Below are 72,089 nucleotides of genomic sequence, written 5' to 3'. Positions count from 1 at the left end.
TCCGAATGTTCTGCGCCTTCATCCTCACTCCGAGCGAACTCGAGTGGGCACTGAGAGGTGGGAGGGTGTGTTAAGGAAGAGAGACAGCAGGTGTACGTGCAAGTTATGTCATGCAAACCTTGACCAACACAGCCTTGCTAATTACAGGAAGAAAACCTGTTTTAATGCTTGTTGTCCCTCTGTTATTATCTTAGGCTTCTTGAAGAATAGGCTAGGCCCTACAGGTGATTAAACAGGCACAGTTTTTTTGTGTCATTTTCCCCTATTTGAACAAAGCGCGCACATGGCCACATTCACCCCATTCACATAACAGTTATGGGGCCTGGCCTATATAGTTGATTGATATAACTCATCAGTGTCCTAGGCCTATATAGTATTACGGTGTAGGTAATTGTACCTGTCGTATTTTTTACACTGGCACTGCATGCACTTTCCATAGGCTTTGGGGTGTGTGTTCTCATTACAGTATGGTTCCGGTGTGCATGCATAGCTTATAGTCTGAATTCCCAAATGTAAGATTTACTGGTGTTCATCCGAGTCTTTAATGATGTTGCTCTCTAACACATTGGAACTAAAGCACATTGCGCTGGCAAGACACGTTTATCACCAAGACCGGTCAAATGACAGTTTATGGATAGGGCCAGACAAGAAGAATTTCCTGACCTGGACCTGGCTAGCCAAACTGTTTTTTCATGATACACACTGGGTTAAACCTCAGCTCTAATGATGGCCTGTAGCTTAGACAGTTTTTACAACTAATGACCAAGAAGGACACACTTGGACTTTTTTGTCTGTAGCCTTTTTGATCCTCTAGCCATTGCTCTCATCCATCTTTAACCGATCCAACTTCTTATGTAAGAATGTAGATCATTTCAAATTAACATTTATTTTAATCTAAATGGGTGAAATAAACTGGTGGCCTTGATCAAAAGTCATACCCCACTGTGCGCAGCAAGCTGGACCTGTCCATGGTGCTGAACACTGGTTCGTAATCAGTAAGAGATGGTCAATTGGATGGATGGCTTCAGTTGGTGAAAGAGACTATTGTTCTTTTGGTTCTTTGGAGAGAGAGGGGTGCACTGTAGAAACAGCTGGCCTTTTCAAAATCTACTCTCTTGATTACTTTGCGAAGCATACATGTGCGAAGTATTCACAAAACGCTTGGGTAATGTATTACTCTGACTGATGAAGCATGGGCTGGTGGCGGAGTTGACCTTTATAAAGCACACTTAGTCCCAGAGGGATCAATAGAGCCTTCATCATTAACTAAATCAGAGAGAGAGAGAGAATACAGGTAGCTAACCATGTGAGTATTTTATGACCCCCAAAGCATCAAGTCTTAAATGTCATGATTGCTCTCAAATACTCAAAGACTAGGACATGAGGTACATTTACATGGGTCTGATTAGACACAGAGACCAGTGATAAAAATGTCAATTGGTCATTTTGTAACAAGTTTATTATTATTGTATTGATTTTGTGCATACCAGGTTACATTTCCATATTCAATTATATTAATATAAACATAATTAATAATAAAGTTAATGAATCATTGCTAAAGGCTGTGTGTGTGTGTGTGTGTGTGTGTGTGTGTGTGTGTGTGTGTGTGTGTGTGTGTGTGTGTGTGTGTCTGAGAGAGAGAGAGAGAGAGAGAGAAGGAGCAAAGAGGGAGAGATACAGACAGAGACGGAGGGAGAGGGAGAAAGAGAGTCCCTCTAAATTCTGAAGGTTTATTACCTCTTCTCTACCAAGAGCATGATCATCTCTGTTATTACAATCTACATGTATTGTTTGTCTCCTTTCAAGCCTATTCAGGGCTATTATGTCCTATATGAAGTACAGTAAATACCATATTGTGCTTTACTCAGTGCCAACAAAATCCATTACCACCCAGATGGTAAGAGTGCAGAGAGTGAGAATGGCTATGTTTTCTCTACTGAAAAAAAGGACAAGAACAATCATTACTATTTCAATGGATTATGTCCCTGAAAGATAAGTTAATAGTCGATGTCCAAAGTCCTTTCCAGTCCATGTGGCGTTAATATGCATGGTTGTTAGGGCAGATCAGTTATACAACTACAGGTTTAATGTCAGACACAAATAATGCAATCAAACAAAGGTTTTTGAAGTTTCACAAGAAGAATATGCATTGAGAAATATATTGGCTTGTGATTCTCTAATAAAACAGAAAATGATCTTTGAGCATTAGTCCCCAACCCTTCTAATGGCTTTGTGGCTGCTGATGCCTAAGGAGTATTTATAGTGTTTTATCTGATTTGCTAAGCTCCTATCACGCTCTCCCCTACAGAATGGTTCGGCTTGACTCAGCCTCTAAGCTAACTCTCACAGGAAGACATTAAGACCAGGATATCAAGCACCAGGCCTGTCATCTGCCAATGTTCCATCCCTCGATGGAAGATGAGCCATGATATAACCAAGAACATGATGCTGTCTTTACACTGATAACAGAGACTACTAAATGTCAGCATAGAAAATGATTAAGATAGAAGTCACAGCACAGCAGCAGAACTGATGTGTTGTTTGTTGAGTGTACCGAGACTTGCATGTTCACATAATTCAACTTTTATGCTGAATTATTAAGAGTAAAGTAAAAAGTACCCACTGACTTTCATATCCGAATCCAGATCACTGTGAATGGAGGATTTCAGCTGTCTCCTTGTGCTTATGCCATCCATGGAAGAGTTTACCCTCCCTCCATTTATTTTTTTATAAACTGAGAACACTGCACCTGCCTCCCTCCACACACACAAAAACAACAGTTCATAGAACTTAATTTTGGCATGGTCAAGTGGCCTCTTATTTTAAGCGTTATTTCACATTTCCTCTATGTAAATGTTTTGGTTGGAAAATTGTGATAATTGCGTCTTTTCTATAGAACCCCACATAATGGTTGTGTTGAATTCTACGTAACGTAGTCTGATACGGAGGGATATAAAGGTGTCACGGAAGGATACTGACTTGAACTTTACAGCTAATGTGAGTAGTGCTTTGAGGCTTATTAACCAAAAGGGCAGAATGACAGACCTTTCAATCCTCTGGGACAGCACCTTTAGGGAGGCCTGACAGACCTTTCAATCCTCTGGGACAGCACCTTTAGGGAGGCCTGACGGACCTTTCAATCCTCTGGGACAGCACCTTTAGGGAGGCCTGACAGACCTTTCAATCCTCTGGGACAGCACCTTTAGGGAGGCCTGACGGACCTTTCAATCCTCTGGGACAGCACTTTTAGGGAGGCCTGATGGACCTTTCAATCCTCTGGGACAGCACCTTTAGGGAGGCCTGACGGACTTTTCAATCCCTGGGACAGCACTTTTAGGGAGGCCTGATGGACCTTTCAATTCTCTGGGACAGCATCTTTAGGGAGGCTTGACGGACCTTTCAATCCTCTGGGACAGCACCTTTAGGGAGGCCTGACGGACCTTTCAATCCGCTGGGACTGCACCTCTAGGGAGGCCTGATGGACCTTTCAATCCTCTGGGACAGCACCTTTAGGGAGGCCTGACGGACCTTTCAAGCCTCTGGGACAGCACCTTTAGGGAGGCCTGGTGGACCTTTCAACTCTCTGTGACAGCACCTTTAGCGAGGCCTGGTGGACCTTTCAACCCTCTGTGACAGCACCTTTAGGGAGGCCTGATGGACCTTTCAATCCTCTGGGACAGCACCTTTAGGGAGGCCTGACAGACCTTTCAACCCTCTGTGACAGCACCTTTAGGGAGGCCTGGTGGACCTTTCAACCCTCTGTGACAGCACCTTTAGGGAGGCCTGGTGGACCTTTCAATCCTCTGGGACAGCACCTTTAGGGAGGCCTGACGGACCTTTCAATCCTCTGGGACTGCACCTTTAGGGAGGCCTGACGGACCTTTCAATCCTCTGGGACAGCACCTTTAGGGAGGCCTGGTGGACCTTTCAACCCTCTGTGACAGCACCTTTAGGGAGACCTGACGGACCTTTCAATCCTTTGGGACAGCACCTTCAGGAAGGCCTGACGGAACTTTCCATGCTCTGGGACAGCACCTTTACGGAGGAATGATGACTGTGACATACCACAAAATAATTTATCTGGTCTATTTGAAAAAAATGTGAGTAGACATGAAACAAGCAGTGAATATGGGATGTAGATTATATTTTAAATGATATTAATTTATATTATAATATGCCCCATTTCTTTCCTTGGGGACTGCAGATTGGTGAAAAGATTCACCAATCTGTTGAAACTAATAATAACTAACCAACCACACAATCAATCAATTATATCATTTAAATAAAACATAAATGTCCTGTAAACATGCAACTTATTGAATTTAAATCTCACTCTAAATTGTGTTCTTTTGATTTTGGCAACAATTCAGCATTCCCTCCTCTTTAATCTTGTCTCTTGTAAATGTACATTTCCTCCACAAATAGCTTCACCAAAGGACTGTGCGTGGCCTATAAGGAACCATGGATGGAGCAGGAGCCAGAGGGCGTTTTAGGCTCTGATGTTGCCTGGAGAACATGTACTGTAGGTGACGTTAACCTGGCTCAGGTCTGCAGCTGGTTGCCCTGGAAACCAGGGTAAAGGTCTTGCTATATCAGATGAGACTTACAGTGGGGGGAAAAAGTATTTGATCCCCTGCTGATTTTGTACGTTTGCCCACTGGCAAAGAAATGATCAGTCTATCATTTTAATGGTACTTTTATTTGAACAGTGAGAGACAGAATAACAACAAAAATATCGAGAAAATAAGCACATTAAGGTCCTGGAGTGGCCTAGCCAGTCTCTAGACCTTAATCCCATAGAAAATCTGTGGAGGGCGCTGAAGGTTCGAGTTGCCAAACGTCAGCCTCAAAACCTTAATGACTTGGAGAAGATCTGCAAAGAGGAGTGGGACAAAATCTCTCCTGAGATGTGTGTAAACTTGGTGACCAACTACAAGAAACGTCTGACCTCTGTGATTGCCAACAAGGGTTTTGCCACCAAGTACTAAGTCATGTTTTGCAGAGGGGTGAAATACTTATTTCCCTCATTAAAATGCAAATCAATTTATAAAATTTTAGACATGCGTTTTTCTGGATTATTTTGTTGTTATTCTGTCTCTCACTGTTCATATAAACCTACCATTAAAATTATAGACTGATCATTTCTTTGTAAGTGGGCAAACGTACAAAATCAGCAGGGGCTCAAATACTTTTTTCCCCCACTGTATGTAAAGATGAAAGGGGTCGTATGATCTGGCAATTTAAAAAAAAAAGATATACTGAAATACTTTTAACTGTACTACAGTATTTGTAGGCCTACTGATAATTTAGGACTTAAGGTTAACTCTTGTATCATGTACACCTCTGTTTAATGTCTATGCAGACCATGTCAACAGAATGGCGTAGGGGAAACAACACCAGAATGTGTTATCATTACATACTTATAGTGGGAGAAGGCGGCTGGATGTGTACCCCGGTGAAAGTGTGGACTCACTCAAATTATTTTAAATATACTACCATAATGACATCTTTTAACTTTTATGTTGAAAAGTAACTTAGATGGCCTATAGATGGAGCTGATGTTCAACACAGAGCAATAATCATGTACAGTACCAGTCAAAAGTTTGGACACACCTACTCATTACAGAGGTTTTCTTATTTTTACTATTTTCTACATTGCAGAATAATAGTGAGACATCAAAACTATGAAATAACACATTTGGAATCATGTAGTAACAAAAGAAGTGTTAAACAAATCAAAATATATTTTATATTTGAGGCTCTTCAAAGTAGCCACCCTTTGCCTTGATGACAGCTTTGCACACTCTTGGCATTCTCTCAACCAGCTTCATGAGGTAGTCACCTGGAATTCATTTTAGTTAACTGGAGTGCCTTGTTAAAAGTTAATTTGTGGAATTTATTTCCTTAATGCGTTTGAGCCTATCAGTTGTGTTCTGACAAGGTAGGGGTGGTATACAGAAGATAGCACTATTTGGTAAAAGACCAAGTCCATATATGGCAAGAACAGCTCAAATAAGCAAAGAGAAATGACAGTCCATCATTACTTTAAGACATGAAGGTCAGTCAATACAAACAATTTCAAGAACTTTGAAAGTTTCTTCAAGTGTAGTTGCAAAAACCATCAAGCGCTATGATGAAACTGGCTCTTATGAGGACCAACACAGGAAAGGAAGACCAGAGTTACCTCTGCTGTAGGGGATAAGTAGAGTTAAATGCTTCACGGAGTTCAAGTAACAGACACATCTCAACATCAACTGTTCAGAGGAGACTGCATGAATCAGGACTTCATGGTTGAATTGCTGCAAAGAAACCACTACTAACGGACACCAATAAGAAGAAGAGACTTGCTTGGGCCAAGAAACATGAGCAATGGATATTAGACCGGTGGAAATCTGTCCTTTGGTCTGATGAGTCCAAATTTGAGATTTTTGGTTCTAACCGCCGTGTCTTTGTGAGACAGAGTAGGTGAACAGATCTCTGCATGTGTGGTTCCCACCGTGAAGCATAGAGGAGGATGTGTGATGGTGTGGGGGTGCTTTGCGGGTGACACTATCTGTGATTTATTTAGAATTCAAGGCATACTTAACCAGTATGGCTACCACAGCATTCTGCAGTGATCCCATCTGGTTTGCGCTTAGTGGGACTATCATTTGTTTTTCAACAGGACAATGACCCAAAACACACCTCCAAACACAAGAAGGAGAGTGATGGAGTGCTGCATCAGATTACCTAGCCTCCACAATCACCCAATCTCAACCCAATTGACATGGTTTGGGATGAGTTGGACCTCAGAGTGAAGGAAAAGCAGCCAACAAGTGCTCAGCATGTGTGGGAACTCCTTCAAGACAGTTGGAAAAGCATTCCAGGTGAAGCTGTTTGAGAGAATGCCAAGAGTGTGCAAAGCTGTCATCAAGGCAAAGGGTGGCTACTTTGAAGAATCTCAAATATAAAATATATTTTGATTTGTTTAACACTTTTATGGTTACTACATGATTCCATATGTGTTATTTCATAGTTTGGATGTCTTCACTATTATTCTACAATGTAGAAAATAGTAAAAATAAAGAAAAACCTTAAATGAGTAGGTGTATCCAAACCTTTGACTAGTACTGTAGGTGGTAGGCCTACAATATGGCCCATCAAAGGCATTCATTTTGTCTGAAAATATTAGGCCTATAATTTAAGTGAGGGGGAAAACAGAATAAAACCAGATGAAGTCTGGTAAAATAGTTCCAACTGTTAGGTATGTTTCACTTTTGTTAGGGTTGAACTGGCTATTTGTATGCATAACCTATATAATATACAGGGGAAGCTATGCTACAATGTTAAGTATAGAAACTACGGATAAGTCAACTGCTGAAGACAAGAACTACACCCGGCGACAGGAAGTGCGTCACTAGGCTGGGACCAGCCTGCACGCCGACGATAGGATGAGCAACTTTAAACCACGCTCATCCTCCCTCTGACAGGCCAGCATTGAGCGGGAACTATCTCTGTCAGAGTATATAAGGGAGAACAATAGGATGTGACGCTCTCTTTTCTGTCTGCCCTGCGTGGTGTCACAGCGAGACCGTATACGAACGACATATTTACCATACACGTGTTTGCAATAATTAAAGAAAAAAGAAAACTTGAGTTACTCTTTGCCAAATATTTTGTTCTAATACCAGATTTGAATTGACGCGACTCGACACTTTACAAAAAGGTAGGCCTACATGATTGCAGTGCCTGTCTGTCTCCTGTGAGTTATTCAACCAATCCCATATGACTCAGTGTGCTGGATTGGCTGGCGTTTATGACTTCTTGTAAAAGCTGGTGGAGAAACCTGGTTTGAGGGAAATTCATATGATTTGTGATGTTTTTTTATGTCCCTCCAGGCTGGGTGGATGTACATGGCATAGTAAAGTTCAATTGTGGTGCCGTTTAAGATTAGGGAGGACAATGTTTTTTATGAGCATGGCCTTATTTCTATACAGCATATTAGATGACTGTCATTCATATTCCATTTACCCAGCTCAATGTAACATTGATAGGTTTACACTACTACATGATACTGGAATTTGCCCTATACCCATCATGAGGTTGCCACAACCTAGCCTACAAATTAAAGTTTATAATGTAGAGAGACAAATTGGAATAATCAAGGTGACAAACAGTGCCACATTCAATACCGCCTTGCACACTCTTGCCTGCATCCAGCAGGTGTGGGGTGTAGTCATTGGTCCAAATAGTTGCAAAACAAAACTAGAGTTTCTATTGGACTAATTCAGGTAGGTCCCGCCCCATTTCGTTCCGTTTAAGAAACGTTTTGCAACAGAATCGATAGAATGAATACACCCTTGATCACTCGCAAACACATTTCACTTTCATAGAAGCCACCTACAGCATCCTCACTTTGCTCGTTGTACAATTCCTTCTGTCAGGTATGCGCTCGCCTCTTCTTACCTTTTTCCCTTCGCTTGTGGACTTCACAGCTGTCTGTGACCTGGCATAAAAAACCTCTCCAAGCCAAACTTTCATAACGTAACCGCTAACCGCTACAAAGCCTACATCGTTGTCACCCTCCCACTGGGCAGAAAACTGGTTCCATCAACATTGTATCCACATAGTTTCAACCAGAAAATGTAATCTGATGACGTTGAATCAACGTGGAAAACTTATTGGATTTGCAAAACATCATCAACATAAGGGCATTTCGTAATTTTTTTCACCTAACTTTTAACCTATATCCAATGACATGGGGACATTTTTTGTTGATTTCATGATGAGTTCATGTTAGTTAACATCTCAACCAAATGTAAATCAAAACTAGATGTTATAGTGATGTCCTTGCCTAGTGGAAAATTAACAAACTAAAACTAACGCGTTAGTATACCCACAATACAATCATGTGTACAATCACGCAGTACAGTATACAGCAAGCAGTTTAGCAGTTAAATCAATTAAAAAAAAACGAAAGCTTACCTTAAATTGGAAGAGTTGCAGTGATGGAAATCCTTAGCCAGCTAGCTAACATAAATAGCATTCCTGTCACGTTCGTTGTATGAAGGAGCGGACTAAAGCGCAGCGTGTGTTTCGTTCCACAGCTTTTATTTTGAATGTGAAACTATGCAAGACATACAATAAACTATAAACAAAACAACAAACCGTGACGAAGAGGTGCGACATGCACTAACTCAAAATAATCTCCCACAAACAAAGGTGTGAAAAACAACTACTTAAATATGACCCCCAATTAAAGACAACGATGACCAGCTGCCTCTAATTGGGGATCATCCAAAAAAACAACATAAAAAAAACAGAAACTAGAACCAAACAACATAGAACAAAATACACTAGATAAACCCCCCAGTCACGCCCTGACCTACTCTACCATAGAAAATAAGAGCTATCTATGGTCAGGACGTGAAAGTACCCCCCCCCAAAGGTGCGGACTCCGGCGCAAAACCTGAAACCAAAAGGGAGGGTTAGGGGGGGTGTCTAGTGTTGGTGGCGGCTCAGGTGCAGAACGAAGAACCTTCTCATTCCGCGGATCCTCCCGCATCGGAGGCGGTTCTGGTGCAGGACAACGAACCCTCTCATCCTGCGAACCCGCCAGCATCGGTGGAGGCTCTGGACTGCCGACCGTTGCTGGAGGCTCTAGACCGCCGACCGTCGCTGGAGGCTCTGGACCGCAGACCGTTGCTGGAGACTCTGGACCGCAGACCGTCGCTGGAGACTCTGGACCGCAGACCGTCGCTGGAGACACTGGACCGCAGACCGTCGCTGGAGACTCTGGACCGCAGACCGTCGCTGGAGACTCAGGACTATGGATTGTCACAGGAGGCTCCGGGCTGTGGACCGTCTCAGGAGGCTCCGGGCTGTGGACCGTCTCAGGAGGCTCCGGGCTGTGGACCGTCTCAGGAGGCTCCGGGCTGTGGGCCGTCTCAGGAGGCTCCGGGCTGTGGGCCGTCTCAGGAGGCTCCGGCCTGTGGGCCATCTCAGGAGGCTCCGGGCTGTGGGCCGTCTCAGGAGGCTCCGGGCTGTGGGCCGTCTCAGGAGGCTCCGGGCTGTGGGCCGTCTCAGGAGGCTCCAGGCTGTGGGCCGTCTCAGGAGGCTCCGGACTGTGGGCCGTCTCAGGAGGTTCTGGACTGTGAAACGTCGCCGGAAGCTCCGGACTGGGAACTGTTGCCGGAAGCTCTGGACTGGGAACTGTCGCCGGAAGCTCTGGACTGGGAACTGTCGCCGGAAGCTCTGGACTGGGAACTGTCGCCGGAAACTCTGGAACGGGAAGGCGCATTGGAGGCCTGATGCGTGGGGCTGGCACAGGTGGCGCCCCTGATGCGTGGGGCTGGCACAGGTGGCGCCAGACAGTGCGGAGAGCAGGCACAGGACACACCGGACTGGGCAGGCGCACTGGAGGCCTAGTGCGTGGAGCCGGGACAGGTGGAACCAGACTGGTGTGACGCACTTCAGGGCGAGTGCGAGGAGCAGGCACAGGACGCACTAGACTGAGGACACGCACTTCAGGGAGAGTGCGAGGAGGAGGCACAGGACGTACTGGACCGTGGAGGCGCACTGGAGGTCTGGAACGTAGAGCTGGCATAACCCGTCCTGGCTGAACGCTCACTTTAGCCCGACAAGTGCGGGGCACTGGCACAGGACGAACTGGGCTGTGAATGCGCACTGGCGACACAGTGCGTAGAGCTGGCACAGGATATCCTGGACCGAGGAGGCGTACTGGAGACCAGGAGCGCAGAGCCGGCACAACCCGTCCTGGCTGAATGCTCACTTTAGCCCGACAAATGCGGGGCGCAGGCACAGTGCGCACCAGGCCTTGAATGCGCACTGGAGATACAGTGCGCATCACCGCATAACATGGTGCCTGACTGGTCACACGCTCCCTACGGTAAGCACGGGGAGTTGGCTCAGGTCTAAACCCTGACTCTGCCAATCTCCCTGTGTGCCTGCCCCCCAAAAATGTTTTGGAGCTGCCTCTCGGGCTTCCGTTGTTGCCGTGCTAATTCATCGTATCGTCGCCGTTCCTCTCTTGCTGTCTCCGCCTGCTTCCATGGCAGGGTCTCTATGTCCCCTATCCTCCCGGCCGGCTCGGTCCTCCCCTCCTGCTCCGTGGCTTGACGACTCATTGCGAGCTCACAGAACAGGGCTCCGGGCAGCTGAGCGGAAATGGAGGAAAACTAGCCTCCCTGCGGACTTGGCATTTTTTCACTCCCTCCTCTCTACATTTTCTTCCTCTGTTTCTGCTGCTAAAGCCACTTTCTACCACTCTAAGTTCCAAGCATCTGCCTCTAACCCTAGGAAGCTCTTTGCCACCTTCTCCTCCCTCCTGAATCCTCCTCCCCCTACCCCCCTCCTCCCAATCTGCAGATGATTCCGTCAACCATTTTGAAAAGAAAGTTGACGACATCCGATCCTCGTTTGTTAAGTCAAATGACACCACTGGTCCTGCTCACATTGCCCTACCCTATGCTTTGACCTCTTTCTCCCCTCTCTCTCCAGATGAAATCTTGCGACTTGTGACGGCGGGCCGCCCAACAACCTGCCCACTTGACCCTATCCCCTCCTCTCTTCTCCAGACCATTTCCAGAGACCTTCTCCCTTACCTCACCTCGCTCATCAACTCATCCTTGAACGCTGGCTACGTCCCTTCCGTCTTCAAGAGAGCGAGAGTTGCACCCCTTCTCAAAAAACCTACACTCGATCCCTCCGATGTCAACAACTACAGACCAGTATCCCTTCTTTCTTTTCTCCCCAAAACTCTTGAGCGTGCCGTCCTTGGCCAGCTCTCTTGCTAACTCTCTCAGAATGACCTTCTTGATCCAAATCAGTCAGGTTTCAAGACTGGTCATTCAACTGAGACTGCTCTTCTCTGTGTCACGGAGGCTCTCCACACTGCTAAAGCTAACTCTCTCTCCTCCGCTCTCATCCTTATAGACCTATCTGCTGCCTTTGATACTGTGAACCATCAGATCCTCCTCTCCACCCTCTCCGAGTTGGGCATCTCCGGTGCGGCTCACTCTTGGATTGCGTCCTACCTGACAGGTCGCTCCTACCAGGTGGCGTGGCGAGAATCTGTCTCCGCACCACGTGCTCTCACCACTGGTGTCCCCCAGGGCTCCGTTTTAGGCCCTCTCCTATTCTCGCTATACACCAAGTCACTTGGCTCTGTCATATCCTCACATGGTCTCTCCTATCATTGCTACACAGACGACACAAAATTAATCTTCTTCTTTCCCCTTCTGATAACCAGTTGGTGAATCGCATCTCTGCATGTCTGGCAGACATATCAGTGTGGATGATGGATCACCACCTCAAGCTGAACCTCGGCAAGACGGAGCTGCTCTTCCTCCCGGGGAAGGACTGCCCATTCCATGATCTCGCCATCACGGTTGACAACTCCATTGTGTCCTCCTCCCAGAGTGCTAAGAGCCTTGGCGTGACCCTGGACAACACCCTGTCGTTCTCTGCTAACATCAAGGCGGTGACCAGATCCTGTAGGTTCATGCTCTACAACATTCGCAAAGTACGACCCTGCCTTACACAGGAAGCGGCGCAGGTCCTAATCCAGGCACTTGTCATCTCCCGTCTGGATTACTGCAACTCGCTGTTGGCTGGGCTCCCTGCCTGTGCCATTAAACCCCTACAACTCATCCAGAACGCCGCAGCCCGTCTGGTGTTCAACCTTCCCAGGTTCTCTCACGTCACCCCGCTCCTCCGCACACTCCACTGGCTTCCAGTTGAAGCTCGCATCTGCTACAAGACCATGGTGCTTGCCTACGGAGCTGTGAGGGGAACGGCAACTCCGTACCTTCAGGCTCTGATCAGTCCCCACACCCAAACAAGGGCACTGCGTTCATCCACCTCTGGCCTGCTGGCCCCCCTACCTCTGCAGAAGCACAGTTCCTGCTCAGCCCAGTCAAAACTGTTCGCTGCTCTGGCACCCCAATGGTGGAACAAGCTCCCTCACGACGCCAGGACAGCGGAGTCAATCACCACCTTTCGGAGACACCTGAAACCCCACCTCTTTAAGGAATAGGATAAAGTAATCCTTCTAACCCCCCCCCCAAAAAAAAAATATATAGATGTACTATTGTAAAGTGGTTGTTCCACTGGATATCATAAGGTGAATGCACCAATTTGCAAGTCGCTCTGGATAAGAGTGTCTGCTAAATGACGTAAATGTAAATTACCTCCTCCCAGGTCCAGGACGTCCTCCACTCCCTTCTCTCCCGGGCCCAGGATCCCTGCTCCTCCTGGGCACGCTGCTTGGTCCTTTGGTGGTGGGAGATTCTGTCACGTTCATTGTATGAAGGAGCGGACCAAAGTGCAGCGTGTGTTTCGTTCCACATCTTTTATTTTGAATGTGAAACTATGCAAGACATACAATAAACTATAAACAAAACAACAAACTGTGACGAAGAGGTGCAACATGCACTAACTCAAAATAATCTCCCACAAACACAGGTGTGAAAAACAACTACTTAAATATGATCCCCAATTAGAGACAACGATGACCAGCTGCCTCTAATTGGGGATCATCCAAAAAACCCAACATAGAAAAACAAACTAGAACCAAACAACATAGAACAAAATACACTAGATAAACCCCACCCAGTCACGCCCTGACCTACTCTACCATAGAAAATAAGAGCTCTCTATGGTCAGGACGTGACAATTCCTCTCTGTTTGAGTCAGGTTGTTGAGTAGGCTAAATTAGCTTTATTAGCTAAGTAAGTGAAAGGTAAACTTAGAAAAAAATAATACAGAGAAATCTCTCTTTCTATGCTGCTTCTTCTTAATTGTTGAAGAAATTAATTTGTTCAGAACTCTTCAACTATTATCTCTCTTTGAGTCAACTACTCACCACACTGAGGTGTATGATCTTAATTTGATCACTCCTTTGATGCTGAGAATTTTCCTGCTTAGCAGGAAATGCAAACTTGTAGTGTACTCAATGTTTAAAAAGGCTTCTAAAGTTTGAAATGTACACTTTAAAATGTCAGACTTGATTTGCCCAAACAAAAAATTTATCAACCCCTACAAAGAAATGTCAATTAATTATAATCCACATAATAATTCACATTTCCTGTTGCTGCAGGATTATTTTCCTGCTGTAGAAAACGGGCTCACTGCAGTGCTAGCTAGCTGTATCTTGTGTTGTCAGTACTGTCGTGTCTTTGGCATCATTAAAAGTGAAGACTTATTTCATCAAATCAATTCTCTGTATTTATTATTACGTGATTAAACTAATCATGTAAATGCAATTAACTAGAAAGTTGGGCCACCAAGGAAAATCTTCAGATTACAAAGTTATACTTTTCCTAATATAACTCTTCAGATATTTTAATATCTGATCAATTAGTCTTCTTATGAATGAATTATTATTTACCTAACATCAGTCTCATTCCAAACGTTGTAAATTGTTGGTTATCTGCACGAACCCAGTCTTCACTATGAGTCATCCATACACCAATTGTCTTAATCATTTATTTACTAACTAACTAAATAATCACAGAAATGCACAAACAAACAAATAGTAGATATGGTTACAAGGAAATGATAAGGGAGGTTCCCTAGTGGGCTAAGCCGATATGACAGCTCAGTGGACAAAGGGAAGTGGGTGTGGACTGAGAACATGCGGGAAAGACCAGAGGGATCACTACACACAGTACAACTATAATTATATTAATACAAATGTGGTTCTTTTGCACATGAACGCTCACTCATTCGGGAATAATTGCAATCAATATATATTTACGCCCAGGTGTCGTCGTGATCTCTGTTGGAATCGTCAGTCCGTCTGCTGGAGAGTCAGTCCATCCGAGTCTCTCTCTCTTTTTGTTTCCCTGAAGATCAAAGTATTTCATGGTTAGAATGGATACTTCAGAGTACCATTCAGAAATGTTCTCATAGTATAGATGTTTCGGCAGTTGTCGGTGTTCGCAATCCTAGGTTATCATAATTTCTAGCTGCAGACTAGTAATTAGTATCTAAGATTTGCTCTTATTCTGTCGGGATCGATAGTCTCAGAGTTGAAACATTTCCAGCCGTGTAGCCAATGCTCCACGTGGTATGGTTAGGAATTCAATAACTATTCACAATCACAGCTCACACTGTGGGTTTGCTCAGTCTTGGTACTCAAACCTGTGTCACCTCAGCTGACACCAAGGTATGCATGGTCTGAAGAGGATTTCCTCAGTAGGGGGTTTTATTTGTAACTGTAGAAAAGGCTGTTCTATGAAGCCAGATCATGTCTGTGCTCACGGGGGCGGGCCAATGACTTAGTTAAACTTTAAAGGGAATACAATTCATTCACATTAAAGGTTTAACATCACATTACATCATTTCACAACTAGTTTAATCTTTACTCATTCATTTTATACAAGAATTAGACGCAAACCTCATCATTGAGAAATGTACACATTCAGAGAGTGAGCGAGAGAGAGGGGGATGCCACGATCTATACCCAAAAAGGGCCTGTCATGACTCCTGCCGATGGTGACTCCTCTCCCTGTTCGGGTGGCGCTCGGTGGTCGTCGTCACCGGCCTACTAGCTGCCACGATCCCTTTTTCCCTTTTCTGTTGGTTTTGTCTTTATTGGTTTCACCTGTGTTCTATTATTGATTAGTTGGGTATTTAAGCCCGTTTCCCCACCTGTTCTGTGTGCGGGCTTATTTCTGTCGTTCACTGTGTTTTGTGTAGTGGAACGTGTTTTTGGATCCTTGTATTTTTGATTACACCCTGTTGTTGTTCTTGGGTGTATACTCTCTTTGACGGTGCATTTATTAAAGCACGATAGCAAACACTCTTGTTTCCTGCGCCTGACTCCACACCCACTACATCAAGCGTTACAGGGCCACGTCATGACAGTACTATATTTGTTCATTGATCCTTTGATTGGCTAAACAACATGTCAGTTCATACTGTAAGAGCTCTGATAGGTTGGAGGACGTCCTCCGGAAGTCATAATTACTGTGTTAGACAATGGAAGGGGGTTAGAACCATGTGCCTCCTAGGTTTTGTATTGAAGTCAATGTACCCAGAGGAGGACGGAAAATAGCTGTCCTCCAGCTACATCATGGTGCTACCCTAGAGGGTGCTGTTAAGAATACATTCATTGCAAAACAGTGTGTTTTAATCATGAACATATTTGGTACAGTTTTATTTAAAAAGGAAAACTTTTTTAATGTTTCACTGTTTTTATTTTTATCAAATCCACTGCTGTAGAGATATTATCCGAATCCAAATGCAAGATATTGTGTTGGCTCTCGTAATTTATTTCATCATTAAACTAATCTTTATTACATTTTAGAACATTTTGAATAGGCTACAGCCTATACTATCTTGTTATTACTGAAAGGCACGCCAGAATTAGTGGGCTTCCAATTACAACATAATCCAGATAGAATCAGGAATTTCCCAGGGCAGCTGTCTAGGCCCCTTACTTTTTTCAGTCTTTACTAATGACATGCCACTGGCTTTGAGTAAAGCCACTGTGTCTATGTATGTGGATGAGTCAACACTATACACGTCAGCTACTACAGCGACTGAAATTACTGCAAAACTTAACAAAGAGCTGCAGTTAGTTTCAGAATGGGTGCAAGGAATAAGTTAGACATAAATATTTCAAAAACTAAAAGCATTGTATTTGGGACAAATCGTTCACTAAACCCTAATCCTCAACTAAATCTTGTAATGAATAATGTGGAAATTGAGCAAGTTGAGGTGACTAAACTGCTTGGAGTAACCCTGGATTGTAAACAGTCATGGTCAAAACATATTGATACAACAGTAGCTAAAATGGGGAGAAGTCTGTCTATAATAAAGCGTTCCTCTGCCTTCTTAACTTCTATGGGCTAGGCAAGCGTCCCACCTCTGGTACACCCTATCAACAACAGGTTAAATATCAAGAGCGCCAAATTTGAAAACAATTAAATGTCATAATTCAAATTTCTCAAACATACAACTATCTTACACCCTTTGAAAGATAAACATCTCCTTAATCTAACCACGTTGTCCGATTTCAAAAAGGCTTTACGGCGAAAGCATAAAGTTAGATTATGTTAGGACAGTACATTGAAAATAGCTGTGTGTAATGTTTTGTCAATGCAAAGACAGGCGTCACCAAAAGCAGAAAACCAGCTAAAATTATGCACTAACCTTTGACAATCTTCATCAGATCACACTCCTAGGACATTATGTTAGACAATACATGCATTTTGTGTTCTATCAAGTTCATATTTATATCCAAAAACAGCATTTTACAATGGTGTTGATGTTGAGAAAATAATTTTCCCTCCAATACCGCCAGTCAATCAGCACAACAAATTAATTACTATTCGAAACCATTGGTAAAATATTATATTGTCATTCAAAGAATTATAGATTAACATCTCGTGAATGCAACCGCATTGCCAGATTTAAAAATAACTTTACTGGGAAATCACACTTTGCAATAAACGAGGTCCTGTTCTCAGAAAAATAGGCTTGGCGATACAGACTAGGCGCCATGTTGGAGAGATCTAAAATCAAAAATACTATGTAAATATTCCCTTACCTTTGATTATCTTCATCAGAAGGCACTTCCAGGCATCCCAGGTCCATAACAAATGTAGTTTTGTTCGAAAAAGCTCATAATTTATGTCCAAAAAGCTCCGTGTTGTTAGCGCGTCCTGTAGGCTACTCAAAAACATGAACGTCGCCCGCCGGACTTGTCTTCACCAAAGAGGGGGAAAAAAAGATTTACGTTCGTTCAAACATGTCAAACGTTGTATAGCATAAATCATTAGGGCCTTTTCCAATCAGAACTTCAATAATATTCAAGGCGGACGATTGCATTCTCTTTTCAAACGTATTGGAACGAGAGTACCCAAACATGCACTCGCGCACCAGAGTAGTATTGGCCATCCGCTTATGACCAACGTTCCAAGTCTCTTGTTCGGTCAGTTTTCACAGTAGAAGACTCAAACCACTTTGTAAAGACTGGTGACATCTAGTGGATGGCGTAGGAAGTGCTCAATGATTAATAAGTCCCTGTGTGTTTCAATGGCATAGGCTTAAAAGTAATTCAACACATCAGGTATCCACTTCCTGTCAGAATTTGTCTCAGGGTTTTGACTGCCATATGAGTTCTGTTATACTTACAGACACCATTCAAACAATTTTAGAAAATTCAGAGTGTTTTCTATCCAAATCTGTTAATAATATGCATATCCTAGCTTCTGAGTTGGTGTAGGATGCAGTTAAAAATGGGCACATATTTTTTTTTCTTTTCTCATTACTGCCCCCTAGCCCCAACAGGTTTTAACAGCACTATCAACAAGGCAGGTCCTACAGACCCTAGTTTTGTCGCATCTAGACTACTGTTCAGTCGTGTGGTCAGGTGCCACAAAGAGAGACTTAGGAAAATTGCAATTGGCTCATAAGAGGGCAGCACGGCTGGCCCTTGGATGTACACAGAGAGCTAACATTAATATGTCAATCTCTCCTGGCTCAAAGTGAAGGAGAGATTGACTTCATCACTACTTGTATTTGTGAGAGGTATTGACATGTTGAATGCACCGAGCTATCTGTTTGAACTACTGGCACACATCTCAGACACCCATGCATACCCCACAAGACATGTCACTAGAGGTCTCTTCACAGCCCCCAAGTCCAGAAAAGAATATGGGAGGTACACAGTATTATATAGAGTAGAGCCATGACTACATGGAACTCTCAAGTTACTCATGCAAGCAGTAAAATTAGATTTCAAAAACAGATAAAAATACACCTAACGGAACAGCGGGTACTGTGAAGAGACACAAACACAGGCATAGACACATGCATACACACACACAACATACACACTATACAGTCGTGGCCAAAAGTTTTGAGAATGACACAAATATTAATTTTCACAAAGTCTGCTGCTTCAGTTTGTATGATGGCAATTTGCATATACTCCAGAATGTTATGAAGAGTGATCAGATGAATTGCAATTAATTGCAAAGTGCCTCTTTGCCATGCAAATGAACTGAATCCCCAAAAAACATTTCCACTGCATTTCAGCCCTGCCACAAAAGGACCAGCTGACATCATGTCAGTGATTCTCTCATTAACACAGGTGTGAGTGTTGACAAGGACATGGCTGGAGATCACGCTGTCACGCTGGTTGAGTTTGAATAACAGACTGGAAGCTTCAAAAGGAGGGTGGTGCTTGGAATCATTGTTCTTCCTCTGTCATTCATGGTTACCAGCAAGGAAACACATGCCATCATCATTGCTTGCACAAAAAGGGCTTCACAGGCAAGGATATTGCTGCCAGTAAGATTGCACCTAAATCAATCATTTATCGGATCATCAAGAACTTCAAGGAGAGCGGTTCAATTGTTGTGAAGAATGCTTCAGGGCGCCCAAGAAAGTTCAGCAAGCGCCAGGACCGTTTCCTAAAGTTGATTCAGCTGCGGGATCGGGCCACCACCAGAACAGAGCTTGCTCAGGAATGGCAGCAGGTAGGTGTGAGTGCATCTGCATGCACAGTGAGGCGAAGACTTTTGGAGGATGGCCTGGTGTCAAGAAGGGCAGCAAAGAAGCCACTTCTCTCCAGGTAAAACAACAGGGACAGACTGATATTCTGCAAAAGGAACAGGGATTGGACTGCTGAGGACTGGGGTAAAGTAATTTTCTCTGATGAATCCCCTTTTCGATTGTTTGGGGCATCTGGAAAAAAGCTTGTCCGGAGAAGACAAGGTGAGCGCTACCATCAGTCCTGTGTCATGCCAACAGTAAAGCATCCTGAGACCATTCATGTGTGGGGTTGCTTCTCAGCCAAGGGAGTGGCTAAGAACACAGCCATGAATAAAGAATGGTACCAACACATCCTCCGAGAGCAACTTCTCCCAACCATCCAGGAACAGTTTGGTGACGAACAATGCCTTTTCCAGCATGATGGAGCACCTTGCCATAAGGCAAAAGTGATAACTAAGTGGCTCGGGGAACAAAACATCGATATTTTGAGTCCATGGCCAGGAAACTCCCCAGACCTTAATCCTATTGAGAACTTGAGAACAAATGTATTTATATAGCCCTTCTTACATCAGCTAATTTCTCAAAGTGCTGTACAGAAACCCAGCCTAAAACCCCAAACAGCAAGCAATGCAGGTGTAGAAGCACGGGTGGACAAGCAGAGGCAGGTGGACAAACAAAAACCCACAAATTCTGACAAACTCCAAGCATTGATTATGCAAGAATGGGCTGCCATCAGTCAGGATGTGACCCAGAAGTTAATTGACAGCATGCCAGGGCGGATTGCAGAGGTCTTGAAAAAGAAGGGTCAACACTGCAAATATTGACTCTTTGCATCAACTTCATGTAATTGTCAATAAAAGCCTTTGACACTTGTAATTATACTTCAGTATTCCATAGTAACATCTGACAAAAATATCTAAAGACACTGAAGCAACAAACTTTGTGGAAATTAATATTTGTGTAATTCTCAAAACTTTTGGCTACGACTGTACACACACGAAAACATGGATTTTGTGTTGTAGATATGTGGTAGTGGAGTAGGGGCCTGAGGGCACACACGTAATGTGTTGTTAAATCTGTTGTGAATGTATTGTAATGTTTTTAAAATTATATATCTGCCTTAATTTTGTTCCTGAGTCCAATGGAGGCAAGCTTTACAGCACTCCAGCCGATGCTTAGCATTACGCATGGTGATCTTATGATTGTGTGCGGCTGCTCAGCCATGGAAACCCATTTCATGAAGCTCCCGACAAACAGTTATTGTGCTGATGTTGCTTCCAGAGGCAGTATGGAAGTCGGTAGTGTTGCAACCGAGGACATGCGATTTTTACGCGCTACGCACTTCAGCACTCGCCGGTCCCGTTCTGTGAGCTTGTGTGGCCTACCACTTAGCGGCTGAGCAGTTGCTGCTCCTAGACCTTTCCACTTCATAATAACAGCACTTACAGTTGACCGGGGCAGCTCTAGCAGGGCAGAAATGTTACGAACTGACTTGTTGGAAAGGTGGCATCCTATGACGGTGCCATGTTGAAAGTCACTGAGCACTTCAGTAAGGCCTTTCTACTGCCAATGATTGTCTATGGAGATTGTATGGCTGTGTGCTCGATTTTATACACCTGTCTGCCAAGGGTGTGGCTGAAAAATCCACTAATTTCAAGGGGTGCCCACAAACTTTGTATATATAGTGTATATCATGCCAAGTGATCCTGACAGTCCAGAATCCCTTCCCAGAGAAATGGGAAGTCCATAATCCCTTTCCACCGAAGGAGTGGGAAGTCAAGAATCCCTTCCCTTTGAAGGAGTTCCAGAATCCCTTTCCACTGAAGGAGTGGGAAGTCCAGAATCCCTTCTAATTGGAGAATCAGGGGACATGGGAGGATCCTCCAAATGAAGAAACTAGTCGTGAAAGAAGCCCCTAACATGTATGTAACGTATGCAGGCCCCTGGCCCTTTTTTGCGGTATCTCAGCAGATGAGTTTTAGATTACTGTAGCCAAAGATCAAAAGTCTGTTATTTGCACCATATAAATACAGCTGGGATATTTAATTTTCCAAATAAAGATTTACATTTTTTTCAATGTAGAATAACGTTAACAGAATGTTAATTACTCAATCTTTCAGAATGTTCAGATATAACTTAATTATATAAAATGCTTGGCTAAATGGCTTATACACTTCCCTCTGTATGTATTTAGACAGTGAAGCTAACATTTTGATTTTGGCGCTATACTCCAGCATTTTGGATTTGAGATAAAACGTTTCATATGAGGCGACAGTACATAATGTCACCTTTTATTTGAGGGTATTTTCATACATATCTGTTTTATAGTTCAGAAATGAAAGCACTTCATGTATCTAGTCCCCCCATTTGTACAAGTCATAAGTATTTGGACAAATTCACTTATAGTTATAAGGGCACAGGGCGAGACTCAGATGCAGACACGGGAGGCAGATGGTTTGAGTCTCTGATATTTATTAGTATCCAAGGGACAGGCAAAAAAGATCATAACAAGGTCAAGAGTCCAGGAGGTACAGAGTGGCAGGTAGGCTCAAGGTCAGACAGGCGGGTTCAGAGTCAAAACCGGGAGGGCTAGCAAAAACAGAGAAAAGGGGAGGGGGGGAAAAAAGCAGGCGCACAGAGTAACACGCTGGTTGACTTGACAAAAACAAGCCGAACTGACACAGACAGACAGAAAACACAGGTATAAATACCCAGAGGATAATGGGGAAGATGGGTGACACCTGGAGGGGGTGGTGACAAGCATAAGGACAGGTGAAACAGATCAGGGTGTGACAATAATGTATTAAAGGTGTCAAAAAGTATTTGGTCCCATATTCCTAGCACACAATGACTATATCAAGCTTATGATTCTACAAACTTGTTGGACGCATTTGCAATTTGTTTTGGTTGTGATAGGGGATGATGTTTTTCCCATTAGGAAATGAATGGTCATTTTGGAATCACTTTCATAGTAAGTAAAATTAGATGTTTCTTAATAGGTCTACATTAAAGGGGGGCTAAACTTCCTGATTTAGCCTCGATTTCAATTCTCCTCATTAGGAAATGTGACTGAGAACGTGATTTGGGGTGGGTGCCTCTTGTGTGTGTGTTCGAAGGTGGGAAGCGTTTGTACTTTCACTCTGCCAAAACATTAGAGTTACAGTCACTCACCCTTCTAGATAACTTGAAACAGTCTAACCAGGTATTGTGTCTGGATGTAGCCTAGACTAGCTGGCAAACTAGCCAACTTGTTTCGCCAATTAGCTTCAGCCGGCAGGTGTGCAACCATAGGCTATCAAAAGTCAAACCAATTTTGCTATCTATAAATCTACTTATGGACTGTCAAAAAATGACACAACGTAAAAAGGACCATTTTCATGTTGCACATGTTTTAGTTGTCCCATTAAATACTTTCAATATTTGTTTATTTCTAAAATGTAAAGTTGGTTTGAGGTTGTCATTCAAATTTGGAGTTATTGACATAAAAACATTTTCACATTGTGTAATTTACTAATGGTCCCTAACTAGCCCCATCGGGATATCTAATGTCAAACCAAATTGACCATCGGCATTTCGATCAAGTCGTGTGCAGCTCTGCTCTGAATTGATGAGTACTTGGGTGCTGCCAGCTGTGGGCAGGATTGAAATAAACCAAACCAAAGATTGTCTATTATATTGACAAGATAGATGTGAGCGCTCTAACAATGGAAATGCATGTCCTCAAAGATGGAAGGTGGGTGGTAGGAGGTGAGATCAGGTTGAACCATTCTAGCCAATGAGAGGGAGGATACCCGTGTGAACAACAGGCCATAGAGATAGAGGACTCATCTTTGTATCTGTGCGTTACAGTGTCTGTGACAGCATTGGCAGCGCCATCGAGGCTATCTCCACTTTGAAGTAGAACACCTTCTTCTTCATTGGATGATTGGGCCCAACTCATAGGAATCCCCGCCCAGTTGACAACTATAAATGCTTGAAGCCAGGATTGGCATCAATTCTATTTAAATTCCAGTCAATTCAAAAAGTGAATACAATTCAAATCTAAACTGTTCCTAATTAAAAAGCATTGAAGATAATTGGAATTGGAATTTTAGTGTACTTCCTAAATTGACTGGAATTGAGCCCAACCGTGGTGGAAGCACTCAATGGCAATGTCCACGCTAAAACTGGTTACCATGATGAGTCCTCTATCGCTATGACAACAGGCACAACTCCGATATAAAGTCGGGGGGTTTTTTCAGTCTTTTTTTCCCAAAAATGTAATCCCCAGGGCTTAGACTTTTAAAGTTTAGTGCCAAAAGTAGAAGAGAACTAGCACACTGTACTCTCTGAGAACTGGATTTGCCTAACCCTGCTTTACTGTAGACACAATTGTGGATTTGAAAGAACAAGATGTGTAATCAATATAGTGAAAATGACATGATGGAGCTCTTGTAACCCTACCATATTGGTAATAGAAATTCGTTTAGACACACACTTTAGAATTCAGTCAATATCTATTCCTCTATCTTGTTCCAAGTGGTGTCTTTTATCCCACAGGGGGAAGGGGTGTGTGTTTGGGACAGATGGAATACGGGTGCCCATCTGCTCCCTCAAACACCCCTTCTTTAGAGAGCAATGCCCAGCTCTGGCAGTAAAACCCAAACGGTTCTTCATCCAGGCCTGCCAAGAGACCAGCTACCAGGTAGAGACAGTAATTAACTCCTCAGTACAGATGGAGGTGCAGGGAGAGGGGCGTTACGAGGCAGACGGTGGCACCATTGAGTCCATCCTCTCGGAAGCTGATTTCCTGGTCGGCATGGCAACAGTGGACGATTTCAGGTCATTCAGGCACAATCGGGAAGGTACTATCTACATCCACTATGCAAACAGCTGGGGAAGAAAGGGGCTAGGTGAAAGGGGAGGAGCTGTTGACCGAAGGGGAGAGTGGGGTCAGGTATTTTACCTGTATGCAGTTTTGTGATGTGTATTTTGTTTTTCTATGCAGTGAGAAGGACATCCAGTCAGTGTTGTCACTTGTGAATGGTGAGGTCAGAAAAAAGTATTTGACGGCCGCAAACAGTCTGAGTTTGATTCCATCCTCTGCAAAACACTCTAAGCAGTCATTCTAAGGGAACCTGCCGAGAAAATGTCATTCATTCAGGGCAGGTTTTTGAGCCCCACCTGTTTTTAGCCCCACATTTTTGGGGGGGCTTGACTGTTTTGCATGTTATTTTGGCATTAATACATGTCACATATCAGTTTGAAAACAATGTAAAAAAAAATAGATATCATTGAGTTAATAAAGCTGCATACAAACATGGTCTATGTTTTGTTTTCTTGAGTAAAGCAGCTCCAAAACGCAGGTGTTTCAGTCTAGCTCAGTGCTTTCTGTGGTGGTGGGGCAAGCCATCAGAAAATACGGAGCGTTGCGCCGTGATTGGCTCAGTGTTCTGTCACTACGTCACCGCCAAGTCTAAGGTTAGAGCTAGAAAATTCAAGCCCCTTGGGTGCTGCCATAGAGTTACATTAGAAGTGCCCATCCATGAAGGCTCAAGGTCATTGGCGATAGATAAAGTTACATCAAATCACGTTATATTTACAGTAGCTTTGATTGGACTGATCATACTTTCAAAATCTTAGCTAGCAGTCATCATCATGAATCAAGTCGACAATCTACTGGCAAATCCTTTTTAATCCTTGTCATATGAAGAGAAATTATAGATAAAATGTATCGGTGCTCATCGGCCATTGGACATAAACATTACACAACAAGTTGGAAATTGCAAATTCAACAATGAGTGGTTTGAAAGGAATCAGTGGCTAACTGCAAGCATTGCAAAGCAATCATTAGACTGCTATTCAGTGGAGTGGCTGTGTGGTCCCAAGTCTAAATTAAGGGTCTCTTTTCCTAGTTTAAAATTATAAACATTCAACATTGGCCATGCTGTCAATAAAGCATGATTTGTGCCACGCTCAAAACAACTGTTAACACTGAACTGCAAAATCTGACTTTAGTGAGTTCAAGACAACTGGGAACTCAGGAAAAACGAGCTACGACTGGGAAAATAAGTTTTGAACTTTCATTCAACTCAGAATTGTAAATCCGGAACTCGGGCCTCTTTCTAGAGCTACGACCTGAAGAGCACTGCCGTATACATGATTCAACCTTGTTTTAACAGAGTTCCCAGTTGTCTTGAAAGCACCATATATCCAGAGAACGCCAGACTTTGATTTTTTTTAACAATTTATTTCACCTTTATTTAACCAGGTAGGCTAGTTGAGAACAAGTTCTAATTTGCAACTGCGACCTGGCCAAGATAAAGCATAGCAATTTGACACACAACAACACAGTTAGAAAATAGAACATTCATGACCCCCACCTCCACTACACTCTCTGACATCCTGTTCTGGTGTCAACCTCAGCCAGCAGAGGCAACCCTCTCTCGGTCCTTCTCTGCTCAAATAGGGCTTTCAAAACCTCTCTTTGATCAGGACAAATTGACGACCTTCTTTGTCCTAAGAACAGAATGACACTTGTTAAGACATCCTAATCCAATGTTATATATGGATCAGTATACATATCACAGATTCCATATGTCGTGACGTTGTATTAGTTAATGTGACGACTGCTGCTCATCGAATGATTAACGGTTTATAATTGCGTGATTAAATGAATTAAGCAATGAATCAAGCAATTATTAACTCATTAACCTGGGGCACCATGGGAACATTGTTTTGATTGAGTTTCTATTTCCCAAATTAACTCAAAGGATATCAGAATATCGATTACAACAGTCGCTAAATTAATCAATTTCCTCTGCAGTCTCATAATCTGAACGTCGTACAATCCGGGAATCTGCACGGACCCGGGCTTTACCACTGAATTTACCACACCAATCTTAGTTGATTATTTATTTACTAGCAAGCTAAAATGATGATAAAAATACACATACACAAAACACAGTCTAGCTATTGATTAGGACTTAGTATAACGGGCCAACACACTATGGCGCTTGTTACCCAAAATGGGGATTTTAAAGAGAGAGAAACAAAGGAAGTACACGAGAGAAATATACATTTGGGTTCATTTGTCAGCCATGCTTATTTAACTAGCCTTGCCCCGAACTGCCGCTCTTATGGGTCAGAATATAATGATGTAATTACGTGTTGGAGGTCTCAGGTGGGAAGCTCCGCGTGGGTCGTTTAGGCTTCTAAATGACGCACTTCTCCGGCGCAACTCTCTGGTTGTCCTCACGATGTCAGTGTCCTTCTTGGCTAAATGGTCTGATCCCTCGCCCTTGATCTGAAAGGGGTCTTCTGAGGACAGACAGCTCTGTAGCTCAGAGCTCACAGCTTCGGCCCGAACGGGGTCGATACCACGATTCAATGGAGAGTGGAGGCTGGGTGGTTCGGCTTGAATTCACCCGCTTAGACACAGCTACTCGTCCGTAGCTCGTGTAGAAAAATATTTCTTTGTCTTCAACCTTGTGTTTCGTTTTGGGGTTCGTCGACTTTGTTAGACCTTAGCTGCAGCTTGGGGTCAATAGTCTCCAATGTTAATTCTTCACTCTCCTGTCTTATACCCTCGGGTCAGAAGTGGGTGTAACCGCCTTTAGGGCAATTCTCTGGGCGGACCAAGTAAAGGGGGCAAGGCTTTGGCTCTAGAAAATATCCAATTTTAGACACTAACTTCACATTTCATCTTTACCAAAACATTCTGTTTGATTTGGATATTTTCTACACAACGTACAATGTATAAACATCAGGCATATACTGGGAAAACTCTTAAAGGTACAATGTTTTCATAATAACGTAATCTCTTAACCTTTAAAAACAAATACAAAAGTTACATACATTTTAATATTCCACTTTTCGTCATAACCACCATTGTGGCTGACGGAAACCATTGTTCCAAAGTCCCTTTATTGCATGTTTAATGTTCTGAGGCCAGTTCTCCATTGTTAGGACAAAGGAATTTCTCTGTGGCCTAAGTTTTATTATGGGCGTGAGGTGTCATAAAACCCCCACATCTTCAGACCCCTAGATCTCTCCTCCTCTGTTGGGGGTTTGGGAGATAATCTGTAGGGTGGTGGTCTCCTGTACCCTGACCTGATCAGGACAGTCATGACACATATGAGAAGCAGGCCATAATCAGCTGAGAAATCACACAGGAATAATACAAGATTCCACGCAAGGCAAGCCCCATGGCAGATGATACTTACTTCACATTATTCACATCCAGCCATAGGTACCGTTTGGTGCAATAAGGCATGTTTCTGTAAAAGCTATGTGCCCTTAGCCATTAACATACTAAACAACCTAATACACTGATTATTGCTAGGACTTACTAGTGAGGTTGTTTCCATGATATGTGGTCTGATGCGGTACACTATTGTTATGTTACTGTGTTGTGTTAATATTAACATGGTGATTATGCTTCTGTTTGTAACTAACTTTGTGACAATGGGCTGTAAAATTAGAACAAACTTTATTCATCAAGGACATTTACATGTACCAGAATTTGACCTGGTGACATGGTGCTTATATACAATATATGGAGTATACAAATATTGTGCTGGAGTATGGTGATGTTCAGCTTGTCAGTTGCATCAAAGAGCTTGAGAAGGAGCTTGAGCGAGTACATTGCAGATGACTATATTTTGTCACCCCCTTTTTAGCCATGGGTGGAGACTTTAATGGAATGTAGACAGGAAGCCATAATTTTACTCCTCAAAGACATGAGAGATCCATCATACCCTCTTCACGACCTCCCTCCATTCAGAGAGCACTAACAGGTCACTGTGTTACAGTTCACAGCTTCTCAGTTCCACCTGCTAGGACAAAGCCATTCCAACTATTTCCAACATTCTGCTATCAGACTATACTGGTAGAGATACATTTACCGTCTACATGATTCTATGATATATTACAGCTGTATAATGTCTGTTTTTATTCATGTATTTTTGCGGTTCTATATTGTTTTGTCTCTTGCAATTTAAGAATCAATGCAATTCACACTATGCCTTCAAATGATCTACTTGTCTACTAACAAATTCAAACTTAAACCTTGTGAGAGTTGTTGCCTATCGTGCTGTAACAAAAGCAAGTACCACCAACTCTGATTTTGTGGTAAACAGTGTGACAGACCAATCTCCAGAGTGGCGCAGTGGTCTAAGGCACTGTATCTCAGTGCTAGAGGCGTCACTACACACACCCTGGTTTGAATCCAGGCTGTATCACAACATGCCGTGATTGGGAGTCCCATAGGGCGCCGCACAATTGGCCCAGCGTCGTCCGGGTTTGGCCGGTGTAGGCCGTCATTGTGAATAAGAATTTGTTCTTAACTGACTTGCCTAGTTAAATAAAGGTTACACTTTTTTATTAGAATCTAAAGACACTACAGCCAAATGAGATGGGAGACCACGACCAGTCCTTCACATTATTCTTTTTGATCTTTCTAGTGAGTGGTGGCAGTCTTTCTGAATTCATAAAGTAGAATCTGAGTCGGCCATTGGTCAATGGTCAATGCGCAAGACTGCTCTCTACACATGAAAACAAAACTGAAACTATAAAAGTGCAAATGAGCCATCATGGGGCAGTGTGCCCACAAAAGCCTGGGACTTGGCTGGAGACAGTACAGGGTCGTATTCATTAGGCACCAAACAGAATGAAAATGGACTGAAACTGCAAGGGACTACCTAGTTTTCCATTGCAAATGGGAATTTTGCTATGGTCCGCACCAATGAATACGAGCTAGTACTTACATAGGTTACAACAGTGCTACCTAACCCTCTTCCTGGAGATCTACCATCCTGTGTGCATCAGTGGCGTGTATTCATGTATGCCAAGGGAAGCCAGGCTTTCCAAAATATTTGACCAATAAAAATGATATAATAATTTATCTCTCATCTCTCTGTGTTTCATAATTTTCAGTCCATTCGCAAGTTGTTGAATCTCAACGGAGATATCATCTGAGCGAGGGAAACAGCGCCCCTCTGTCTCAGTATGTGTAGGCCATGTATATGAAGCTGTCTGGACCAAAAGATGTCTGGACATGTTGCCGCCATAGCATTTTATTGATTAATGCCATCATGAATTTGGCGTCCCTAAAATAATTTGCCAATCAGTGTTGAGCTGAACTCATCTGTGGGCTGTCCTGGTGCAGCGAAATGCCCCCCAAGGGAGGCCAGTTTGGATTTGGCTTCAGACCAATCAAATCACTTCCTAAGCAAAATGTCATTTTCAGAAAAACGTGTCTGTTTATGGTCAGATTGTGTTGATGTCCTGCAGTAGCTAGCTTGCAAAATTGGCCCTTTCCTAAACCATGGATGGAGATGGGGATTTGGACTTGTGGTTTTGACTTAATTCTCTGTACAGGCCAATGACTATGAGGGCGATTCTTATCTAACCATAAATGAATATGTTGTACCACTGGCCTGAGACGATTGAAGTTCAATATGTAGCCTAGATGTAGCCTAGTAGGCTCACGTTAACTAGCTATCTAACTCACTAACTTAGCTGGTTCATTGTTGCCCATTTGAGGAACTTAGGCTAGTGGCAAGCATTTTAGTTAGGTAGCCTATGACAACAAAAACTAAAAGTGTACTGTATGACAGAGCCATAGACCATTTTGCCAACATGAAAGAAAGGAGGATGGCATTGACATTCAATTACTCTACAAGTAGAGTCAGTCAACATTTTTTGTTTTACTTGCTTGCGTGCGAGCGCACACACACACACACAGAAATCAGTACCATGGACAGCCACATGATATTTATCAACATTGATTGGACTAAATCGTTTTTGGTATGTTTAAGTTTGTTTTAAGTGCATTCAGTGTATTAAACAAAGCATAGATAGCCTTGTTGATTTGATTATCGAAAATCAAATTTTATTAGTCACATGCGCCAAATACAACATGAACAACCTTACTGTGAAATGCTTACTTACGAGCCCCTAACCAACAATACAGTTTAAAAAAGATGGATAAGAATAAGAAATAAAAGTAACAAGTAATTAAAGAGCAGCAGTAAAATAACAATAGCGAGACGATATACAGGGGGGTACCGGTACAGATTCAATGTGCTTGGTCTCCGGTTAGTTGAGGTAATATGTACATGTAGGTAGAGTTATTAAAGTGACTAAGCATAGATGATAAGAACAGAGAGTTGCAGCAGTATAAAAGAGGGGGGCAATGCAAATAGTGATGTACTGGGCCGTACGCACTACCCTCTGTAGTGCCTTGCGGTTGGAGGCCGAGCAGTTGCCATACCAGGCAGTGATGCAACCAGTCAGGATGCTCTCGATGGTGCAGCTGTAGAACCTTTTGAAGATCTGAGGACCCATGCCAAATCTTTTCAGTCTCCTGTGGGGGAATAGGTTTTGTCATGCCCTCTTCACGACTGTCTTGGTGTGTTTGGACCATGTTAGTTTGTTGGTGATATGGACACCAAGGAACTTGAAGCTCTCAACCTGCTCCACTGCAGCCCTGTCGATGAGAATGGGGGCGTGCTCGGTCATCTTTTTCCTGTAGTCCACAATCATGTCCTTTGTCTTGGTCACATTGAGGGAGAGGTTGTTGTCCTGGCACCACACGGCCAAGTCTCTGACCTCTTCCCTATAGGCTGTCTCGTCGTTGTCGGTTATCAGGCCTACCACTGTTGTGTCATCGGAAAACTTAATGATGCCTGGCCGTGCAGTCATGAGTGAACAGGGAGTACAGGAGGGGACTGAGCACGCACCCCTGAGGGGCCCCTGTGTTGAGGATCAGCGTGGCGGAAGTGTTGTTACCTACCCTTACCACCTGAGGGCGGCCAGTCAGGAAGTCCAGGATCCAGTTGCAGAGGAAGGTGTTTAGTCCCAGGGTCCTTAGCTTATTGATGAGCTTTGAGGGCACTATGGTTTTGAATGCTGAGCTGTAGTCAAATTAATAGCATTCTCACATAGGTGTTCCTTTTGTCCAGGTGGGAAAGGGCAGTGTGGAGTGCAATAGAGATTGCATCATCTGTGGATCTGTTGGGACGGTATGCAAATTGGAGTGGGTCTAGGGTTTCTGGGATAATGGTGTTGATGTGAGCCATGACCAGCCTTTCAAAGCACTTCATGGCTACAGATGTGAGTGCTACGGGTTGGTAGTCATTTATGCAGGTTACCTTAGTGTTCTTAGTGTTCCAGGCCCTGACCAAATTGCAGACAATGCATTGCATCAACCAATAGTTGCATAGCATGTCATTTGCATGCCAGGTCATCGACTGTGCAGTCGGGCATTAGATTGTTATATCGAATGGGTTGCATTCCTGCCTGACTACATTGCAGACGCCTGCCAGATCTCACAACGCTTGGATAGGTGTTTAACATATCCTTCAAATCTTGTCTCATTGAATCGTGTTGGAAGTATGAAAAAATCCAGTATAGGATCCTGGTTTTGAATAGGAGTGTAGTTTTTTGTTCAAATATTATCTAGCACACCTAACTAACTGGCTGATAAGCTGAATCATGCTAGTTACTACAGGGTTTGGAGCAAAAACCTACAGGATGGTAGCGCTCCAGGAACAGAGTTGGTCAGCCCTGCAAAAGTGATTTGGATTATTTTTTATTTTTTTTAAGTAGAGGCCAATAAATCATCAAATAATTTGACCCAATTATGCTCATCTGTTAAGGTAACTATCCAAGCGTTGTAATACACCCATAAGTTAAGAAGCAGACACAGTGAAGTCCACCTTGAATGCACAAGTATGTCGACGTGCAACCTGCAACGTGCCAGCGGGCTAGCAATGTCAGTCAAACTAGCCAGCTGGGCCACGAGTTGCTGGGGCACGTTCAGAGATTACTTTTAAAAGTATGTTTAAGTTATTGTATTAATTTATGAGTTGTAAATGCAATGCTCACTTATTATTTCTTAATTACCATTTTGCTTCCTATGGTGGACAACGGCGGTCTGGTTTTCGGCCATGCTGTTTCATTGTCAGTACAGTACATCTACATCACAAAATGAAATCTTGATTTAACCTTCACAACAGAGGGTCAGGTGGCACCTCACTGTCTGATATTCTTGATTATATCATCTGATTGCTATTGTATGGGGTGTTCTCCTAGTCTCCTTGCTTGCAAATCTTTGTTTCCACATAAACAAATATTTTTGTCACAGTAGGGCGCTTAAGTACTGCCAAAAGTCAGAGCACAAAATTCAAATGAGCAGGTGAACAGATGCAATTATTGCTTGCAAATATTAAGTTGCAAGATTGCCAATGCGATTGAAACTACACGTTTGTTTTTTTCATGTTCACAATACATCAGTTACATGTTTGAGAATGTGTTTACAACTACAGATTACTATTTCATGTTCACCACTCATTAGTTAGGCCTACACACTTCCAAACTGTTTACAACTACAAATCTATTCTACACATCATATCATTAGGCTTATATCAATGATTTACCTCAACACTGGCCAAGACAACTTGCAAATACTGGTGGTCGCGGGAGGATTTGAAGGTTTTATATATATATATATATATATATATATTCCCGCGACCCCTTAAAATCCTCCCGCGACCATATATATATATATATATAAAGGTAACCACCGCACCTAAGCTTTTATTTTGAAAGGATACCGGCGCATCGCTTTATTGTTGTTGACTGTACACACAGGCGTGCGTGCGCTGCACTGCTTATTGTTGCTGACCAGCTACGTTCGGACTCAGAGGGTTTTCGCGCTGCACACACTCACTGACTAATACAATAACGTTCTCGCCCCACACACACACACACACACACACACACACACACACACACACACACACACACACACACACACACACACTCACACACACAAACACACACACACACACACACACACACACACACACACTGATCCAATAAAAATGTCATTCTGCAACATTGTTTTGTTTTAGATGTGACACGTCCAATCAGATAATACATGTCTTCTTCTTCTTTAGCTGTCATTTAAGTAGGCTAGCTGTCAGAGTAAAATCACGGCCAACTTTTTAAAACGTGCAGCTCCCTCTTTATCTACTGCTCCTTCCAATGTCAACAACAAGGCAGACAACCCTGTTCCTGTCAAGAAGAGAAAATACGACACCCGACTTCAAATACGGTTTCACACATGTAGAGGACAGGCATGGTGAGTGTAGACTGCTGTGCGTCCTATGCAACGAGCTGTTAGCTAATGAGGGCATGAAACCCTCCAAACTGTAAAGGCATCTGGACACCAAGCATCCAAGCCACGAAGATAAGACAGCTGACATTTTTTTAAACAAGTAAATCTCTGGAGGTGTCACAAGATTCATTGAATAACGTATGCACGGTACAAGAAAAGGCACTTCGCGCATCGTACCTTGTAGCCCAGCGCATTGCTAAGTGCAAAAAACTCACGCCAGCACAGAGGATCTCATACTCCCTGCTGCAAATGATATGTGCACTGAAACCTTCGGAGAGTCAGTCGCCAACAAACTTAAAACCATACCACTATCCAATGACACCATGAGGAGGAGAATCCAGGACATGTCTGAGGACAACGCGGCAGACATCAGAGCACATCAGTGCAAATGCCCATTACGCACTGCAGCTTGATGAATCCACATGTTCGGGTGGCTAACCATGCAATTCTAATGGTCTATGTGTTGATGATCAGTTACTTGAGAAGGAGACCAAGTCAAGACGCCGGACAGGGTGGATTCAATTATCGTAAGGCAGCTTTATTAAGATACAAAGATATTTGGCGTAGCGTGCACGGACTCGTTCTGTCACCTCTTAAGGAGTCAGCAGAAGAGAGCCCCGAAAACATGTTGTGTTTACATTTTATACAGTGTAACAATAATGAAATGACGTAGGTTGAGTCTGGTAGATTCGCTCTCCTGACTGGTCGATGAGTGTTGAGGGCGGTCCCGTCCCCGACTAATGTCGACTTCTCATTGGCTCTTGACAGTGTTCTTTGTTCTTGAAACCCAGCCCTCAGGGATGTGTGTGTGTGTGTGTGTGTGTGTCAGGAGTCTACTCAGCCTACACTACTTCTAGCTTATCTTCATGTGTGTACCCGAGAGTCAGACACCCAAGGACAGTGCCTGTTTTTATGCTACAGTTAGGACAGTTTCTGCTACCAGCCCCTCCCGTACACCTGTCCCTGAGCGGCCCCACAACCAGGCATTGTGTGTGTGTGTGGGTGGTTAGGATTGACTGTTCTGCAAGATGTTATCTTGGTATAATGATTGTGTAAGGTTACTGGCAGTGTTTAGGCAATATCGCATTAGTATCAAGAGACATAAAGAATATATTTATTACAAATCCCCCTCTTCACGTCTCCAAAGAGACGTGACCACCAAACAAGTTTAAAAGTAAATTTGCAGAAGCACATTTTTAGTCCCCCTCTTCACGTCTAAAAGACGTGACAACTTCCGGCTACACCTAACATGTGCTGGGTACCAGTCACCCAGGAACTTAAAACCTTCACACCCGGAAGAATAACATTACACGAACTGATTACACAAGGTTGGAGTAAAACACAAATTTGTCAAAGACAAATTTTGTGAGTCCCCCTCTTCACGTCTCACAAGAGACGTGACACATCTAGTCTTGAAATATGTAAGTAGGTTCTGCTTCCTCAACAGTAAACCAATGATCATTGCCCAGAGCTGGATTCAGTGTCCTCTGGGGTCACTTCCATCAAAGGCATCATTCCGGTTGCCCATCTGCTCCGTTATCAATCTCTCCAGAATCCTGGAAATGAGACCTCTCGCACACGGGACCAAACAACAACCACACAACACAAACACTCATACCGGTGAAAGCAGCCCATAATACAGTTCTTACAACACTTTTCCATTTACCAAACATGGGCTGTGTTATCAGGAATGTACGTACAGCAATGAACCTAATCATTCTACCTACACCATCCTCCTTTGCCAATAACATATCGAGAGTCAGTCTATTTTACCAGGTCATGAGGGGGGTGGCGGATAATTGGTCAGAGAACCTCTTTACTGCATCCCCGTTTTCATTCATGAATCTCTGTTGATTATAAAATATGTCATTAATCCCATCCACATTTTTATTTGTTGTCAACCACCAAAATAATGTAGGGTTAAAAACTTCACATATTTGATTCATAGCTTTGTATTCATCTGGAACTTTCCTGAGGATGCCAATAGCATCCATCTAGACAAAGCTACTCCCATCCTGGTCAAAACTCCTCCTGTCCCTACTTTAGCCTCCTATAACTGGCCTCTGATGACTAACTCGAACTGGTTGGACCAATAACCCCAGGGCGCAAGGTCCTAACCACCCTTTGTGGTAATTTCCGTCGTATGCGGCCTTTGCTGGTACTAGCCCACCCTTCATCAGTTATAGGTGCTGTGAGGTTAAACATTTCCTATTCATCTTTCAAACCTAAGTCAGTCACATTCACGATTACTTTCAGCCATTATAATCATCTAAGTTCTCGGTGCCATTCTTGTATCTATAACACTGGTATTCATCCGGAATTTAGGTGAACCGAGGTGGGTTGGCTGAGTACTTCAATCTGGCCAACCCCAATTCCTGTACAGTTGTCTGCTTCCCCAGGAAATTGTTTAATGTTTACCTTAAATTCTACATCTTGATTTTCTTTAATGCCTTATTCTGTATGTCACTCATCAGTGTATTATATAGTTTATCTTCTACTTCTTCTCAATGACAACGGTATCGTATGATTAGTACCAGAAGGTGGTGGATCAATGTATCAGTCAGATTAGACTATGATGCAGCTCAGAGTCTCTACTCTTCCCAAAAACCGCCAACCCTCTCCTGCCCTTAGTCTCTCTGCTAGGTACCACCCCATACTCACACCTCTATGAGCACACACAGTGATGAACGGTCGGGATAGGAAATCTTCGTTAAGGAGGTAACCCCCGGACCCTATTGGTATCGGTTCTTCTCCTAACTCTGTGTGTGATCAGCAGTGGATATGTGTACATACCTTCTTGCAGTGGATAACGTGGACCCAAGTGACTCTCTCAGCTTTTCTAATGGCAAAGGCAGTGGTTTAACAGAACCTGGTATGGGCCTTCCCAACGGGACTGCTTCCAGTTTTTTTCTCCCCAGGGACTGGATCCACACCCAGTCTCCTGGTTGGATTGAGTGTATCACCTTCTCCTGTAATTAACCTGTTGGACACAAAATCTTGGACATACGGGTTTGGTTAACAAACAGCCTTCTCATGTGTTCTGCTAGTATTTCTTCAACTTCTATGTGTACCTGTTCTGGTATCTCTAACTCTGTCATTCTATAGGCTCTACCTGATTAGCTAAAATGTCATCCATCATTTGAAGAGAGAGATCCCAGTAAACCAACTCTAGGGATAATATCTTGACCTAATATTCTAGCTACCATAATCATGTCCACCAAATAAGTTGGGAACGCTTCTACCCATTTGCAATACTTATCTGTTATTGTGAAACACCCCTTCTTCCCCTCAATTTGGAATAGTTCAATAAGTCAATTTCCAAATGTTGGAATGGGTATTCTACAAAAAATGTTTTTGTTTAAGTAATTATCCTACCTGTTCTATCGTCTGCTCTACCATACTCCCCCTATTTATACATGGCTCAAGCCATGTATCAATATTGCTGCATATCTAAACAAATTATCCTTATGTCAGCCCTTCTCTTGTAGGATTGCCCCCTTTTATTTTCCACATGTCCAATTCTCCCTGGGGCCTTCATCCTCAGCTATTCTGTAACAATTCTCTGTCAAGTGTTTTATCTTCTTTAAGATGTATCTGTGCTGTTTTGTATGGTTTTAAATGTCTATGTGCTTGTCTATATTAATAGTAACTTTTCTCTCCTTTCTTATCTCACCAGTTCTAGTCAATGCTACTATTTCGGCCTACTGTGCAGAATAGTGTCTGGGCAATGGTTCAGTGTCTAACACCTGAAACCAACTAAGCTTTCATTGCTCTTTTAGTTAGGGTAACAATTACTTTCAACAAAATGATCATATCTCCTCCTAGCGAATTTACCAAACATAAACTTAAAATCAAACCTAAAATACATGCCTGCCAATGGAGCCGATAGTCTCTCCATGAATTAATATCCTAAAGCTAAGTGAACCAAATTCTCTTCCTATCTACTCCTGCTGGCCCCCAACTCTCAAGGTTACAGCAGTGCAGGGGAGGATCTCTCTGTCTGCCCTTCTATCTGTCTCCAGCTTTTTCTCATAACAGAAAGTATCAAATCTGGGTTGTTTCCAAATATTGACTAAATGTCTCATTGTCTCCTTGGTTGCACTCCTGAACTTTAGAAAAATCAACCTGTCTAGATATTGCATATCTACTAAAATGTATCTCGATACCCTCAATAATCCTGGATCACCTACAGATGTCATGTATCCCTGTCCTGTTGACATAAGTCTACCATTATTAAACTTATTCACAACAAAATATAGTAATACTAATATATCAATTCCACAGCCTTGTTGTGTTAAATCTCTTATACTGAATTCAACAACAGCTGACTTCCTAAGGGAAAATAAATGTATCTACATCATGTAAAAAAATACCCCTGCTACTGGTCAAAATATTTTCAAATCACATAATCAGATCAAAATAACTCATCTGATTTACTCCACCCAGAAAAAATATTTTTCCCTTATTGTTCTAGGAAAATAGAATTAAAGAAGCCTACTCTTAGTCTAAGGCTTTGCCCTTTTAGTCTTCTCATTGGTTCAAATTGTCAATTGTGTCTAAGAACTTTAACTCATCATAATTATCAGTTCTACAAATTCCCTTAAAATCAATATCACCAATGACCTTAATTCACCATCCAAATGGCTTTTCAATGTGGCTGATCAGACCACACAGGAAAAGTCACCAGAGGGGTTAAAAAGTCATTCCACCCTTTCAGAACCGTGTTTCTTACTACATTAAACAAATTAAAGCTAAGAACTTTATCTACATTTGTATCCCAGGTTCCCAGAACATCCCTTATCAAAATTTTTTGTGTGTTTATTAAAACTCAGAAAACAAAACTTCCAAAATGCCATGTGTGTATACCCCTTTAAGATATCCTGTCCCTAGGATTTTTCCAAAGACAGTTAAGCGCTCCATTTTCCATAAAATAACCACCTGGTCAGCATTTCCTCATACTACACCGATTCAAAAACCCAAACGTTAACTACAAACAAAACCTAAAAATACTTTATAATTCCATTATACTCCCCCCGGTCATTAGTTTTAAACTTAATTGAACATGCGCTACCCTTGGATACAATACTGTACTTCAAACCTATTAAACTCCCCTACTTTAACATACTACTTAACTAATTTAACCCAAGATTGCTTAAAACCTTAAACCCCTTCAGTTTGTCTGCAAACCGGCCCATTCTGTTTGCTAGGAATACCCTGCCATTATACACAACTGTGTTTAATGTGCACCGTCCCTGTAAAAATAAAATTAACTCCACCTGCAATTCACTTTACTAACTTAATATTTTTCCATGCAATGTTCAAATCCCCACCAGTGAGAGTTCCTAAGGATACTCCGGCAATGATTATGAAAATAACAAACAGGGGAGCTGATATCCCCAGCCTCTCCCAGGGAGGGAGATAACCCGACCCTGGGCGTGGCGCCTTAGGTCGTGGAAACGGGAGCTGTGGTCCCATTTTCCCCAACTAAGGTTTCAGTGGTTGGAATCGAATTTTAGGGCGCGCAAATCGGCCCTGGTTTCAGTCAAAGTTCTGGAAGGGGTTGGGGCCGGAGTGCAGTGTGTAAGGTGGTGCCAAGGCGCGCCTGATTTACCTTTGACCTGGACAGAGTGTGAAGTAACTTCCTTCACTTCGTACGGTCCAGTCCACCTGGGTTCTAGCCACTTTCTCTTGTGGACTTTGACCCTCACCCAGTCCCCAACTTTTACCTTCAGTGGTGGCGAGTCTCCCGACAGCTCCCCCTCTTGGACCTTCCGGACCTGCGCAGAGAGAGCTACAGAAAGTTCCGTCAGTTCTCACATAGTCAGACATTCCTATTCTCAGCACATCAAGAGGGGGCATATGACCTCCCTCCCTTGGTGGGCCAGGCATGACTCTCCCCGTCATTATCTCATGGGGAGAGAGATGGGTCCCCGCCCCTGGCGAGGCCCTCATGGCCATCAGTGCCAGTGGTAGGGCTTCCACCCAGGTTAGCTTCGAACCTGCACATACCTTAGCAATCTTAGCCTTAAGATTTTGATTTGCACGTTCCGCTAGGCCCTGAGATTGTGGCCTGTACACTGACCCGAATTTGTGTACAATTCCAAACCTTTCCTCCACCTGTCTCAGGTGTTTATTGAACTGATTTGGCATCTTCCCGTGCCGTTGGTATTGCCTCTACCCACCTAGAGAACCTGTCTACCATTACTAACAGGTACCTTTTTCCTCCCACCACGTTATCTGCTCCCATGTCTGTGTAATCTATACTAATGTCTTGGAAACAGGCATTGGGTACTGGGTAAGCATATCTGTTTTTTTATATGGAAGCGCCCTTCTAGTCTCCTCTATAGCCCTAACTCCTATTCTCAATTCTGCTTCAGCCTTTTCTCTGTTTTTAGTTCCTTGTTTCTTAAACATATGCCTCCTGTTGTCTTCCACTTCCCCTGCTATTCCTTTCTGCACTACCTCCTTCAACCCTTCTTCCATCACTATCAGCTGGCTTTTAGCGGGAGCTCCCCCGCTAAAATAGCCCGCCTGTGTCCATGTCAGTTTCACTTCCTCCCATACTTTTCTAATTGCTTTATACTGTTCTTCTCCTCCCACTCTATCCTGTATTTTTTGTTCCAAATATTCACTGAATTTAAGTTTGGTCGGCGGAATAGACGCCATATTTATTTATGAATTACCCACTATCCTTTGTATACTTAGCCCGTCGTTGGTCAAGACCAACGATGTATTCACCGTGCCGGCACAGTCTTGTCTTACCTCTGGTGCCCCACCCTCGTAAACAAAGTTATTTTGAAATATTAGGACTAATATTCTGAATAGGCTAAAACATTAACCCGGTCAATACCAACTCCCCGGTGATTACCTCAATTTGGTGTTCAATGTTATTTAGGTCCTCCTCGGTACTTACACATCAAACCCTTACTCAGTTCTATAGACAGACAGATCGCACACCCGGGCTGAAACCCAAACTATTGGTATCGCTTCGCGCCTTCGGGGTACGTACAAACAAAACGCTCTCAAAACAGGGCCGGAAACAGATTCCAGGCGCCCTGGAGGCGCACGAATCCCTCCCTAAACAAAGTCTTAAACCGGAACTATTTCTAGATCTCCGGGACGAAACTAAACACGTTATCACAATACAATTTCGGGACTTCCGACCAAAATCGGCTTATCTAGCTACTTGCTACTCCAATCATTCCCTAAATGAAGTCTTAAACCGGAACCAGAATAAATTCCAGATCTCCGGGACGAAACTAAATAATTTTAACAGGATTATTATTGTTTGAGTTATATCTACTTTAACCGACCCACTTATGCTGAGTGTTCCCTCCTGGTCAGCCAGTTCAGGAGGCCTTCTCTAGTTAGCAGTCGTCACTATCAATGTTGTGCCATGTTCACAGGCTATCAGTTATCCGGGAAAAGTCATGATCACAGACTCCTTGACCCACACAGGATCGCCACACAGGCTCTCAATATTCTCTCGGTATTGCCATGATCACAGGCTCACGGTATCTCAATATTCTCTCGGTATTGCCATGATCACAGGCTCACGGTATCTTCACTATTATGCCAGACAGGCTCACAGATCCACACAGGATCACTCTATCCCGTCAAATATCTTTGTAATCAGCCTTAACAGAGTAATACAATTTGCATTAAATTTAACAACAATTCATACTCACACCCAGTACTACTGATCAAAATTTGGATAAGACTATAATACAATCTGCAGATTTCGTTTTAACAGGCTCTGCTTACCTTTTTTAGTCGAGCTCGTTGATCAGTTTCCCGGGGCAAGCAGAATCGCCGATGGCTCCTGCGGACAGGTCACCCGTCCTCACGAGATTGTCCTGGACTTGTCCCCTCTCACATCAACCATCTATGGACCGAATTCAGAAGTATGAAACCATCCTCTGCTACCAAGTTTTGTTGATGATCAGTTACTTGAGAAGGAGACCAAGTCAAGACGCCGGACAGGGTGGATTCAATTATCGTAAGGCAGCTTTATTAAGATACAAAGATATTTGGCGTAGCGTGCACGGACTCGTTCTGTCACCTCTTAAGGAGTCAGCAGAAGAGAGCCCCGAAAACATGTTGTGTTTACATTTTATACAGTATAACAATAATGAAATGACGTAGGTTGAGTCTGGTAGATTCGCTCTCCTGACTGGTCGATGAGTGTTGAGGGCGGTCCCGTCCCCGACTAATGTCGACTTCTCATTGGCTCTTGACAGTGTTCTTTGTTCTTGAAACCCAGCCCTCAGGGATGTGTGTGTCAGGAGTCTACTCAGCCTACACTACTTCTAGCTTATCTTCATGTGTGTACCCGAGAGTCAGACACCCAAGGACAGTGCCTGTTTTTATGCTACAGTTAGGACAGTTTCTGCTACCAGCCCCTCCCGTACACCTGTCCCTGAGCGGCCCCACAACCAGGCATTGTGTGTGTGTGTGGGTGGTTAGGATTGACTGTTCTGCAAGATGTTATCTTGGTATAATGATTGTGTAAGGTTACTGGCAGTGTTTAGGCAATATCGCATTAGTATCAAGAGACATAAAGAATATATTTATTACATATGTCAGACACGTCTGGGATAATAACTTCGAGGAGCAGTTTCTTTTTAGTGCTGATTTGCCCACCACCACCACTGCAGAGGCTGTATTTAACACAATGGATATGTACCTGGGCTCCGTGGGTCTGGCCTGGGCGCGTCGGTGACCACTGATGGGGCAGCTGCCATGAAGGGAAAGCACTCCGGAGTAGTAAAGTGGATCCTGGAGAGAGCACCGAGTGCGACGTGGAACCACTGCTTTCTACACAGGGAGGCATTGGCAGCGAAGGACATGGTACCTGAACTCCACGCCACTCTACAGGATAAGATTAAGTGTGTCAACTATATCAAAAAGAGTTCCAAGAAAAATAGGTGTTTCCAGGCCTTCTGCAGGGATATGGGGAGCGAGCACCAGCAGGTGCTTTATCATGCAGACGTTCGCTGGCTTTCAAGGGGTAAAATGTTGTGTCGCTTTTATGAGCTTCGCGCGGAGATTGCTGCGTTTCTTTCGGAAAACAAGTCACCTCTGGCCGAACATGTCGATTGTGAGGAATGGCTCGCGAAGGTTGGCCACCTGGAGGATTTTTTTAATCATCTCAATTCGCTCAATTGGTCAAAGAACAGGGACGGGAGCACAATCGATTTGAAGAGAGGGACAAAGTGGATGCCTTCAAGATGGAGCTCATCGTTTGGGCAAATCATGTTTCTAACGGAAGGATTGACATGTTTCCAAATGCTGATTTCGATATTCAGAATCTGATCAACAAAGCGCACAGCGACACTGAAAAAAAAACGTTAAACAGGATCTTGTTAATAAGCTGCAGGGAAAGTTTTGCGACTACTTCTCCGAGGAGAACAGGAGACAAGACGACTGGATACCGGACCCCTTTCGAGAGGCGATGTGAAGCGTCACTTTGCCAAGCAACGAAGATGATCAGCTGGTGGAGCTGTCATTTGATCGGGGACTGAGCATGCGCTTCCTGGAAATGACACTGCCAAAGTTCTGGTGCAGCGTAGTGGGAGAGTATCTTGCTCTCGCCTGTCATGCAATCAGAATCATGCTACCGTGCAGTACTACCTATCTGTGTGAAAGTGGCTTCTCTGCAATGTCTGTGCTGAAAACTAAAAGCAGAAACAAACTGGACAGCCAGCATGACCTCCGAGTTTCCCTGTCAACCATCACCCCAGACTTTAATAAACTTATCAAACTGAAGAAACACCCCCAGTTTTCACACTGATAGGCCACGAACACGCACACACAATACATAAATAAACAGGTCAATGAGTTATAGTTCAGTATGTTAATTCATTTTATTGAACTTTTTAATAACTACACCTTTAAAAAAAACTTTTGAAGGATGTGAAACTATTGCTAATTGATGGTTACGAAATCATAATCATTGTTGTTGACATAGAATCTTGACTAGAACCCAAAAATGTTATCATATTACTCCAGTGCTAGCGTCTCTACACTGGCTTCCTGTTAAGGCAAGGGCTGATTTCAAGGTTTTACTGCTAACCTACAAAACATTACATGGGCTTGCTCCTACCTATCTTTCCGATTTGGTCCTGCCGTACATACCTACACGTACGCTACGTTCACAAGACGCAAACCTCCTTACTGTCCCTAGAATTTCTAAGCAAACAGCTGGAGGCAGGGCTTTCTCCTATAGAGCTCAATTTTTATGGAATGGTCTGCCTACCGATGTGAGAGACGCAGATTCGGTCTCAACCTTTAAGTCTTTATTGAAGACTCATCGCTTTAGTAGGTCCTATGACTGAGTGTAGTCTGGCCCAGGAGTGTGAGGGTGAACGGAAAAGCACTGGAGCAACGAACCGCCCTTGCTGTCTCTGCCTGGCCGGTTCCCCTCTCTCCACTGGGATTCTCTGCCTCTAACCCTATTACAGGGGCTGAGTCACTGGCTTACTGGTGCTCTTCCATGCTGTCCCTAGGAGGGGTGTGTCACTTGAGTGGGTTGAGTCACTGACGTGATCTTCCTGTCTGGGTTGCCCCCCCCCCCCCCCCCCCCCCGGGTTGTGCCGTGGCGAAGATCTTTGTGGCTATACTCGGCCATGTCTCAGGATGGTAGGTTGGTGGTTGAAGATATCCCTCTAGTGGTGTGGGGTCTGTGCTTTGGCAAAGTGGGTGGGGTTATATCCTGCCTGTTTGGCCCTGTCCGGGGGTATCGTCGGATGGGGCCACAGTGTCTCCCGACCCCTCCTGTCTCAGCCTCCAGTATTTATGCTGCAGTAGTTTATGTGTTGGGGGGCTAGGTCAGTCTGTTATATCTGGAGTATTTCTCCTGTCTTATCCGGTGTCCTGTGTGAATTTAAGTATGCTCTCTCTAATTCTCTCTCTCTTTTTCTTTCTCTCTTTCTTTCTCTCTCTTGGAGAACCTGAGCCCTAGGACCATGCCTCAGGACTACCTGGCCTGATGACTCCTTGCTGTCCCCAGTCCACCTCGCCGTGCTGCTGCTCCAGTTTCACCTGTTCTGCCTGCGGCTATGGAACCCTGACCTGTTCATCAGACGTGCTACCTGTCCCAGACCTGCTGTTTTCAACTCTCTAGAGACAGCAGGAGCAGTAAAGATACTCTGAATAATCGGCTATGAAAAGCCAACTGACAGTTACTCCTGAGGTGCTGACCTGTTGCACCCTCGACAACCACTGTGATTATTATTATTTGACCCTGCTGGTCATCTATGAACATTTGAACATCTTGGCCATGTTCTGTTATAATCTCCACCTGGCACAGCCAGAAGAGGACTGGCCACCCCTCATAGCCTGGTTCCTCTCTAGGTTTCTTCCTAGGTTCTGGCCTTTCTAGGGAGTATTTCCTAGCCACCGTGCTTCTACACCTGCATTGCTTGCTGTTCGGTGTTTTAGGCTGGGTTTCTGTACAGAACTTTGAGACATCAGCTGATGTAAGAAGGGCTTTATAAATACATTTTATTTTATTTGTTTTCTTCTATTTTAAACACTGGTATGTGTTACTGTTCATTAACATTATTGGACTGGTTTTGATGCCATGTTCTGAGTCTGATCATTTATTACACATACTCCTGAACTGGTTGCCTAATTAAATGGCTTATTCTCTTGAATTGATAATAAATGTTTTCTCGGCTAATATGTCTGTGTAATGACTTTCTTTAATACCATAATAGTAGCCCATTGAGACAGAGTCTATTTTGCAAGTAAAGCCTGACCAAGACGGAAGCTGCAGTACAACATTACAAAATGTAATCAACAGTCCATAATATTTGGTCGTGACTCAATTGTCATTGTCAATTTTGTGTCCCCAGGCAAAACCAGTTGAGAACCGCTGGGCTATGACATAGATAGAAGAAACGAAAGTAAAACTGTAGATATATTATTTGAATCTGAATACAAGATATCGTGGTGGCTCTCTTGATTTCCTTAATCATAAAACTAATCTTTGTCAACCTTTAGATCATTTTGAATAGGCTACAGCCTAGGGTCTACATTATCTCATTGGCTGCGAGCAGTAGTAAATGGTTTGCTAAACAGAGACGACAACTAGGATGTGTCTCGGGATTGAACGGTGGTGTTTTATTATAGCCCCCCTTTGCCTGGTTCCAATTCTCACCTGCATAACCTGGAGATTGGTGTTTCCATTTTTTTAGCAGGGCGCACATTATCTTGGCGTAGAATCCCTTAATGGAGAAGTGGGGAGTTCAGAAACCCTTGTCAGGGAAGAAGAGAGTCCAGAATCCCCTCTCAGTGAAGTGGAGAGTCCAGAATCCCTTCTCAGTAAAGGAGTGGAGGCTCCGGTTCTCAGGTCATATACTGTTGAAGATACCGACGAGTTCTACAGCAAGTACGACTCGACATGGGATGATCCTCCAAGCAAAGAAACTAGTTGTGAAAGAAGTCCAAAACATGTACGTATTCAGAGCCGCTGACAATCATTTCCTTTTTCTATGGTTTCAGGTGAGCAGATCGGTTTTTAAAGTTTTATTGACTGCTGATGATATAATAGTCTTATTAGCACCATAAAATACAGCTAGGATTAACGAGAGTCAATATAAAAATAAATATGAATAAAAACATTTGCATTTTCTATTTTTTTTTAACATGTATAAGCATTATAAGTTGTTGAGTAATTAGGCTGATAGGAGGTTATTCACAGGTTTCTGTTGTGCACATGAGATGGAGTTTTCAAAACAAATGGCCACTGGATTGATGCAAATAATCATATCATTCTGCCAGGTAGCTTACTTTGTAGCTAGTTAACATTTAAATAAGAAGGTTTTTGGAAAAGCCTTTCCATCTACCAGAAAACGGTTAGGCCTATTATTAGCGTTGCTATATTTTTCCTGTTCCATAATTGTTTGAAACCTGGACAGTTTACCTTATATTATGAGGCATACAGTGGTGTAGTGCCCCCACATTGACTCGGTACCGGTACCCCGTAAATAGCCTTGTTATTGTTATTTTATTGTGTTACTTTTTTTAAACTTTCATTTATTTAGTAAATATTATCTTAGCTATATTTTCTTAAAAAATGCATTGTTGGTTAAGGGCTTGTAAGTAAGCATTTCACTGTAAGGTCTACACTTGTTGTATTTGGCACACGTGACAAATAAAATTTGATTTGATCAATATGAATTTTCCAAAATAGTTTTAGCAGCTCAGTGTATTCTCAAATTGAAAAAAGTGAGGCAGTGCCCCTCCCCTGCACTCCTGCAGCACTACAACCCTGGAGGCATGTCTTACCTTATTTCAAAGTAGCCTATAGCCAAAATCCCTCCATAGAAACTTTCTTTCATTGTCTAGCAGCCAAAGGCATTATACTAATCATATTAGCAACCCACGATAGTTGTTGCATCTTTAGATCTCCCCTCTTTCTAAATTTCTAATGGATATTTCCATCTCTGTCCATGAAACCACCAGTGCGCATTTTAGAACTGTGTTTTCCTGCTATTTGTATTTTGGAAAATTTGCTAGTAGGCCTACTGCCTGGGTACATTGCTGCACTTAAAATGTGAGAAAATAATAGTTTATAAACATTTTAAGCAAAACATTCTAAGCTGTTCCATCAGCCTTATAAATTGATACAGCTTATACTTCCAATACACAACTTTGATACACATCTTTGATACACATCGTAGGGATTAAGAAGCCAGTATACGCAATGTCCACAAAGTGCTCAAGGCTCCAGCTCACATGCTCTCTCATAGGCCCAAGCCTGCAGAGAATTTTCAGACTTCTGTAGATTATCAATCAATCATGACTGTCCTTTGTACCACTTCACATTGCTTACCATTTTCCCTGTTGTATTTCCTCAGTACACCGGTCCGTCAACAAGGCAACGAGTAAGTATTTTTTCATTTCTATAGTAGCTACTACACTGAGAAACAGGTTTATTGTGGGACAACAATCAATATTTAACAATTTTTAGATGCTATTTAATAAACAATGCACTTGTATGGCAACATTGCATGTCACATGTTAGGGAGTTTTATTGAATAATTAGAAAGGGATACTGAATAACCTCTTTCATAACTTCAGAAATACAGTGCATTTGGAAGGTACCCCTTGACTCATCAATCTACACACAATACCCCATAATGACAAAGCAAAAACAGTTTTTTAGAAAATTTTGGAAATTGATAAAAACACAAAAAAGATATATTTATTTACATAAGTATACAGACCCTTTGCTATGAGACTCGAAATTGAGCTCAGGTGCATCCTCTTTCCATTGATCATCCTTGAGATGTTTCTACAACTTGATTGGAGTCCACCTGTGGTAAATTCAATTGATTGGACATGATTTGGAAAGGCACATACCTGTCTATATAAGGTCCCACAGTTGACAGTGCATGTCAGAGCAAAAACCAAGCCATGAGGTGGAAGGAATTGTCCGTAGAGCTCCGAGACAGTACTGTGTCGAGGCACAGATCTGGGGAAGTGTAGCATTGAAGGTCCACAAGAACAAAGTGGCCTCCATCATTCTTAAATGGAAGAAGTTTGGAACCACCTAGACTCTTCCTAAAACTGAGAAATCGGGGGAGAAGGGCCTTGGTCTGGGAGGTGACCAAGAACCCGATGGTCACTCTGACAGAGCTCCAGAGTTCCTCTGTGGAGATGGGAGAACCTTCCAGAAGGACAACCATCTCTCCAGCACTCCACCAATCAGGCTTTTATGGTAGAGTGGCCAGACGGAAGCCACTCCTCCGTAAAAGGCACATGACAGCCCACTTGGAGTTTTGCCAAAATGCACCTAAAGGAAACTCAGACCATGAGAAATAAGATTCCTTGGTCTGATGGAACCAAGATTGAACTCTTTGGCCTGAATGCCAAGCGTCACGTCTGGAGGAAACCAGTCACCGCTCATCACCTGGTCAATACCATCCCTACGGTGGAGCATGGTGGTGGCAGCATCATGCTGTGGAGATGTTTTTCATCGGCAGGGACTGGGAGACTAGTCAGTCAGGATTGAGGGAAAGATGAACGGAGCAAAGTACAGAGAGATCCTTGATGAAAACCTGCTCCAGAGCACTCAGGACCTCAGACTGGGGCGAAGGTTCACCTTCCAACAGGACAACGGCCCTAAGTACACAGCCAAGACAACGCAGGAGTGGCTTCGGGACAAGTCTCTGAATGTCCTTGAGTGGCCCAGCCAAAGCTGGGCCAAAAAAAATGTTTTTGCTTTGTCATTACGGTGTATTGTGTGTAGATTGATGAGGTGGGGGGACTATTTAATCAATTTTAGAATGAGGCTACAACGTAACAAAATGTGGAAAAAGTAAAGGGGTCTGAATACTTTCTGAATGCACTGTAAATAGAGCACATTAATGGATATGGCTCATAAAGTCTGGTCGAGTAAGATTTTGTCAGTGGTAGAATGGTAGCCAGGCTATGAAGCTAGTGAAAGAGTTCCCTTCCAAGTTTTTGTTTCACTTTACATATTGTTCTCAGACACGTGGCCCTATCCGTATTGTTCAGGTCAAGTGTTTCCAGTATCTGCCATTTCCTGAATGTGCATGTGTTTTCAGTCATACAGGTTTAACAGTTTCAGGAATGTAAGTACAGATGTGATTATCCAATAAGTCATCATTCTCTTCACAAAATCTCACACATGTATGCCATTTATGTAGTCCTCCAGTTAATCCTTTGTTTAAATTTTGTTCTTGTATTTTCTCAGGATCTATGTGGGCAACAACAAGTAAGCATCTTCTTATTTCTTTAAAGGCCCAGTGCTGTAAAAAAAATATTTTAAAAAATCCTGGGTTTTATATATATTTCCACACTGAGTTTGGAATAATACTGTGAAATTGTGAAAATTATGATAATGCCCTGTTAGTGTAAGAATTGTTTTTAATAAAATTTCAGCCTGTTTTGGTGGGATGGAGTTTTGGCCTGCCTGGTGACATCATAGCTAGTTTTCAGTTTTCCCCTCCCACTCAGACCTCTCCTAGACAGTCCTAGCAAAATTCTTGCTTGAGAAATTACTCTTGCTAAGAAGCTATTTTTGTTTATTTTTTACCATTTTAATTGGATTAAAAAAATCACAGTAAGGTACTTAGTTGTTACCCAGAAATAACTTTATATTGAAATCAAAACTGCTGCGTTAGGCCTCTAAGTAATACATGGAGAATCAGTATAATTTGGGTCATCATTTGACAGGACAATTTCTCTGATGTTAATCCTGTACTGTTGAAATACAGGCATCTAACTAAGAAATGTCACTTTTTCTGAATTTGCATTGCATCTTCTTTTCAGGATGATAGGTACATGCCTAATTTACAGTTCTACCTTGGACAGAGGGCCTCCTCCCCTGATGGTAATCTATACTGTTTATTGAATGCTGTGTATATTTGACAAGACTCCAAGACATGGGCATTTGTAACTGTAACCTTTTCTCTGATAAGGTATCTACATTGAGGACTTTCACAATAACTGGTATGTGGATTATTCAAAACTGGAAAGAGTTCACTCATACATACAATGGTCAGTTTCCTTAACATTTATATGGGATTTTAATAACTTTTAAATAATTTGTTCTTTTAAATAATTCAATTCATTAAAACATGTATTTTTTAAACAAACATTTTATTTAGGTTGTTCCCTCTTCAAGAACGAGGAATGAATAATCAAGCCAAAGAACTCACCAAGAAGGAAATTGAGGTACTTTATTGCATAGGCAAAAAATATAGTAGTTTCTTTGAGGAAAGAAAGTATTCGCTACATACTGCATTTACATAAGTCATATCTATTGACTGGGGGCATAGAAATGAATGAAAATATATTGTGTCCATTATTGTTCTGACTGACAATCCGCTTCCTTCTGAGGCTTTTCTTGAAGATGAAACTGCAAAGAAGAGGCTGGTCAAGTCGTACAAGCTCATGCTGGACTTCTACGGCATCCAGCTGTCAAATGATACAACAGGGGAAGTGCAACGTGCTAATAATTGGCGCGACAGATTTGACATCGACAGGTTAGCAAGTTCTTAATTTGGTCATTTAACTGTTATTATTTTATTGTCCTTCCAATACTATGATTTCAGTTTTAAAAGGAACCTTCTGTGAATAACAGTGCTGAGATTAACAGTACCCTTGTATTTTTGTTGGTCTTGTGTTTTCGTTCATAATAGAAACACACACAACAACCTGCGCATCACCCGCATCCTGAAGTGCCTGGGCACTCTGGGGTTCCCCCACTACCAGGCCCCACTGGTCCACTTCTTCTTGGAGGAAACTCTTGTCAAAGGCAACCTGTACAATGTGAAAGAGAGTGTGCTCAACTACTTCATATTCGCTGTTCGTGATAAGCAACAACGCAGGGAATTAGTTGAGTATGCCTACAAGCACTATGAGCCCAAACATGAGTTTGTGTGGTGCCCCAAGAAGATCCAGAATATTTTCTAAAAACAGAGAAGCAGTCTCAAATAATATTCAACTAATGGCAGGCCCGTCCCAGCATGGTGACTACTCAGATGACAGTGATGATATATCTGTTCCTCGCAAAGATATTCTGAGCACAGTCGCAAGCCACGGAACCCCAGATGAAGGTAAATCAGAAATGACTTGTGTCAATGCTCGAAAGCAGTATGGAGCTACTGGTTCTACGAGGCACTCTAATACTGCCCATGGAAATGAAAAGAATCGCCTCCCCACCAAAGATGTGCAAAATATTCAGGGAGATAAAACAACAGGGATTAGACGTCGTATAGATTCAGAGGGCCAGGTTATGACCAATAAGGGTCCAGCCACAGGGCCACCTCCTAAAGAGGAATCCCGGAGCCAGGTTATGACCAATGAGAGTCCAGCCACAGAGACGCATCCTAAAGAGGACTCCCCGAGCCAGGTTATGACCAATGAGGGTCCAGCCACAGGGCCATCTCCTAAAGAGGTATCCCCGAGCCGGATTAAGTCCAAAACCCGTCCAAAGCCAATGCCGATTCCAGGAAACTGCCCATCCAAAAACCGTAAAAAATAAAACAGTAAAACACCAAATAAGACTCCCATTGCTACCCAAGAGAAGACAGGTTATGTGGATATTCAACAGGCTAAGGCCGGGTTTTATGTAACAGTGAACATGCTCAGAAGAGGAGTATTCATACAAATTCTGTACAGCTAAATTGAGACAATGGAGAAACCAGATACTAGATAAAAAGGTGGAGGGAAAAATGGCAAATAAATGGATATTAAACAAGTATTAAACAAGTAATAGGACATTATGAAGTGTCATCTATTATGTATACTTATCGTGTGGGTACAAAAAAAAAAACTATCTTAACCATTCAACATTTATTTTTTAAATGACTAGACTGGTAGGACTGTGTGATCTGGTGGTCAGTCATTGTTTTTGATAATCATTCTTGCTTGCCATTGGAAGCGATATCATACTTCTACTGCTTAAAATATTCTACTAGCCTTAAAAGTACACACCTGCTTTTTTAGACTTGTGATTACATTTTGCATGTATAAACTGAGTTGATTTGAATTAATAAGTATCTTTTGAGCTTTTATTAGGTGAGGTGTAAGTCCGACATCTTCCTGTTCTCAATATTTAGGAGGAATTATACTGGCATCCTCTAAAAATATTTAGGAAAATGTAATAGGTATAAATGTACTCTTCTCTGTTCACTATTCTCTAAGTCAATCATAGAAGTCTCATGTCCAATCTACATTGCTTTTGTTTGTCTGTTTACATGACTACATTACAACTGCCTTTGGTTACAAGACTGAAGTTCATTGACTTTGTTGTGCTTATATCCATGACAGTGTTTGGTATACTTATGTGTTGCCGGGTGTATTTTAAATAGTCAAATAAAATAAAATCACACTAAATCTTGACCTTCTGGTTCACACATGTTGAGATGGCTTGCTAACTGGCTGCTCTTCACAACAAGGCTCAGGACAATTGTCCTGAGGTGGTTCACCCTGACATAGATTTACATGCAACTCAAAAGAAATAAAGAAGCGATCAAAAGACACTACCCATTACTGACAAAGAGAAATGTAGTCAAAGTAGGTTTAATTGGCCAAGTTGAATCAAAATCAGGACATGTATCAATTGTCAACTGTAATTAACAATACTATAGATTCAACCATTCATACATACTGTTCAATGACTTCAGGCTATAGCAATCAAGGTGTTTGCTCAATTCTCAACTTATCCATTCCAGATATATGGCCTATAATTTCTCTACTTAGAAACATTTGATTAAAAACATACAAGTATATACACAAATACATTCATATCTACATTACAAGGAAGGGAGTTAATCAGTTACTTTCATGTGATTCTTGTACTGTATGAAGGTACTTTGACAGAAGAAAGGTACACGTAATATATAAATTACACGGTATCATAAAGTCAGTTGAATTTAAATGACCTCAAAATGAGGTTCTTCAAATGTGACAAATTCATAAAATATGATGGGGCAAAAGGAATAAAAAAAATAGGGGAAAAAAGGAATTAAAAAAATGGTTAGACCTCTACAAGAGCTAAAAGAGCATTTTCCATAAGATCCTTTGTCATGTTGAAAATCATTCCCAATAACATCTATTTTCATTTACAGTTGAAAGTCACAGGGTGATTGAGTTACTACAGAGAAAAGTGGTCCTCAAAAGTAAGACATTATGATGTGTTTTAATTACTTTCCACCTTTGCAGGTTTATCACTCTCCGGGACATCATATTTGTTTATTTATTTTTTCTCTTCTATCTTTTCTTTGCTCTTACTCCTGTCCCGGCGGTCTCTGTCTTTGTCCCTCTCTCTATCCCTCTCCCCGTTTCGGTCCCGGTCTCTGCTCCAGGACCTGTCCCTTCTCCTGTCTCTGTCATGATCCCTCTGCCTACTACAGTATTTGTAGGCCTTCTGAATTTAGGACTAAGGTTAACTCTTGTATCATGTACACCTCTGTTTAATGTCTCTGCAGTCCATGTCAACAGAATGACGGAGGGGAAACAACACCAGAATGTGTTATCATTACATACTTATAGTGGGAGAAGGCGGCTGGATGTGTACCCCGGTGAAAGTGTGGACTCACTCAAATTCTTTTGAATATACTGCCATAATGACATCTTTTCACTTTTATGTTGAAAAGTAGGTTAGGCCTATAGATGGAGCTGATGTTCAACACAGAGCAATAATCATGTAGGTGGTAGGCCTACAATATGGCCCATCAAAGGCATACTTTTATTTTCTGAAAATGTTAGGCCTATAATTTAAGTGAGGGGGAAAATAGGACAAAACCAGATCAAGTCTGGTAAAATAGTTCCAACTGTTAGGTATGTTTCACTTTACAAATAGCTAGGCTTACATGACTCCAGTGAGTCATTTGACCAAACCCATATCAACAAAAAGGTGTAATGGGTTCGCACTCAAACAGATGTTGCATTAAGCTTACTTCATTATTCTATTTTTCTTAACTATTTTCATTGTATCAAGGATAGCGTACCAAACCCATATCACTCAGCAGTAAACTGGATTGGCGGTTACCAAACCCATATCAGTCAGCTGTAAACTGGATTGGCGGTTACCAAACCCATATCAGTCAGCTGTAAACTGGATTGGCGGTTACCAAACCCATATCAGTCAGCTGTAAACTGGATTGGCTGGTGTTTATGACTTCTTGCAAATGCTGTTGGAGGCACATGACGTAGTAAAACAAAAGTGAAACTGTACAGACATTCTCCGAATCCAAATGCAAGATAGCGTGGTGGCTCTCGTGGATTAATCAATCATAAACCAATCTTTGTTAACCTTTAGAACATTTTCAATAGGCTACAGAGTACATTATTTTGTTATTAGGGAAAGGGCGCGGCAGAGTTAGTGGGCGTCCAGTGATAATAGGAAGAGAGCTGGCCCGAGCAGTAAGTAGTTTACTAAATTGAGACGACAACTTTTTAGGATGCGTCGCAGGTTTGAACGGCTGTGTCCATTTTTCCTGGTTCCAGTTCTCTCCTACTTACCCTGGAGATTGATCGTGGAAAATAGTTTTGCTTGGTTTTTGGAACGCACAGGGAGATGTATCTTGCCAAATGATCCTGACAGTCCAGAATCCTTTCCCAGTGAAGGAGTGGGGAGTCCAGAGTCCCTTCCCAGTGAAGGAGTGGGGAGTCCAGAGTCCCTTCCCAGTGAAGGAGTGGGGAGTCCAGAGTCCCTTCCCAGTGAAGGAGTGGGGAGTCCAGAGTCCCTTCCTAGTGGAAGTGTGAGGAGTCCAGAATCCCTTCCCAGTGAAGGAGTGGGGAGTCCAGAATCCCTTCCCAGTGAAGGAGTGGGGAGTCCAGAGTCCCTTCCCAGTGGAAGTGTGGGGAGTCCAGAATCCCATTTTAGTGAAGAAGTGGAGAGTCCAGAAACCATTCTCAGTGGAGAAGTGGAGCTTCGGGTTCTCAGGTCAGCTAGGTCATATGATGTTGAAGACACGGATGAGTACTACTGCGAGTACGACTCGACATGGGAGGATGCTCCAAACAAAGGAACCAGTCGTCAAAAGTCCCAACATGTACGTACACAGGCCCCTGGGCCCTGATCACATTTTTTTTTTGTGTGGACTCTCAGCAGATGAGTTTAGAATACTGTAGCCCAGGGGTATTCAACTCTTCCCCTATGAGGTCCGGAACCTGCTGGATTTCTGTTCTACCTGATAATTAACTGTAGCCACCTGGTGTCCCAGGTCTAAGTCAGTCCCTGATTCGAAGGGAACAATGGAAAAATGCAGTGGAACTGGCTTTGAGGTCCAGAGTTGAGGGCTGTAGCCTATCATTAAAAGTATCTTATTTGTACCAATGTAGGCCTAGAATAATGGTAACAGAATATTATTAACTAATCCTTTAGAATTTTCTGACAAAAATAATTTAAAATGCTTGGTTCAATGGCTTATACGTGTGCTCTGTCATATGCCCAAATCTTCAGATAATTTTAAGACCTCAACAGATTATGATTCACTACTGTTCTTTGTACCTCATTCTCACTGTTGCATTTCCTCAGGAGTGGGCACACCAGTACACCGGTTGGTCGCAAAAAGTAAGTGTTATGCTCTGATACATTGAGAATCAGGGTTTTGGGACAACATTTATAATATATTTTAATATACGATATATAATATATTATATTTATTTAACCATTATTGCATTTGTACAACATTGCATCTCATATTGAGTAGCCTAAAGCTATTGCTCACTAATCAAAGCTCCGCCAAGGGGTTAGGAATACTGATGTATTATGTCTGTCTATGTGAAGATCTCTATCTTTAACTTCTAGATATATAAAATGGATATGACTGATAAAGTCTGCTGTAGGCCTATGTCAGTAGCCAAGTAGAATGATTGCCGGCCTATGCAGCTAGTGAAATTTTCCTTCCAAGTTTTTGTTTCACTGTACATACTGCTTGAGCTCAAACATGTGGGCCTATCAGTATTGTTTAGGCCAGGTGTTTCCATAACTGCCATTTTATGAACTCATGAAGTGAATGTGTTTTTAGTCACACAGGTTTAACAGATTCAAAAGTGCAGCAAAGGATATGCAAAAGTACAGGCATGATTATCCAGTAAGTCATTATTCTCTTCAATCTTACACAATTTATGCTATTTCATATAAATCCACCTGATAATGATGGTGTGCCGCAGGCTGCATTATCAATCCTAATGCAGTTCTATTGCTGTTAATCATTCACTCTTAGAAAAAAGCTGCTGAGTGGAACCACATAGGATTCTTCGGTTTGTCCCCATAGGTAGTGGTGTAGTGCAATTATTTTAGGTGAGGGAGCAACAACAAAAAAACAGTTAATGACAGTCATCATTTCCTCAATCAAAGTTTGTACCTACAGATGTAGCCTATTGAATAACCTAGCATTATAGAACAGCGCTCTCTAACCCCTGTTCCTGGAGAGCTATCCTCCTGTAGGTTTTCACTCCAACCCCAGTTGTAAGTAACCTGATTCATGTTATAAACCAGCTAATTATTAGAATCAGGTGTGCTCGATTAGGGTTAGAATGACCAAGTAGTGAACATAAAACATTACTACGTAGAATTGTAGGAAATCTATTTTTAAACAGCCATAAAATCAAGCTTTTGGTGTGGTGTATTCATACATCTCAATAAACTATAACCTACATGCATTATTACCTCTTAACTTGGCCCAATTCACATTTCCAATTTCCCACCCTGGCATACCAAGCTACAACGGGCCCAGCGTCCCAATAGCCAATAGAGGCTAAATATCCCAAGGATGGCTACAGCAACTTCCAGAGTGGGTCAGGCTCCTTGGGCTTTGCGGTCGCCACTCTGGTTTGTGTGTCCTTGGCAGAACAGTGTCACCGTAACCAAGTGGTCACATATCGTTCTGTGTTCCACTGCGCAAAGGGGGTCCGTGGAGTTTTCTGAACTTCAAGGCAGACACAGCATAAATTTAGATGTTTTTTTTCTACGTTCTGATTGGCCAAGTGGTCAAGCGTCCGACAGGCCTCCACAGTTCACACACGTAGCCTGTAGTTCTCCATCATTCTCGCCACTGCCAGAGAGAAGACAGGGAATACGCCACCATTTACCTACCTCAAGGCTGCTAAATAGTTCTACCAAGAACCCTTTTATCATCTGAATGGTTCCTCCAGCCATATTAGGCTTTACAATTAAACTCTTTATGACAATCAATACAGTATCACAAGGCCTTTCTTTGAGGGCCTAGTTATACCCTAACACAAGGGGTGTTAGGAAACTCCTGGTTTACAGACCACATCAGGCTGCAAGTCACATCATGCTGGCTTGCAAAGTGATATGTAATTCCTATTTGAATCCAGCCAAAGTGAGTATATCTAACAATTGTAACTTTTAATCACCCAAAACATGCTTTCAGAATGATTGCCAGGGTAGGGAAGATTGATAGGTGAGACTACTTAAATAATCAAAACTGTGACAACCATCTCAGTAACGGGAGCAATACAGAAGGTATTCAAACCACTTCACTTTTTACACCCTCAATTGTAATTGATTCAATTTAGATTTTTTTGGTCACTGGCCTACACACAATACCCCATAATGTCAATTATGTAAAATAATATATATCATTAAAATGAAAAGCTGAAATGTTTTGAGTCAATAAGTTTTCAAACCCTTTGATATGGCAAGTCTAAATAAGTTCAGGAGTAAAACTTTGTCACATAATAAGTTGCATGGACTGTTAGTGCAATAATAGTGCTTAACGTGATTTTGAATGACTACCTCATCTCTGTACCCCACACATGCAATTATCTGTAAGATCCCTCAGTCAAGCAGGGAATTTCAAAAATAGATTCAACCACAAAGACCAGGGAGGTTTTCCAACGCCTCACAAAGAGGCTATTGGTAGATGGGATAAAATAAAGCAGACATTGAATATCCCTTTGATCATGGTGAAGTTATTAATTATACATTGGATGGTGTATCAACCAACCCAGTCACTACAAAGATACAGGTGTCCTTCCTAACTCAGTTGCCGGAGAGGAAGGACACCGCGCAGGGATTTCACCATGAGCCCAATGGTGACTTTTAAACAGTTACAGAGTTTAATTGCTGTGATAGGAGAAAACTGAGGATGGATTAACAACATTTTAGTTACTCCATAATACTAACCTAATTGACAGAAGCCTTCTTGCCTTCCAAGAAACCATCAAAGAACCCTTTCTTCCAAAAACGGTTCTTAGGATGTTAAAGTTTCTAGGTAGAACCCTTTACCTTACAAAGAACCCTCATCTTCCTAAAAGGGTTCTTTAGATAAAAACAGTTCTTGGTGGAACCCTATCCCTCCGCAAATAACTCTTTTTGAACCTGTTTTTCTAAGAGTGTAGTCAGTAGCTGGTACAGTCTTTAGCACTTGGTTCTTGTTTCCACAGGAGCGTAGATCAAACTTGTACTTCGGCGGGCAACAACAAGTAAATAAGTTCTCATTCCCTTGTGTAATACATGGAAAAACTGAATGATTTAAATAATAATTTCACTATCCAATTCCTCTATAATTCTTGTACTGTTTTGATACAACTCTCTGAGAAATATCCCCATTTCTGAATTTGCATTGCTTTTTCCCCCTCAGGATGATATGCCTAATTTACAGTTCTACCGTGAACAAATACCCTCCTCCCCTGATGGTAATGTATTTACTGTTTCTTTGAGTGCAGTTTCGATTTTACAATACTTTTTTATTGTAACCTTTGCTCTGATTAGGTGTCTTCATTGAGGACTTTCACAATAATTGGAACAGGCAATATTTAAAACTGGAAAGAGTTCACTCATACATCCAATGGTTAGTTTCCTTTACATTTATATGGGCTTTCAATTATTTTTATTTAGAATATTAATTGTTATAATACAATTCTTTAAAATGAGTGTGTGTGTGTGTGTGTGTGTGTGTGTGTGTCTGTGTATGTATATATGTATGTATATGTGTGTGTGTGTGTGTGTGTGTGTGTGTATATGTATGTATGTATATATATATATATATGTATGTATGTGTCTGTGTATGTATATATGTGTGTATATGTATATGTGTGTGTGTATATATGTATGTATATATATATATATATATATATATATATATATATATATATATATATATATATATATATATATATATATATATATATATATATATATTTAAACAAACATTTATTTCAGGTTGTTCCCTCTTCAAGAACCAGGAATGAATAATCAAGCCAAGGAACTCACCATAAAGGAAATTGAGGTACTTCTAGTAGTTTCTTTGAGCAAGGAACAAGGAAATGTTCTTTACATACTGCATTTACATAGAGGCAACTACGAAAATAAAGGAAATACAAGAGTAAATGGGGGATACAAAGTATATTGAAAGCAGGTGCTTTCACAAAGGTGTCGTTCCTGGGTTAATTAAGCAATTAACATCCCATCATGCTTAGGGTCATGTATAAAAATGCCCAGTTGCCCATTATTTTGGCTAACATGGCTAGAAGAGATCTCAGTGACTTTGAAAGAGGGGTCTCAAAGGAGAATAGGAGGTTTAAAGTGTGTGTGTCATCAGATCTTAACCCAAATTCTGGAGCGGCGCCTGAGAAAGCGTTTTCCACCACCATCAACAAAACACCAAATGATGGAATTTTTCATAGAAGAATGGTGTCGCATCCCTCCAATATAGGTCCAGACACATGTGAAATCTATGCCAAGGAGCATTGAAGATGTTATGGCGGCTCGTGGTGGCCCAACGCACTATCAAATCGAATCAAATGTTATTTGTCACATGCTTCATGAACAACCGGTGTAGACTAACACTGAAATGCTTACTTTGTGGCCCTTCCCAACAATGCAGAGACAAGATGAGATTATAATAATAATAGAAAGATGGTAACACAAGGAATAAATACACAATGAGTAACAATAAGTTGGCTATACACAGGGGGTACAAGTACCGAGTTGATGTGCAGTGGTACGAGGAAATTGAGGTAGATATGTACATATAAGTAGAGGTAAAGTGACTAGGCAACAGGATAGATAATAAACAGTAGCAACAGCGTATGTGATTAGTATGGAAGTGTGTGTGTGGCAACAGTATGCCTGTGTGTACAGTTGAAGTCTGAAGTTTACATACACCTTAGCCAAATACATTTAAACTCAGTTTTTCACAATTCCTGACATTTAATCCTAGTAAAAATTCCCTGTCTTAGGATCACCACTTTATTTTAAGAATGTGAAATGTCAGAATAATAGTAGGGAGAATTATTTATTTCAGCTTTTATTTCTTTCATCTCATTCCCAGTGGGTCAGAAGTTTACATACACTCAATTAGTATTTGGTAGCATTGCCTTTAAATTGTTTAACTTGGGTCAAACATTTCGGGTAGCCTTCCACAAGCGTCCCACAATAAGTTGAGTGAATTTTGGCCCATTCCTCCTGACAGAGCTGGTGTAACTGAGTCAGGTTTGTAGGCCTCCTTGCTCGCACACGCTTTTTCAGTTCTGCTCACAAATGTTCTATGGTATTGAGGTCAGGGCTTTCTGATGGCCACTCCAATACCTTGACTTTGTTGTCCTTAAGCCATTTTGCCACAACTTTAGAAGTATGCTTGGGTCATTGTCCATATGGAAGACCCATTTGCGACCAAGCTTTAACTTCCTGACTGATGTCTTGAGATGTTGCTTCAATATATCCACATCATTTTCCTTTCTCATGATGCCATCTATTTTGTGAAGTGCACCAGTCCAGCAAAGCACCCCCACAACATGATGCTGCCACCACCGTGCTTCACAGTTGGGATGGTGTTCTTCGGCTTGTAAGCCTCCCCCTTTTTCCTCCAAACATAACGATGGTCATTATGGCCAGACAGTTCTATTTTAGTTTCATCAGACGAGGACATTTCTCCAAAAAGTACAATCTTTGTCCCCATGTGCAGTTGCAAACCGTAGTCTGGCTTTTATATGACGGTTTTGGAGCAGTGGCTTCTTCCTTGCTGAGCGGCCTTTCAGGTTATGTCGATATAGGACTCGTTTTACTGTGGATATAGATACTTATGTACCTGTTTCCTTCAGCATCTTCACAAGGTCCTTTGCTGTTGTTCTGGGTTTGATTTGCACTTATCGCACCAAAGTACGTTCATCTCTAGGAGACAGAAAACGTCTCCTTCCTGAGCGGTATGACCGCTGCGTGGTCCTATGGTGTTTATACTTGCGTACTATTGTTTGTACAGATGAACGTGGTACCTTCAGGCGTTTGGAAATTGCTCCCAAGGATGAGCCAGACTTGTGGAGGTCTACAAAAAATATTCTGAGGTCTTGGCTGATTTCTTTTGATTTTCCCATGATGTCAAGCAAAGAGGCACAGAGTTTGAAGGTAGGCCTTGAAATACATCCACAGGTGCACCTCCAATTGGCTCAAATGATGTCACTTAGCCTATTAGAAGCTTCTAAAGCCATGACATCATTTTCTGGAATTTTCCAAGCTGTTTAAAGGCACAGTCAACTTAGTGTATGTAAACTTCTGACCCACTGAAATTTTGATACAGTGAATTAAAAGTTAAATAATCTGTCTGTAAACAATTGTTGGAAAAATTGCTTGTGACACAAAGTAGAAGTCCTAGCCGACTTGCCAAAACTATAGTTTGTCAGCAAGAAATGTGTGGAGTAGTTGAAACACTTAGGTTGGAGTCATTAAACTCGTTTATGTAAACTTCCGACTTAAACTGTTCATGTTATATGTGAATGTGTGTGTGTGTGTGTGTGTGTGTGTGTGTGTGTAGAGTCAAAAGAGTTCGTGCAAAAAGAAGTCAATGCAGATAGTTAACCACATAGCTTCTGGACTATTTAGCAGTCTTATGGCTTGGGGGCAGAAGCTGTTCAGGGTCCTGTTGGTTCCAGACTTGGTGCATCGGTACTCCTTGCCGTGCGGTAGCAGAGAGAACAGTCTATGAATTGGGTGGCAGGAGTCTTTGACAATTTTTAGGGCCTTCCTCTGACACCGCCTGGTATAGAGGTCCGAGATGGTAGGGAGCTTGACCCCAGTGATGTTCTTGGCCGTATGCATTACACTCTATAGCGCCTTGTGGTCGGATGTGAAGCAGTTGCCATACCAAGTGTTGATGTGGCCAGTCAAGATTCTCTCAATGTAGAACTTTTTGAGGATCTGAGGGCCCATGCCATATCTTTTCTGTCTTGGGGGGTTTGGACCATGATAGTTTGTTGGTGATGTGGACACCAAGGAACTTAACTCTCAACTCACTCCACTACAGCCCCGTCGATGTTAATGGGGGCCTGTTTGGCCAACCTTTTCCTGTAGTCCACGATCAGCTCCTTTGTCTTGCTCACATTGAGGGAGAGGTTGTTGTCCTGGCACCACACTGTCAGTTCTCTGACCTTCTCCCTATAGGCTGTCTCATCGTTGTCGGTGATCAGGCCTACCACTGTTGTATTGTCAGCAAACTTAACGATGGTGTTGGAGTCGTGTTTGGCCACGCAGTCGTGGGTGAACAGGGAGTACAGGAGGGGACTAAGTACACAGCCCTGAGGGTCCCCAGTGTTGAGGATCAGCATGGCAGACGTGTTGTTGCCTACCCTTACCACCTGGGGCGGCCCATCCAGGATCCAGTTGCATACCGCCCCAACAGATCTGCAGATGAAAAAATCTCAATCGCACTCCACCCTGCCCTTACCCACCTGGACAAAAGGAACACCTATGTTCATTGACTACAGCTCAGCGTTCAATTGACATTCACAACTACAGTACCGTGCAAAAGTATTCACCCCCTTGCTGTTTTTCCTATTTTGTTGCATTACAACATGTCATTTAAATGGATTTTTATTTGGATTTCATGTAATGGACATACACAAAATAGTCGAAATTGGTGAAGTGAAATGAAAAAGATTACTTGTTCCAAAGAAAAAATTAATAACAAAAGGAAAAGCGGTGTGTGCATATGTATTCATCCTCTTTGCTATGACGCCCCTAAATAAGATCTGGTGCAACCAATTATCTTCAGAAGTCACATAATGAATTAAATAAAGTCCACCTGTGTGCAATCGAAGTGTCACATGATCTGTCACATGATCTCAGTATATATACACCTGTTCTGAAAGGCCCTAGAGTCTGCAACACCACTAAGCAAGGGGCATCACCAAACAAGCGGCACCATGAAGACCAAGGACCTCTCCAAACAAGTCAGGGACAAAGTTGTGGAGAAGTACAGATCAGGGTTGGGTTCTAAAAAAATATCCGTAACTTTGAACATCCCACAGAGCACAATGAAATTGAAAGAATATGGAACAACAACAAACCTGCCAAGAGAGGACCGCCCACCAAAACTCACGGACCAGACAAGGAGGGCATTAATCAGAGAGGCAACAAAGAGACCAAAGATAACCCTGAAGGAGCTGCAAAGCTCCACAGCGGAGATTGGAGTATCTGTACATAGGACCACTTGAAGCAGTACACTCCACAGAGCTGGGCTTTACGGAAAAGTGGCCAGAAAAAAAGCCATTGCTTAAAGAAAAAAATAAGCAAACATGTTTGGTGTTCGCCAAAAGGCATGTGGGGGACTCCCCAAACGTATGCAAGAAGGTACTCTGGTCAGATGAGACTAAAATGTTGCTTTTTGGCCATCAAGGAAAACACTATGTCTGGCACAAACCCAACACCTCTCATCACTCCAAGAACACCATCCCCACAGTGAAGTATGGAGGGGGCAGCATCATGCTGTGGGGATGTTTTTCATCAGCAGGGACTGAGAAACTGGTCAGAATTTAAGGAATGATGGATGGCGCTAAATACAGGGAAATTCTTGAGGGAAACCGGTTTCAGAGGTTCACCTTCCAACAGGACAATGACCCTAAGCATACTGCTAAAGCAACACTTGAGTGGTTTAAGGGGAAACATTTAAATGTCTTGGAATGGCCTAGTCAAAGCCCAGACCTCAATTCAATTGAGAATCTGTGGTATGACTTAAATATTGCTGTACACCAGCAAGGAACCCATCCAACTTGAAGGAGCTGGAGCAGTTTTGCTGGGCAAAAATCCCAGTGGCTAGATGTGCCAAGCTTATAGAGACTTACCCCAAGAGACTTGCAGCTTTAATTACTGAAAAAGATGTCTCTACAAAGTATTGACTTTGGGGGGGTGAATAGTTATGCACGCTCAAGTTTTCTGTTTCTTTTTGTCTTATTTCTTGTTTGTTTCACAATAAAAAAATATTTTGCATCTTCAAAGTGCTAGGCATGTTGTGTAAATCAAATGATACAACCCCCCCAAAAAAATCTATTTTAATTCCAGGTTGTAAGGCAACAGAATAGGAAAAATGCCAAGAGAGTTGAATACTTTCGCAAGGCACTTTATGTGAGAATGCTGTTCATTGACTACAGCTCAGCGTTCAATGTGAATGTTTAAAGGTCTTGCTCACATCGGCTACCGAGAGCAATATCACACAGTCATCCAGAACATGGGCCTGTTCTCAGTGTTGCTTGCCTCGAAGCAACCATAAAAGGCATTTAGCTCGTACGGTAGGCTCGCATCACAGGGCAGCTCGCGTCTGGGTTTCCCTTTTGTAGTCTGTAATAGTTTTCGAGCCCTGCCACATCCGACGAGCGTCAGAGCCAGTGTAGTAGGATTCGATCATAATCCTGTGTTGACGCTTTGCTTGTTTGATGGTTTGTCTGAGGGCATAGCGGGATTTCTTATAAGCATCTGGATTAGTGTACCATTCCTTGAAAGCGGCAGCTCTAGCCTTTAGCTCGATGCGGATGTTGGCTGTAATCCATGGCTTCTGGTTGGGATATGTACGTACAGTCACTGTGGGGACGACATTGTCAATGCGCTTATTGATGAAGCCGATGACTTCATTGGAGCCATTGGATGAATCCCGGCACATATTCCAGTCTGGCTAGCAAAACAGTCCTGTAGCATAGCATCCGAGTCATCTGACCACTTCCGTATTGAACGAGTCACTGGTAATTCCTGCTTCTGTTTTTGCTTGTAAGCAGGAATCGGGAGGATAGAATTATGGTCAGATTTACCAATTGGAGGGCAGGGGAGAGCTTTGTATGCATCTCTGTGTGTGGAGTAAAGGTGGTCTAGGATTCTTTTCCCTGGTTGCAAATGTGACATGCTGGTAAAAATGTTGTAAAACTGATTTAAGTTTGCCTGCATTAAAGTCCATGGCCACTAGGAGCGCCGCTTCTGGGTGAGCATTTTCTTGTTTGCTTATGGCCTTAGTGCCAGCATCGGTCTGTGGTGACAAATAGACTGCTACGAATAATATAGATGAGAACTCTCTTGGTAGATAGTGTGGTCTACAGCTTATCATAAGGTACTCTACCTCAGGCGAGCAATACCTTGAGACTTCTTTTAATATTAGACATTGCGCACCATTGACAAAAAGACACACACCCTAGTCTTACCAGATGTGGCTTTTTCTCTGTTCTGCCGGTGCATTGAAAATCCCCCCAGCTCTATTTTGTCTGTGTCGACGTTCAGCCACGACTCAGTGAAACATAAGATATTACAGTTTTTAATGCCCCATTGGTGGGATAATCGTAATCGTAGGTCATCAATTTTACTTTCCAATGATTGCATGTTAGCAAGTAGAACGGATGGCAGTGGGAGTTTACTCGCTCGCCAACGAATTATCCAAAGGCAGCCCGACCTGCGCCCTCTTTTCCTCCGTCTTTTCTTCACGCAAATGACGGGGATTTGGGCCTGTTCCCGGGAAAGCAGTATATCCTTCTCGTCGGACTCGTTAAAGAAAAAAGATTCTTCCAGTTCGTGGTGAGTAATCTCTGTTCTGATGTCCAGCAGCAACATTATGTACAAAATAAGTTACAAGTGGGTCCAAGGTGTCTGGGGTGATGGTGTTGATGTGAGCCATGACCAGCCTTTCAAAGCATTTCATGGCTACAGATGTGAGTGACACGGAGCGATAGTCATTTTGCCAGGTTTCCTTGGTGTACTTGGGCACAGGGACTATGGTGATCTGCTTGAAACATGTAGGTATTACAGACTGGGTCAGGGAGAGGTTAAAAATGTCAGTGAAGCATACACTTTCCAACTGGTCAGTGAATACTCTGAGTACGTGTCCTGGTATTCCATCAGGCCCCGCATCCTTGTGAATATTAACCTGTTTAAAGGTCTTACACACATTGGCTACGGAGAGCAAGATCACACAGTCTTCCGGAACAGCTGGTGCTCTGATGCATAGTTCAGAGCAGAGTTTTTTTTTAGGGGGGGTAGATCAGCTTTAATATTGCAGATCAGTTGTGGCTTCCATTGATGTAATTGTCTGCTTAATTTCCAATACCCCATATATATATATATATATATATATATATATATACATTTATTTTTTTCCCCCCCAACCCTACCACCCCTCCCCTAATTGGAGTAAACTAATGGACAACAACACTTAGGTTTCTACTTCCATCTTATACATACTAAATACATTTTTCAGACACAGTATATTTTACAATAGTTACTGTATCTTTTGTTTGTTTTTAGTCCCATCCTTCAGCTACTCTCAACCTCGCCCATCTATCTCTGAAGACCATCCAGTTTTTATTTCTGTTTGCCTTCTATTTTTCAACTGTGCTGTGATGTTTCACAAAACTTCTGAACCTTTCTATTCTCATAGTTTCTACAGATTGTAAATTGAAAAATTTTAAGAGTATTATTATATTATTGATCAATTGACTATGACTTTTCAAATAACCATGCAGTGCTATTTGCAGAGTTAGCTCCAGGTAAATCATTTTAATTGAAAAACTTTTGAATCTGGCATCAGTTTGTGTATCAGTTCATAAACAATGTGCCATGGAATCGGAACATCGAAAATCTCTTCCCAACTATTTTGCAATCTATATGGCACAGCTGTCAATTTATTGGTCCTTAAATGCAGCTGGTATACTTTTTATTTATCACACCTTTAACCAATTTTGGTCTTTAATGCAGGGCCGACAGACAAGTTCCCTACTTTCCCCACCTTCCTTCTCTTCCATTTTTGCGGTAATGCTGCAATTAGTTGGTTGTAATTTTGGGTCGAGCAGACATTTCCATATATTTTTGTTAGCTGAATGTGTGTCATAACTTCACCAGTCCTATTTATGATATAATTTACAAAGATTATCATTTTTATCAATGAGTATATTTGAGTTTAACCATAATAATAGTTTTCTGGTGGATTAAACTGAAATTGCAACCAACTTTCTATGGCTTGTTTCATTTTCAAATAACCTGAAAGTAAGAGCTTGTAATCTGAATAAAGGGAAAAAGCCATTCTTGAACATGATGTGAGACATTGTTACTAATCTGCTAGAGAACCAGTTCAGATTTAAGTATAACTTTTGTAATACTGATGCCTTTAGTGACAGGTCTAATGCTTTGATATTTAATCATTTCTGCCCTCCGAATTCATATTCATTATATAAATGGGCCCGTTCAATTTTGGCTGGTTCAGTGTTGCTTGCCTCGAAGCGAGCATAGAAGGCATTTAGCTCGTCTGGTAGGCTCATTTCACTGGGCAGTTCGGCTGGATTTCCCTTTGAAATCTGTGATAGTTTGCAAGCCCTGCAACATCCAACGAGCGCCAGAACTGGCGTAGTAGGATTTGATCTTAGTCCTGTGTTGGCGCTTTGTATGTTAGATGGCTCGTTGGAGGTCGTAGTGGGATTTCTTATAAACGCCTGGATTAGTGTCCCACTCCTTGAAAGTGGCAGCTTTAGCCTTTAGCTCAGTGCGGATGTTGCCTGTAATCCATGGCTTCTGGTTGGGGTCTGTACGTATGGTCATGCGATTCTGTGTGTGGAGTAAAGATGATCTTGAGTTTTGTTGCCTCTAGTTGCAATGTGACATGCTGGTAAAAATGAGGTAAAAGGGATTTCAGTTTCCCTACAGTAAAATCATTGGCCACGAGAAGCGCCGCCTCTGGATGTGCATTTTCTGGTTTGCTTATGGCCCTATACAGTTTGAGTGCGGTCTTAGTGCCAACATCGGTTTGTGGTGGTAAATAGACAGCTACAAAACATTTGTGTGGTAAATAGTATGTTCTGCATTTTATCATGAGTTATTGTAACTCAGGCGAGCAAATATGTGATGCTTCCCTAAAATTAGAGATCGCACACCAATTGTTGTTGACAAATGGACACACCCCTCCTCCCTTCGTCTTACCTGAGGCTGCCGTCTTGACGATGCATAGAAAAACTAGGGAGATGTATATTATCCTTGTCCCCATTCAGCCATAACTCTAAGAAACATAGAATATTACCATTTTCCAGGTCCTGTTGATAGGATGGTCTCGAATGGAGCTCATCCAGTTTGTTCTCTAGTGACTGCACGTTCACCAATAGAACGGAGAGTACAGGTGGTTTATTAGCTTGAGGTTAGTGATCACTGTTCTGATGTCCAGAAGCTGTTTTCAGTCATAGGAAATTATGGCGGAGACACTGTACCAAAAAAAACTATGCTGGTATTTGCTTTATTTTGTCAGTTACCTGTATGTCATCTATTGACTGGTGGGCTTAGAAATGAATGAAAATATAATTTGTTCATAATTGTTCTGAATGAAAATCTTCTACTTCCTCAGGCTTTCCTTCAAGATGAAACTGCGAAGAAGAGGCTGGTCAAGTCCTACAAGCTCATGCTGGACTTCTACGGCATACAGCTGTCAAATGAAACAACAGGAAACGTGCGACGGGCAAATAACTGGTATAAGAGATTTGACAACCTGAACAGGTTAGCAATTTCTTCATTGGGTCATTTAACTGTTATTTTATAGTGATTGCGATACATAATAGCTACAATTTCAGTTTTCAAATGAACCTTCTGAGAATAACAGTATCCTTGTATTTTTGTTGTTCTTGTGTTTTCGTTCATGATAGAAACACACACAACAACCTGCGCATCACCCGCATCCTGAAGTGCCTGGGCACTCTGGGGTTCCCCCACTACCAGGCCCCACTGGTCCACTTCTTCTTGGAGGAAACTCTTGTCAAAGGCAACCTGTACAATGTGAAAGAGAGTGTGCTCAACTACTTCATATTCGCTGTTCGTGATAAGCAACAACGCAGGGAATTAGTTGAGTATGCCTACAAGCACTATGAGCCCAAACATGAGTTTGTGTGGTGCCCCAAGAAGATCCAGATGACTTTCTCAAATGGAGAAGAATTCTCAGATAATAAGCAAACAATGGCAGGCCATTACCAGCATGGTAACTACTTAGATGACAGAGATGTCAGTGACGACCTATCCATTCCTCCTGGTTCCATTCGGGACCCTGTTCCAAGATTAGTTTCCCCAAAAAATTGTGATTTGGCCCCTGAGCGTGCATCAATTAGGCATTATGAAGATGTTCCAAAGTATGTAGCTACTGGCTCTACAGGGCACTCACATACTGCCCAAGGTAATGTAAAGACTCGGTCCCCCACCAAAGATGTTTTAAATAATCAGGGAAATGAGAAAATAGAGAGTGCACCCACTAAAGATTCAGAAGGCAAGAACAATTCAGTGAAAGAGCCACTTAAAGAGGTTTCACTGAGTCAGTTAAAGACTGAATGCTCAGCAATTGAGCAATCTACTCAAGAGGTATCCCAGAGCCCGGATAAGACCACTGAGGGTCAAGCCATAGACCCATGTCCTAAAGACCCATCCCAGAGCCAGGTTCAGACCACTGAGGGTCAAGCCATAGACCCATGTCCTAAAGACCCATCCCAGAGCCAGGTTCAGACCACTGAGGGTCCAGCCATAGAGCTATCTCCTCATAAGGTACCCCGGAGCAAGGTTAATAAAGCCAGAACCAGAGATGCCCCAAAGAGCTGCCGTGCCAAAAAGCCTAGATTTGGGGAAATTACCAAAACAGTTTCGGAGAGCACCAGTAAAACGCCAAATAAGAATCCTCCTACCAGAGAAAAGCAATAGTATCTGGACATTAAACAGGTGTTTAATGTAACAGTGGAGATATGAATAAGATGAGTGTATTCATCCAAATAGGTAGATTGTGAAGCAACCAGAACCAGAGGGCATAAAAGCAAAGGGGAAGATTTTGATATTTTAATAAAGTATAATGAAATTATAATTTACTTATGTATACTTAGTATCAGTGGTGTAAAGTACTTAAGTAAAAATACTTTAAAGTAATACTGAAGTTGTTTTTTGGGGTATCTGTACTTTATTTTACAATTTATATTTTTACTTCACTACATTTTTACTCCACTACATTCCTAAAGAAAATAATGTACTTTTTACTCCATACATTTTCTATGACACCCAAAAGTACTCGTTACATTTGGAATGCTTAGCGGGACAGGAAAATGGTCCAATTCATGCACTTATCAAGAGAACATCCCTAGTCATCCCTACTGCCTCTGACTCACTAAACACACATGCTTGGTTTGTAAATGATGTCTGAGTGTTGGAGTGTGCCCCTGGCTATCTGTAAATGATGTCTGAGTGTTGGAGTGTGCCCCTTGCTATCTGTAAATGATGTCTGAGTGTTGGAGTGTGCCCCTGGCTATCTGTAAATAAAAACAGAAAAAAATGTCATGTTTCCGTCTGGTTTGCTTAATATAAGGAATTTGAAAGTATTTATATATTTTTGCAATTATATTTACTTTTGATACTTGAGTATATTTAAAACCAAATACTTTTAGAATTTTACTCAAGTAGTATTTTACTGATTTGACTTTCACTTTTACTTGAGTCATTTTCTATTAAGGTATCTTTACCTTTACTCAAGTATGACAATTGGGTACTATATTCACCACTGCTTACTGTAGGTATAAATAGCATAACCATTTAACAGTTTATAAAAAACAACAGCTCATTTTGTTAAATAGATATACACTGCTCAAAAAAATAAAGGGAACACTTAAACAACACAATGTAACTCCAAGTCAATCACACTTCTGTGAAATCAAACTGTCCACTTAGGAAGCAACACTGATTGACAATACATTTCACATGCTGTTGTGCAAATGGAATAGACAACAGGTGGAAATTATAGGCAATTAGCAAGACACCCCCAATAAAGGAGTGGTTCTGCAGGTAGTGACCACAGACCACTTCTCAGTTCCTATGCTTCCTGGCTGATGTTTTGGTCCCTTTTGAATGCTGGCGGTGCTTTCACTCTAGTGGTAGCATGAGATGGAGTCTACAACCCACACAAGTGGCTCAGGTAGTACAGCTCATCCAGGATGGCACATCAATGCGAGCTGTGGCAAGAAGGTTTGCTGTGTCTGTCAGCGTAGTGTCCAGAGCATGGAGGCACTACCAGGAGACGGGCCAGTACATCAGGAGACGTGGAGGAGACCGTAGGAGGGCAACAACCCAGCAGCAGGACCGCTACCTCCGCCTTTGTGCAAGGAGGAGCAGGAGGAGCACTGCCAGAGCCCTGCAAAATGACCTCCAGCAGGCCACAAATGTGCATGTGTCTGCTCAAACGGTCAGAAACAGACTCCATGAGGGTGGAATGAGGGCCCGACGTCCACAGGTGGGGGTTGTGCTTACAGCCCAACTCCGTGCAGGACGTTTGGCATTTGCCAGAGAACACCAAGATTGGCAAATTTGCCACTGGCGCCCTGTGCTCTTCACAGATGAAAGCAGGTTCACACTGAGCACATGTGACAGACGTGACAGAGTCTGGAGACGCCATGCAGAATGTTCTGATGCCTGCAACATCCTCCAGCATGACCGGTTTGGCGGTGGGTCAGTCATGGTGTGGGGTGGCATTTCTTTGGGGGGCCGCCAGAGGTAGCCTGACTGCCATTAGGTACCGAGATGAGATCCTCAGACCCCTTGTGAGACCATATGCTGGTGCGGTTGGCCCTGGGTTCCTCCTAATGCAAGACAATGCTAGACCTCATGTGGCTGGAGTGTGTCAGCAGTTCCTGCAAGAGGAAGGCATTGATGCTATGGACT

The 72,089-nt window shown here is 42.4% G+C and overlaps 3 protein-coding genes across 6 annotated transcripts in view; 2 read left to right on the top strand and 1 right to left on the bottom strand.

The window, feature by feature from the left end:
- LOC115207077 (potassium channel subfamily K member 15-like) overlaps positions 1 to 77 on the bottom strand; it is a 1,697-nt gene extending 1,620 nt beyond the window's left edge. Inside the window, exon 1 of the mRNA XM_029774078.1 lies at positions 1 to 77. This exon is cut by the window's left edge and continues 261 nt beyond it. Within this exon, the coding sequence (XP_029629938.1) occupies positions 1 to 22 (22 nt within the window). The 5' untranslated portion in view covers positions 23 to 77.
- Positions 78 to 45,591: 45,514 nt separating this feature from the next.
- LOC115207613 (opioid growth factor receptor) lies at positions 45,592 to 52,555 on the top strand. Of its 2 annotated transcripts, none has more exons than XM_029774881.1 (8): positions 45,592 to 46,131; positions 47,539 to 47,565; positions 49,401 to 49,421; positions 49,979 to 50,039; positions 50,128 to 50,206; positions 50,317 to 50,383; positions 50,549 to 50,694; positions 50,851 to 52,555. In XM_029774881.1, the coding sequence occupies exons 4-8, from the start codon at positions 49,991 to 49,993 to the stop codon at positions 51,122 to 51,124; spliced, it is 615 nt and encodes a 204-aa protein (XP_029630741.1). In that variant the 5' UTR covers positions 45,592 to 46,131; positions 47,539 to 47,565; positions 49,401 to 49,421; positions 49,979 to 49,990; the 3' UTR covers positions 51,125 to 52,555. The 2 variants fall into 2 exon arrangements, with proteins under 2 accessions (XP_029630741.1, XP_029630742.1); XM_029774882.1 differs by having other exon boundaries at positions 45,594 to 46,131; positions 50,128 to 50,158.
- Positions 52,556 to 54,373: 1,818 nt separating this feature from the next.
- Positions 54,374 to 70,200, top strand: LOC115207612 (opioid growth factor receptor-like protein 1). Of its 3 annotated transcripts, none has more exons than XM_029774880.1 (10): positions 54,374 to 54,784; positions 54,983 to 55,212; positions 55,698 to 55,733; positions 56,191 to 56,256; positions 58,577 to 58,615; positions 58,774 to 58,828; positions 58,905 to 58,983; positions 59,355 to 59,421; positions 68,761 to 68,909; positions 69,056 to 70,200. In XM_029774880.1, exons 1-10 carry the CDS (start codon positions 54,619 to 54,621, stop codon positions 70,089 to 70,091), a joined length of 1,923 nt encoding a protein of 640 aa, XP_029630740.1. In that variant the 5' UTR covers positions 54,374 to 54,618; the 3' UTR covers positions 70,092 to 70,200. The 3 variants fall into 3 exon arrangements, with proteins under 3 accessions (XP_029630740.1, XP_029630739.1, XP_029630738.1); XM_029774879.1 differs by having other exon boundaries at positions 54,818 to 55,212; XM_029774878.1 differs by having other exon boundaries at positions 54,374 to 55,212.
- The last annotated feature ends 1,889 nt before the right edge of the window (positions 70,201 to 72,089 follow it).

This window comes from Salmo trutta, chromosome 14 (genome assembly GCF_901001165.1).
Source record: "Salmo trutta chromosome 14, fSalTru1.1, whole genome shotgun sequence".
Taxonomy (NCBI): Eukaryota; Metazoa; Chordata; class Actinopteri; order Salmoniformes; family Salmonidae; genus Salmo; species Salmo trutta.
This window is presented reverse-complemented; position numbering and strand designations above follow the sequence as displayed.

Coding starts and splice junctions, on each gene's coding strand:
- LOC115207612 (XM_029774878.1), top strand. CDS start 54,619: ATGCGTCGCAGGTTTGAACGGCTGTGTCCATTTTTCCTGGTTCCAGTT. Junction 58,829..58,904: donor AATACCCTCCTCCCCTGATG/GTAATGTATTTA, acceptor TGCTCTGATTAG/GTGTCTTCATTGAGGACTTT. Junction 59,422..68,760: donor TCACCATAAAGGAAATTGAG/GTACTTCTAGTA, acceptor CTACTTCCTCAG/GCTTTCCTTCAAGATGAAAC.
- LOC115207613 (XM_029774881.1), top strand. CDS start 49,991: ATGCCTAATTTACAGTTCTACCTTGGACAGAGGGCCTCCTCCCCTGAT. Junction 50,040..50,127: donor GAGGGCCTCCTCCCCTGATG/GTAATCTATACT, acceptor TTCTCTGATAAG/GTATCTACATTGAGGACTTT. Junction 50,384..50,548: donor TCACCAAGAAGGAAATTGAG/GTACTTTATTGC, acceptor CTTCCTTCTGAG/GCTTTTCTTGAAGATGAAAC.